This window comes from Rattus norvegicus, chromosome 3 (genome assembly GCF_021556685.1).
Source record: "Rattus norvegicus strain SHRSP/BbbUtx chromosome 3, alternate assembly SHRSP_T2T, whole genome shotgun sequence".
In the NCBI taxonomy this organism is placed as follows: Eukaryota; Metazoa; Chordata; class Mammalia; order Rodentia; family Muridae; genus Rattus; species Rattus norvegicus.
The window spans coordinates 163,955,181-164,027,269 of record NC_141536.1 but is presented as its reverse complement, the minus strand read 5'-3'; the positions used below and the strand labels follow the sequence as shown (position 1 = coordinate 164,027,269).

The window sequence follows — 72,089 nt, the reverse complement described above, 5'->3', positions numbered from 1 at the left end:
TGCTGTCAGGGATTGGTTGTTATCCATGAGATGGCTCTGAAGTTGGACCAGTCATTGGTAGCCCATTCCCTCAGACCCTACTCCTTCTTTGTCCCTGCATCTCCTGTAGGCAAGAAGGTTTTGTAGATGGGTTAGTATGATGATTCCTTCACTGGGAGTCCTGTCAGGTTACAGAAGGTGGTCACTTCAGGCTCCATCTCACACGCTCCTTGGAGTGAGTCTCAGCTACCATCACACTAATACATTCCATGGAGCATCCCCCAACCAGATCTCTGGCACGTCCTAGACAATCATGTCCCCATCCTATAATTCCTTCTGGAGATGCCCCCTACCTCCTCACATCTGTCATCCTCTAGTGTGTTGGGGTCCCTTGGTAGGGTCACAGCAATCAGGTTAGTGGGCAGGCAGAGAAACTGTGCAACACTACATACAATTTGCTCTCTCTCAGTACCATTTATAGGAAAGCAATATAAAAATTTCTCACAACTTCTAAATCTAAACAGCCTTTACTACACAAATGGTTGTTCATCTGTGTACAAGCTAACCTAAATCAATTTGCAGTTTGAGATGTCTGTCTGGAGTCATAGTGTTCTGAGTGTGGCTAGGGGTCAGCTCAAACCTTCATGCTTGCATGTTACCTTCCAAGGTTTAACTGTTTATAATAGATACTGTGAACAAGGCAAATCTCATAATAAACACGGTGAAAAAATCAAATCTAACAAAGGACATCATATAGATGGGATTGGCTTACAGGTTCAGAGTTTCAGCCCACTATCATCAAGAGAGGAACATGGCAGCATCCTGGTAGGCATAGTACATGAGGATCTCAGAGTTTTACATCATTATCTGAAGGCTGCTAGCAGAATACTGGCTTCCAGGCAGCTAGGAAAGGGATCATAATGACCACAACCACAGTGATATACCTTCTCCAATGGTACACACCTAACAACTCCACCCACTTGGCCAAGCATGTACAAAACAACACAATGTAAGTTCTTTATTATCTGAGCTATTTACAGCCTGACTCAGTGGAGTACCTATTGGCAAAGGAGCATTCTGCACAAGAGGTACACTTTATGAAGCTGTGCACACTTTCTCAGACAGAAAGGCCCAGGGATTCATCAAAAGATGTTGTACCCTCTGGGCATCTGTGCCCTCTGTGTAGAGCAAGGTTTCAGCCCCTCACTAAGCATCTTGCTTTAGAGGCTAGTATTTCACCAGATGGAGCAAATTTAGGGATGCCTCCTAATGTCCATCAGCCCAACTTCTGTGTCCTGTCTGCCCTGGTGTCCCTCGTCTTTGCAATTCCACTCTTTCAGTTCTTACTCTGATTCCTTCAACAGGGATCCCGTTTTCAGTTCAGTGGTTTGAAGCTGGCATTCGTCTATGTATTTGCCATATTCTTGCTATATCTCTCAGGAGAGATCTATATCCGGTACCTGTCAGCCTGCACTTCTTTGCTTCATCCATCTTATCAAGTTTGGTGGCTGTATACATATGGGATACATGTTGGTCAGGATCTGAATGGGCGTTCCTTCAGCCTCTGTTCTAAACTATGCCTTCCTATTCCCTCCCTAGGTTATTCTTGTTCCCCTTTTAAAAATGGACTGAAGCAGTCGCATTTTGGTCATACTTCTTGAGTTTCATGTGTTCTGTGCATCTAGGTTAATTAGAGCATTTGAGCTAATATACACTTTTCAATGAATGCATACATTTGTGTTTTTCTGTGATTGGATTACCTCACTCAGGATGATATTTTTCAGTGCCATCCATTTGCTTATGAATTTCATAGAGTCATTGTTTTTGATAGCAGAGTAGTATTCCATTGTGTAGATGTACCACATTTCCTGTATCCATTCCTTTGTTGAAGGACATCTGGGTTCTTTCCAGCTTCTGGCTATTATAAATAAGGCTTCTATGAACATAGTGGACCATATGTCTTTGTTATATGTTGGAGCATCTTTTGGGTATATGCCCAAGAGAGGTATAGGTGGATCTTCAGGTAGTACAATGTCCTCTTTTCTGAGGCACCTCCAGACTCATTTCCTGAATGGTTGTACCAGTCTGTAATCCCACCAACAATGGAGGAATGTTTCTCTTTCTCCACATCCTCACCAGCATCTGCTGTCACCTGAGTTTTATATCTTAGCCATTCTCACTGGTGTGGGGTGGAATCTCAGGGTTCTTTTGATGTGCATTTCCCTTATGACTAAAGATGTTGAACATTTCTTTAGGTGTTTCTCAGTCATTCATCATTCCTTAGTTGTGACTACTGGTTGACCTGGGACTCCCAACATAAGTACACCAAAGACTGTATGGTCTGGACTCTGTGAAAGAATACACACCTAACCCTTGAGAGCCTTGATATCCATGGGAGTGGGAAAAAGCTTGTGGGATATTGTGTTTGTATCTGTTTGGGGACATCCTTTTGGAGACAGGGTAGGAGGAATGAGATGAGGAACTGTTGGAGGGCAGAAAGGAGGGAGATAAGGACTGGACTGTAAAAAATGATTAAAGATAAGTTTACAAAGTAATTTACCTTCCTGGTTGTTAGAAATATCTCTTTTAAATTCCCAGTGAAAGACCCCCTTCGCCTGGCCACAATCTAAGTTTGCAATCATCCTACTGACTGAATAAAGTTAGACCTTAATTACAGAAAGATAGATAAATAAATAGGTAGATAGATGTAGAGATATTATATATATGTATATATATGTATATATATATATATATAGAGAGAGAGAGAGAGAGAATATACCTTGCATTATTAATTCAAAAGATTGAAGTTAGTGTGAGAAGACAGTAATTAACATGGAATATTTTCAGGTTCACTTGTAGGACACAGCATTATAAGGCCAGGACCAATAATTTTTGAAATGGTAATTTCAGGACATTGCCACCAAGCTCTCTTAACACCTCTGCTTAACAGAGACAGATCTCTGTTAAGTACTTTTGCAATATTAACAGAAAATATATCCTTGTTGTCTACTAAAAAATTAAGGGCCTGGGGTCATGGGATGCTCATTCTAAAGGTAATCACAAGGAAACTTTGAGTAAATGACTGGCTTGATATGTAAAATAAAAGGCTGGGATTGTTATCTGCATGGCATGAGCTACACAGAGAATTTTTTTTGAACCACTCAATAAATAAATAAATTGCTGCTCAATAAAGAGTACAACTCTCGTGTAGGTAGGACAATTAGACTCAGAAAAACTTGACTTCCCTCTGTAGCCATTCAATGCAATCAATGCAGTTTGTTCAGTCCTGAATCCATATGCACACATCACCTGAAATGGACTCATCATGCTTTATTCATGTATGTTAACATACTTTTTCACACATAGTTAAAAGTAATCAGAAATTGATGGGAAAAGTTTTGGGACATGATGGTCCTAGGAATAAATGGGACAACTGATGTAGCACACGTTCATTAAGAAGGATAAAAATAATTTTAAATTACAAAATGGCTAGTCGGCTAAGTTAGAGCTAAGAATAATTTATGTTGTTGCCAAAGATTAATGTTCCATCCCTACAAATTGGTTTTGCTGTAATTCCAGTCCCATGCTTCTCCTGTGATTGTATGTCCTCTGTGGGAGCAGACATGTGCAAACACATGAAAACCCACTCAATCATGTTCACAAGCACAGGTTTTCTCTAGAGACATACATACATACATATGATCATGAATTAATTGTAACATAAATGTAAACAGTGTATTAATCTGGCAGAGTTATTTCTTTACCTTTTGTTGTTCCCATTCCCTGCACAACAAAACTTAGATTTACTTAAAAGTGCTCCTCGATTGCTCAGCAATCAAAGGACCTACGCTGACCTTCTATGCTGACCTGGCTACCTCCAAACCCTATCCTGTGGTACTTATTTAAAATTATTGACTTGACTCTTCTGACCATTTTTTCATGGGTCAGTTTCATTTGTCCACACAGCACATCTGCTCCCCACCTCTCCTTCCTCTTCCCAGTGGAATTCCCATCCTGGTCTCTGATTCTGCCCAATCACTGATTCAGGATTCCTTGATCAGTATTACAAGACAGAGAATATGTGATAAGAATTGTGTACACAAACTTACAAACTTGAAAGAGGAGATTCTTGGTATAATCATTACAGTGTGTCTTCCCAATAAAAATAGGATTTAAGGTATCAGCTCAGGCTTTCCTAAGATCATAATCACGATTTATTTGAACACCTAATCCTGCCTCTGCTGACCAGTGGTCAGAGAACTGTCATGCAATTCCTTTCAGGCTGGGCTCTGTCTGCTCACTAAGGAGAAAAAGACCATGTGAATGACTGTTGCTCTACCTCCCTATATTAGGATTGACGGGAGTATGAATTAGGAGGAAGCTGTGTAACAATTTAATTCACTGACCAACGTTCAAGCAGGTATAATCACAGCCCAGAAAAAGAGGAGGAAGAAGGAAGGTAAAGCCTTTCTGCTTTGGTAGTTGTTGGCATGAGTAGGCAAGAAATCCATTTTAGAAAATCAGTAAATTTCTATACCGGCCAGCTTGGGGCATTCTACAGAGCAGGCCAATGATGATCCTGAATGATGAACTGAACTGATATATAGAAACCAAATTTCTGTGTTTTCCCTAGTTCAAAAAGAGATCTAGACTAACTGGTGTGGCTGTGCCTAACAGAAAAATTATTATTCCTCTTTGAAAATAAAGAAAATAAGAGAAAAGTTACAATACTTCGTGTGCTCTAGACCATATTTTACTCCGTGAAAAATATTGGACCATACAGTGTGTTTTAAGATTTAAAAAAAAAACATTTAAGAGTAAAATTAAATCATGTCTTCTTTTCCTTTCTTCCTGGTGTTAAGTCTGAAAGCCTGGGAATAGTGGCTAGGGAGGAGGGAGCTATTGATCAAAACAAAGCAAATCTGGCCTTCGGATTTTCTCATTGGAACTCAATCCCTAACTGTCACAGCATATTGCTAGCATACCTCATCCTCTAGCCCAAGAGTAGGGATGGCATTCTCTCACTTACACTTCCAACCATTTGATAACTGGGCTTTTTCATTTATAATTATTATTCTGACCTCTTTGTCTGGCACTTGCTTCTCCCCTCCTTCCACTCTCCACAAGTTTCAAGGTCATGCTTTTCTTGGCTGTCCCAGAAACCCAAAGATCTATCTGTGTTCTCTCTTTTGTGTATAATAAACTCTCTAATCCAACATGCCTAGGAGCAGTGATGTCTTTTATTTTATACAGTGCATGTATAATTGAATGTGCAAAGATTGGACACTGTGCCATGGAAAAGGGTAACAAGTGCTCTGGGAGACTGGAACATTCTATTAAATACCAACGTCATGGACTGGGGCTCTGTCTGTACTCATGATGGAACTGCAGAGCTTGGAGGACTCAGATGTGTGAGTCATTCGCTCTGTGATTCCCCCAGTAGAGGAGCTACTACTGTCCTGGGGCCCAAATGAGTTGTACAAGCTTATTAGCAACTCTGGCTATGCCTTTCAAACATGAACAATAGTGACAGGTAGTTTGAAGGTTCTTTATTGTGTTCTCCTTAGATGCATCTGTAGTGGTTGGCTATCAATCCCCTGAGAGGACAGGAACCGGATATGTCCTGACCATGACTCTCCTAATTCCCTGGGTGCTGGTGCAGAGATGGCACTAAGCATTTTCCTCTGATGTCAGATATTTCGGCAGAGGGTAGTCTCCTCTGATTTCTTAGGAGTGTCCACAATTCTGAGGGTCCAGCTTAGTCACAACCCCTCTCGTGTTTTGTGTGTGTGGAGCTGTTTGACCAGTTCCATTCAGTTCCAGATGCAGACATGGACTGTGGGTTCACACACCTGGCTGCTCCTATATTCCGATGTCCAGAGGCATTATGCAGTTTCCTCAAGGGCCAGAAATATTGTAGAGGTGGGCAGAATTGGCAATCTGTCTTGCGGTCTCAAGATTGTCTGCACTTCAGGTGTTCAGCTCTATCCTCCAAAGGATTGGGAGCAGGGAGCAGTTGAATGCGATCAGAGCATTTCCAGACACATCGAGAAACCAGAGTGTCCTGTTCCAGAGCACTTCTGCCTTTCTCTGTGCTTAGTAAACCAGGCAAGTCACTTGTAGAAAAGTTTGTCTTACCTCTGCATTGAGGAGTGTAGGCAGTCCTGGTATCTGGCTTTCAGGTCTCAGCAAGAGCAATAACCTGAAGTGTCCTACCCCTGATTGCTCCTAGATCACTGGGTGAAGGGGGCACTGGTGGCACTAGGCATTTTCCTCTTGGTTTGGCGATGTGGGCAGAGAGTAGTCTCCAACAATTTCTCAGGAGTGTCCTCAGTTATGTGGGTCTGGCAATCCCCCCAACAGGATAGATAAACCCTTAGCCACAATAACCAGATGGTACAGAGAGCATGTGCAATTTTGAAAATCAGAAGTGAAACGGGAATCATAAGAACAGAATCTGTGAAAATGCAAAAAGGTCATCACATCCTACTACAAAAACCTAAATTCAAAAAAACTTGAAAATTAGGAGGAAATGGACAATACTGTCCAAACTATTTCACAAAATGGAAACAGACGAGAACAACCAAATTACTTCTATGAAGTCACAATTACTGTTGTACTGAAACCACACAAAGACCCAACAAAGAAAGAGAACTTCAGACCAATTTCCCTTATGAATATTGACTCAAAAGTACTCAATACAATTCTTGCAAACCTAATCCAAGAACACATCAAAACCATCATCCACGATGATCAAGTAGGCTTCATCCCAGGGATGCAGCAATGGTTCAACATATGGAAATCCATGAACATAATCCGCTATAGAAACAAACTCAAAGGAAAAACCAAGTGATCACACTAAACCCAGGGGCTATACAAAGCTGTCCAATCTCTCCCTACTTCTTCAATATAGTTCTCAAAGTCATAGCCAGTGAAGTCAGAAAACAAAAGGACTTCAAATGAATACAAATTGGAAAGGAAGGTGTTAAAATATCACTATTTTCAGATAATATGATAGTACACTTAAGTGACTTCAAAAGTTCCACCAGAGAACTACTAAGCCTGATAAGAAAATTAAGCAATGTGGCTGGGTATAAAATTAACTCAAACAAATCAGCAGCCTTCCTCTACTCAAAGGATAAACATACTGAGAAAGAAATTACGAAAATTACACCCTACATAATAGTCTCAAATAATATAAAACACCTCGTTGTGACTTTAAGCAAGCAAGTGAAAGATTCGCATGACAAGAACTTCAGTCTCTGAAGAAAGAAATGGAAGAAGATCTCAGAAGATGGAAAGACCTCTCATGCCGACCATTGGCAGGATTGAAATAATAAAGATAGACATTTTGAAAAAAGCAATCTACCGATTAAATGCAATCCTGAACAAAATTCCCACTCAAATTTAGATAGAGATAGATGGAACAATTTGCAAATACATTTGGAATAACAAAAAAAAAAAAAACCAGGATAGCTAAAATAATTCTCAATAATAAAAGAAATTCTTGGGAAATCACCATTCCTGACCTCAGGAAGTGTTACAGAGCAATAGTGATAGAACCTGTATGGTATTGGTACAGAGACAGGCAGATAAATTGGCAGAATAGAATTGAAGACCCAGAATGAAGCAACACACCTATGGTCTCTTGATCTCTGCCAAAGGAGCAAAAACCATCCAATGGAGAAAAGTTAGCATTTTCAACCAATGATGGTGGTTCATCTGGAGGTCACCATGTAGAAGAATACAAATCCATCTATTCATATCACCCTGTACAAAGCTTAAATTCAAAAGGATCAAGGACCTTCACATCAAACCAGATACACTCAAACTAATAGAAGAAAAGTGGAGAAGACTTTTGTACACATTGGCACTGGGGAGAATTTCTGTACAGAAAACCAATGGCTTATGCTCAAAGATCAAGAACTGACAAATGGCACCTCAAAAAACTGTGATGATTCTGTAAGTTAAAGGTCACTGTCATTAGCAAAGTAATCAAGCAACCGATTGGGAAAAGGTCTTTTACTATCTGACGTAGCAGACTGAGGGCTAATATCCAAAATATACAAGGAACTCAAGAAGTTAGACTCCAGAGAGCCAAATAACCCTATTAAAAAAGGGGTACAGAGCTCAACATGAATTCACAGCTGAGGAATATCGAATGTCAAAGAAGAACATAAAGAAATGTTCATCAACCTTATTCATGATTGAAATGCAAATCAAAACAACCCTGAGATTCCACCACAAAACAGTCAGAATATCTATGTTAAAATAAGAATTCAGATGACAGATGATACTGGCAAGGATATGGAGAAAGAAAAACACTCCTCCATTGTTGGTAGGATTGCAAACTGGTATAACCTCTTGGGAAATCAGTCTGTAGGTTCCTCAGAAAATTAGACATTGTACTACCTGAGGACCCAACTATACCTCTCCTGGGCATATACCGAAAAGTGCTCTAACGTACAACAAAACCACATGCTGCACTATGTTCATAGCAGCCTTAATTATAAGAGCCATAAGCTGTAAAGAACCCAGATGCACTTGAACAGAGGAATGGAAACAGAAAATAAGGTACATCTACACAGTGGTGTATTACTCAGCTATTAAAAACAATGATTTCATGAGATTCATAGGCAAATGGAATGAACTAGAAAATAGCATCCTGAAAGAGGTAGCTCAATCACAGAAAAAGAAACACATCATATGCACTCAATGATAAGTGGATATTCGTCCCTAAGCTCAAATAACCCAAGATGCAATCCATGAACCACATGAAACTCAAGAAGAAGGATGACCCAAGTTGGGATGCTACACTACTTCTTTAAAAGGGGAACAAAAATATCCATAGGAATGGATAAGGTGGAAAAGTGTAGAGCAGACACTGAAGTAAGATGATGTAGATTTGCAAGGATGGTTTTCACATGGAAATCCAAATTAATATAAAAACAAAATTCAGGCATAAAATTGTAAACTCTTTAAGCTAGGATAGATGCCAGAATAGTGTCCCAACTCTATTGTCAAAACTGATGAACTGGATGTGGTTAGTGTATATCATACCTTATAGATATAACTATTACAACAATGTACAATGTATGTCTGAGATAAAAGGCCTTTTAAGTGGACAAAATGAGAGAAATGTGTATTGGTTCTAATGCTGCTTATGTTAAATAAGTCCCCAAATTGCACAAGATTCCTGCATTTGAGACACTGAGAATGCCTATCCTCAGCTGGTTCGGATTGGTAAACTTGTGCAGCTGTTGCCAGGGAGAAGTGGGTATTAACCAAATTCCAATACACCCAATATTTGTTTATCAGGAATTTTTCAATAAATAAGAAAATAACCACATTGGAGAGCAACCCTACCAATGTAATTAATGAGTAAAAGGCTTTTTACAAAAAAGTTATCCACAAATACATGACACTTACTGGGCTGGATTCCTATCAATAAACAATTGGTAAATCATTGCATGCAGCATTATTCTCAAACAACATCAGAAAAGTCATCCTGTAGATAAATCCATAGTTATAGGCAGTGTGCTAGCGTTTTGCACTTTACAAATTCTCTATACAAGAATAAAATGTTCAGTATATAATTAATCTCATTAGTCTAAAAGGACAGTGAAGGGAATCTATGACATTCTGTTACAGAAGATTAGTTTTCAGGAGAAACAATGTGTTCATAATCTTTTGAAGCTGTAAGATATGATCATCCTCCTACTTTCTTAAAATTATAATAATATCTCTCTTCAATTACGTAAAATTTCTCAACCAGGTATAAAACATTTTGGACGTGTATTAGCGCCTTTTCTGTTGATATGGTAAAAAACAGTGTCTAAAACAACTTAAATAACAATTTAATTTACCCATGGCTTTAGAGGGGTGTAGGTTCCCATGTGATGTGACAACAGAAGTATTAAAAATTCCCTTCAGATATTGTGATTTGTTATATATGCCTGCTTGGATGTCAGTCATTAGTCAAGGCAACCTTTTGTCTTGATTTTTATGTGTCAGCCTACAGAACACAAGTTATAACATAGAAGAAACACTTCATTCTGTCCTGTTTTGTTAACACATTTTAACAATGTTAAAGTTAAAATGTTTAAAAAGAATGTACCAGTGATAAAATAATTCATATGTATCCAAAACAGCATTTTCATGTATACCTTAGAAGTCAATAAATATAAAAATCAGTAACTAACTGTGTTTCTCACAGCATATCTTGATTGTTATGTGTAGGTACATATTTTTTGATGTTCTATGCTTCTTCAGATTCCCACTACATGGGACTTGGTACTTCATCTTCAAGTATGTCATCAAAGGAGATAATCTAGAGATGCTAGATAATGTAAAAGAAGTGAGCTTTATTTTAATAAATACTTTATGGTATGTGTATTCCAGTTTGGTGTGTCTGTGTGTTTGGGTGTGCACATGCATGTGTGTGTTTTTAATGTTATATGGGTTTTCAAGGCATGGATGATATGTAGTGAGTGAGTGACACAATTGTAGAACCTTCTTGGCCCTCTTTATATAGTGTTCAAAGTCAGGTTAACTACCTTGTGTACTGTAGCCCGTTCTTATTGCACAGATGTGCCAATAAATTTACCTAAAACAGTACACTAGTAAAATATTGTCTTCTTTACATTTTGTAAAATAGCCAATGATTTTTCATTAATACCATGTCCATGAGACTAAGCAGTGATGTTAGAACAGACCCCACAGGGAGACAACAGAATCAGGGACTCACTCTGCTCCAGGTATTGGGGAACCTACCTGAATACAAAGCTCCAAGCTGCACATATGCTAGGCATGTTTTCAGGGGGTAGCACAGGTCCAGTCCATGAATGCGTTTTGGGTTGTGGATAATTCTCTGACAACCCTGAAGTATAGAGGTCAATTAACTCTGTTGGTCTATGTATGAAGTTCTTATTACCCCCAGATTCCTCAATTTCTCCTAAAACATATCACAAACTTCTGGTGCTCTCTCCAGTGTTTAGCCATTTTGTACAGCTGCTGCCTGGAGCCTCCAAGAGGACAGATAGGCTAGGCCCCTGTCTGTAAGGATGCAGAGTATCATTAATACTGTCAGGGATTGCTTCTTGTCCATGGGATTCTTCTGAAGTTGGACCAGTCATTGGTTGGCCACTCCCTCAGACCCCACTCCTTCTTTGTCCCTGCACCTCCTGTAGGCAGGAAGGTTTTGTAGATGGGTTAGTATGATCAGTCCTTCGTTGGGAGTCCTGTCAGGTTACAGGAGGTGGTCACTTCAGGCTTCATATCACACACTCCTTGAAGTGTCTAAGCTACCATCACACTCATTCATTCCAAGGAGCATCCCCCATTCCAGGTCTCTAGAGAAGCCCTTCCGCAGCCTCTCATTTCTTCTGGAGATGCTCCTTCCTTCTCACTTCTGTCATAATCTAATGTGTTGGGGTCCCTTGGTAGGGTCACAGCAATCAGGACAGTGGGGAGGTAGAGAAGCTTTGCAACACGGCATGCATTATTGAATTCTCCAGTGGCATTTATACACAAGCAGAATAAAAATTTCTCACACTTCTAACTCACAACAGCTTCTATTACTCAAACAGTAGTTTATCTGGGTACATGTGGACCTAAATCAACTTGCAGTCTGAGATATATGTCTGGGGTCTCACTCTTCTAAGTGTAGATAGAGGTCAAATCATTCCTTCCTGCTTCCATGGATTAACTGGGGGGAACAAAACCAGGAACAAGGGAAAAAGGGAGATTGACTGGAGGACAGACAGGTAAGCTATTGGAAGAAAAGCGGTTGTGCTGCTGAAATTCTGATCTGCAGGTATTGCAAAACATTGGCCTAGGCTGGAACCACTATGCTGTGTCTTTTTAAAACCCTTGAACCCTAAGGATAAGGCTGATGTCACTCAAAATTCACTAGCCAATCAGCACCTCGAGAGGGAGTTAGCAGTCAGGGGAGGAGGTGGCTCTTCCAGGTACAAGGTCAGGACTTCCTTTGGGAACTCAGCCCCTCTGAGTGCTTCCGGATGTTACATTCTGAGTCACTCTTCAGGTTGCTGTGAGAGGAGCTCAGAACACCCAACATGGTAAGTGCAAGATCATGTCCACAAACAGGAGGAGCAAGCTGCTTAGGAAAGGATACATCCCAGTGGCTGGACGGAAAGCGGCAGCCAGAACTAATGCAGCCACTTGTGAGGTCCAATGCAGTACCAGAGGGTGGATACTGAATTACTTTATTATGAAACCTGCATTTCTCCGAAATCGTTATGGCGGCCGCTTGTGTTGAGAAATATACTTGGCAGGATATCAACCCTGAAACCCCGGGATTTAAACTATCTTCTAAAAGTTCTGAACTTGGTAGTTAACAGTTAGTTATAAGGTCCATTTGGCTTGATTTTTGGATGCTGTGAAATATCTCGTGTGTTGTGTAGTACTCTAATTATAAGCTGTGTAGTTAATGAGTAGAATTGAGAATGGATTGATTTACCAACGTTTAGATTATAATAAGTTACACTAAGTAGAATGTAGCTGAGGTAGGACTGCTTATAAACACCTCACAGGTATGGAGTATGCTAAGCAGTCCTGTTTAAGATTAGGATAGTAGTATATATGTTTGTTTTGCAGGATTGTCCAGATATTTGTCTCCAAACCATAAAAAGGGGACAAATCTTGCTTAAACTCAGCGATAAGACCCATGATGGTCTCAAAGAACAGGACCCTAACAAAATGCCCAAGGTGAGATTATAGGGTCACAAAGAACATTGAGGCCTGGTCTGCCCTATAGATATGATTATCAGTTCCACGTCAACTGTGGACTTCGCTAGGAACGTTTTTTGGATACTTAGGGTTCCCTTGTACAGCACTGTTTTATTAGACTTCTCCTGCGTTTGTACCATTGTATGAGAGTTACTGATTGCTTCATAGAAATTTCCAATTGGTTCTACTTATCCCCTGTAAATAATATAAAAGACGCTACTCTTTAGAAGCTTACTTGGTATAAGACACAGCTTGTGCACGATCTACCCACCACAGCTCCTGCAGATTCTACCTTCTACCTTTCCTAGCATTCTCATCCTCTGGACCTCCAAATCAGGACCCCATCACTGGAGGTGGAAACTTAGGGTTGTTTTGATTTGCAGTTCCCTTATGACTAAAGATGTTGAACATTTCTTTAGATGCTTGTCAGCCATTTGGCATTCCTCAACTGTGAATTCTTTGTTTACCTCAGAACCCCATTTTTTAATAGGGTTATTTGTCTCCCTGCAGTCTAACTTCAGGTGTTCTTTGTTTATTTTGGATATAAGCCCTCTATCAGTTGTAGGACTAGTAAAGATCTTTTCCCACTCTGCTGGTTGCCAATTTGTCCTAACAGCAGTGTCCTTTGCCATACAGAAATTTTCCAGTTTTATGAGATCCCATTTGTCGATTCTTGATCTTAGAGCATAAGCCATTGGTGTTTTGTTCAGGAAATTTTATCCTGTGCCCATATGTTCGAGATTGCTCCCCACTTTTTCTTCTATCCGTTTGAGTGTATCTGGTTTGATGTGGTGGTCCTTGATAGACTTGGACTTAAGCTTTGTACAGGGTGATGAGTATGGATCAATCTGTATTCTTCTACAAGCTGACCTCGAGTTGAACCAGCACTGTATGCTGAAAGGGCTATCTTTTTTTTTTTTTCCAATGGATGGTTTTGGCTCCATTGTCAAAAATCAAGTGACCATAGGTGTGTGGATTCATTGTTCTATGCCACATGTCTATGTGCCTGTCTCTTTACCAATACCATACAGTTTTTATCACTTCTGCGCTGTAATACTGTTTGAGTTCAGGGATAGTGATTCCCCCAGAAATCCTTTTACTGTTGAGGAAAGTTTTAGCTATTCTGGGTTTTTTCATAGTCCAGATGAATTTTCAAATTATTCTGTCTAACTCTATGAAGAAATGGATTGTAATTTTGATAGGGATTGCATTGAATCTGTAGATTGCTTTTGGTAAAATGGCCATTTTTTTCTATATTAATCCTGTAAATCCATGAGCGTGGGAGATCTTTCCATCTTCTGAGATTTTCTTCAATTTCTTTCTTCAGAGGCTTGAAGTTCTTATCATACAGATCTTTCCCCTGCTTGGTTAAAGTCACACCAAGGTAGTGTATATTATTTGGGACTATTATGAAAGGTGTCATTTCGCTAATTTCTTTCTCGGCTTGTTTCTCTTTTGTGTAGAGGAAGGCTATTGATTTATTTGAGCTGATTTTGTACCAAGCCACTTTGCTGAAGATGTTTATCAGTTTTAGTATTTCTCTGGTTGAACTTTTGGAATGACTTAAATATACTATCATATCATCTGCAAATAGTGATATTTTGACTTCTTCCTTTCCAATCTCTATCCCTTTCATCTCCTTTTGTTGTCTGATTCCTCTGGCTAGGACTTTGAGAACTATATTGAATAAGTAGGGAGAGAGTGGGAAGCCTTGTCTAGTCCCTGATTTTAGTGGGATTGCTTCAGGTTTCTCTCCATTTAGTGTAATGGTAGCTACTGATTTGCTGTATATATCTTTTACTATGTTTCGGTATGTGCCTTAAATTCCTGTTCCTTCCAGGACTTTTAGAATGAAGGGGTGTCGAATTTTGTCAAATGCTTTCTCAACATCTGATGAAACGATCATGTGGTTTTTATCTTTCAGTTTGTTTATATGGTGCATTACGTTGATGGTATTCCGTATGGTAAAGCATCCCTACATATCTGGGATGAATCCTGCTTGATCATGATGGATTATTGTTCTGATATGCTCTTGGATTTGGTTTGCAAGAATTTCATTGGGAATTTTTGCATCGATATTCATAACAGAAATCAGTCTGAAGTTCTCTTTCCTTTTTGTCTTTGTGTGGTTTAGGTATAAGAGTAATTGTGGCTTCATAGAAGGAATTTGGTATCGCTCTGTCTATTTCTATTTTGTGGAATAGTTTGGATAGTATTGGTATGAGGTCTTCTATGAAGGTCTGATAGAATTCTCCACTGAACCCATCTGTACCTGAGCTCTTTTTGGTTGGGAGACTTTATTGACTTCTTCTATTTCTTTAGGAGGTATGGGGTTGTTTAAATAGTTTTTTGGTTCCCGATTTAACTTCGGTGCCTGATATCTGTCTAGGAAATTGTCCATTTCCTCCAGATTTTCAAGTTTTGTTGAATATGGGCTTTTGTAGTCGGATCTGATGTTTTTTTGAATTTCCTCTGATTCTGTAGTTATGTCTCCCGTTTCTTATCTGACTTTCTTCATTTGGACACACTCTCTGTGTCTTCTTGTTAGTCTGGATATGGGTTTATCTATCTTGTTGATTTTCTCAAAGAATCATCTTTTGGTTCTGTTTATTCTTTGTATAGCCTTTTTCTTTCTACTAGGTTGATATCAGCTCTGATTTGATTATTTCCTGTCTTTTACTCCTGGGGGTATTTGCTTCTTTTTCTTCTAGAGCTTTTAGGTGTGCTGTCAAGCTGCTGACATATGCTCGCTCCTGTTTCTTTCTGCAGGCACTCAGAGCTGTGAGTTTTCCTCTTAGCACAGCTTTCATTGTGTCCCATAAGTTTGGTTATGTTGGACCTTCTTTTTCATTAAATTCTAAGAAGTCTTTCATTTCTTTCTTTATTTCTTCCTTGACCAGGTTATCATTGAGTAGATCATTGTTCAACTTCCATGTATATGTGGGCGTTCTTTCCTGGCTGTTATTGAAGACCAGCTTTAAGTGTAGTGGTTTGATAGGACGCATGGGATTATTCCTCTCTTTCTATATGTGTTGAGGTCTGTTTTGTGCCCGTTTATATGGTCAATTTTGGAGAAAGTAGCATGAGGTGATGAGAAGGAGGTATATCTTTTTGTTATAGGATAGAATGTTGTATAAATATGTGTTTAAGTCCATTTGGTTGATGACTTCTTTTAGTCTGACTATGTCTCTGTTTAATTTCTATTTCCGTGATCTCTCTATTGGTGAGAGTGGGGTGTTGAAATCTCCTAGTATTATTATGTGAGGAGCAAGGTGTGCTTTGAGCTTTAGTAAGGTTTCTTTTATGTATGTAGGTGCCCTTGTATTTGGAGCATAGATATTGATGAATGAGAGTTCATCTTGGTGGATTTTTCCTTTTGTGAATATGAAGTGTCCTTCCTTATCTTTTTTGATGACTTTTGCTTGAAAATTGATTTTATTTGACATGAGAATGGCTACTCCAGATTCCTTCTTCAGACCATTTGCTTGGAAAGTTGTTTTCTAGCCTTTTACTCAGAGGTAGTGCTGTCTTTGTTTCTGAGGCGTGTTTCCTGTAGGCAGTAAATGCTGGATACTAATTACGTATCCAGTTTGTTAGTCTGTGTCTTTTTATTGGGGAATTGAATCCATTGGTGTTGAGAGGTATTAAGGAATAGTGATTGTTGCTTCCTGTTATATTTGTATTTGGATGTGAGATTATGTTTGTGTGCTTTTCTTCACTTTGTTTTGTTGCGAGACGATTAGTTTCTTGCTTTTTCTAGGGTGTAGCTTGCATCCTTGTATTGGGCTTTACCATTTATTATCTTTTGTATGACTGGATTTGTAGAAAGATATTGCGTGAGTTTGATTTTGACATGGAATATCTTGGTTTCTCCATCTATATTAATTGAGAGTTTTGCTGGATACAGTAACATGGGCTGGCATTTTTGTTCTTTTAGAGTCTGTATCATATCTGTCTGGGATATCTGGCTTTCATAGTATCTGGTGAGAAGGCTGGTGTAATTCTGATAGGTCTGCCTCTGGACGTTACTTGACCTTTTTCCCTTAGTACTTTTAATATTCTTTTTTTGTTTTCTGCATTGGGTGTTTTGACTATTATGTGACGGGAGGAGTTTCTTTTCTGGTCCAATCTATTTGCAGTTCTGTAGGCTTCTTGTATGTTCATGGACATCTCTTTCTTTAGGTTAGGGAAGTTTTCTTCTATGATTTTGTTGAAGATACTTACTGGTCCTTTGAGTTGGGAGTCTTCACTCTCTTCTATTCCTTTTATCCTTAGGTTTGATCTTCTTATTGTATCCGGGATTCCTGTATGTTTTGTAGCTTTTTACCTTTTACATTATTTTTGACCGTTGTGTCAATGATTTCTATGGAATCTTCTGCTCCTGAAATGCTCTCTTCTTTCTCTTGAGTTCTGTTTCATGCTTCTATCCACAGCTCCTTGTTTCTTCCTTTGGTTTTCCATATCCTGGCTTGTCTCCCTTTGTGCTTTCTTCACTTTTTTTCTATTTCCATTTTCAGTTCCTTCACCTGTTTGATTGTGCTTTCCTGTAATTCTTTTATGGATTTTTGTCTTTCCTCTCTAAGGGCTTCTACTTGTTTATTTGTGTTTTCCTGCATTTCTTGAAGGGATTTGTTTATGTCTTTCTTAAAGTCCTCCATCATCATGGTCAAATGTGATTTTATATCTAGATTTAGCTTTTCTGCTGTGTTTGGATATTCAGTGTTTGCTTTGTTGGGAGAATTGGGCTCCACTGATGCCATGTAGTATTGATTTCTGTTGCTGGGCTTCTTTCGCTTGTCTCTCGCCATCAAGTTGTCTCTGGTGTTACATTGTTCTGCTATTTCTGAGAGTGACTTGACCGGTCCGATAGACCTGTGTGTCAGGCGTGCTGTAGACCTGTTTTCCTGTTTTCTTTCAGCCGGTTATGGGAACAGAGTGTTCTGCTTTCATTAGTGTAGTCCTTCCAATCCACTGGCTTTCAGCTGTTCCTGTGGGCATGTGTCCTGAGTCCACCAGGCAGGTCACTTGGAGAAGAAAAGTTGGTACTATCTCTGGTTTCAGGTCTGAAGTTGCTCCTCGGGCCTGGGTTTCAGTTCTCAAATAGGTCAGCAGCCAGCAGGCCCTCCACCTCCTCCGGGATCCCTGTGCACAGAGCTCCCAGAAGGGACTATGCACATTCCTCTAGAGTCAGAAATGTGGGCAGAGAGTAGTCTCCTCTGCTTTCCCAGGCATGTCTACCCCTCTGAAGGTCTATCTCTCCCTCCAATGGGATTTAGGTACAGGGAGCTGTTTGACCGGGTCTCTTCAGATCAGGGCACAGTCTGGACTGCAGTTTACTGCAGCTTGACTGTGCCTATCTTCCTGTCCCCAGAGGCCCTATACAGTTTCCTCTTGAGCCAGGGATGTGGGCAATGGTAGGAAGAGTTGGCGGTCGCTCCTGCCTTGCAGTCTCAGGAGTGCCCACACGTCTGGGCGATGAATTCTCTCTCCCATGGGGTTTGATGAGATCTTGAATTTCTGAATGTTCTATATTCAGTTTTGTATGACTGATTTTATCAATTGTTTAGAAATTAGTAGAAAAGAGGTAATAGGGTTCCTTCAGAAGTATTTCATTAGAATCCTTTTATTTTTCTATACCTCCAGACAATGGCATGATTTACAGAAATTCAATTCTTAGTTACAAAAGGAGCTTCTGAGATGCAAAAGTTTCTCATGTGCTTATACTGCTGAGTCTGTCAATAGTACAAATCCCACATCTTGTAACATAATCCATATAGCAGGAAGCAGACATTAAATTATGTGTGTGATGGGAGGACATTTTATTATGGTCCAGTCTATTTTGATTCTGTGGGCTTTTTTCATGTTCACGGGCATCTCTTTCGTTAAGTTAGGGAAGTTTTCCTCAGAAAAACTTTGAAGATATTTACTGTCCCTTTAAGTTTGGCATCTTTATTATCCTCTATGACTACTAACCTTAAGTTTGCTCTTCTCACAACATTGTTGTGTTCTGGATTTCCTGGATGTTTTGGCTTAGAAGATTTGTACTTTTTTTTTTCATTTTCTTTGACTATTGTATCAATGTTTTCTATGGAATCTTCTGCCCCTGAGATTCTCACTTCAATCCCTTATATTTTGTTGGTGATGCTTACGTCTATTACTCCTGATCTCTTTCCTATGTTTACTATCTTCAGGTTTGTCTCTCTTTGTGGTCTCCTTATTGCTCCTATTTACATTTTTAGATCCTAGATGGTTTTTGTTCAATTTCTTCCCTACTTTCTTAGTGCTATTCTTTAAATCTTAGGGGATTTTTTTGTTTCTTTAAGGTAACTACTTATTTACATGTGTTCTGTATTGCTTTAAAGGAGTTATTTATGTCCTGCTTAAAATCCTCTATCATGACCATGAGGTGTGATTTTCAGTCCAAATCTTGATTTGCTGCTATGTTATTATACCCATTATTTGTTGTGGTGAGAGAACTGTGTTGTAATGATGACACTTAGTGTTTGTTTCTGATGCTTCGCAAGACCCCCTCGCAGTCCAGACCCCCCCTCCGCAGGCCAGACACCACCCAGACCTGAAGGGAATAGGTCAACAGTTCTCTGTACCCAAATCCCGTGGGAGGGAGAGGTAAACCTTCAGAGGCGCAGACACGCCTGGGAAGCCAGAAGAGACTACACTCTTCCCACATTTCTGACTCCAGAAGAAAACACCTAATGCCATCTGGGACCCCGGTGTACTGGGGTTCCAGGAAAAGGCGGCGCAGAGCCTCCTGGTAGCCTCCCTCACCACGAGCTCAAAAGCAGCCCCCCATGAGCAACTTGAGCTGCAGGAGCACAGGTAAGACCAACTTTTCTTCTCCAAGTGACCTACCTGGTGGACTCAGGACACAGGTGAACAGAAACAGCTGAAGACCAGTAGACAGGAAAGACTACACGCCCGAAACCAGAACACTCTGTTTCCATAACTGGCTGTATGAAAACAGGAAAACAGGTCTACAGCACTCCTGACACACAGGGCTATAGGACGGTCTAGCCACTGTCAGAAATAGCAGGACAAGGTAATACCAGAGAAAACCTGATGGCGAGAGGCAAGTGCAGGAACCCAACAGAAACCAAGGCTACATGGCATCCTTTGAGCCCAATTCTCCTACCAAAGCAAACACTGAATATCCAGACACACAAGAAAACCATGACCTAGATATAAAATCACATTTGATCATGATGCTGGGGGACTTCAAGCAAGACAGGAAGATCTCTCTTAGAGAAACGCAGGAAAACATAAATAAACATGTAGAAGCCAATAAAGCGGAGTCACAAAAATCCCTGAAAGAATTCCAGGAAAACATAATCAAACAGGTGAAGGAGTTAAAAATGGAAATAGAAGCAATAAAGAAAGGACACAAAAACAGCGCTACAAAGGATAATAAATGGTAAAGCCCAACGTAAATGAGGCAAGCTACACCCTAGAAAAAGCAAGAAAGTAATTGTCTTGGCAGCAAAACAAAGAGAAGAAAAGCACATAAACATAATCTCACAGCCAAATATGAATACAGCAGGAAACAATAATCACTATTCCTTAATATCTCTCAACATCAATGGTCTCAACTCCCCAATAAAAGACATAGATTAAGAAACTGGGTACGTGAGGAGGACCCTGCATTCTGCTGCCTACAGGTAACACACTTCAGAGACAAAGACAGACACTACCTCAGAATGAAAGGCTGGAAAACAACTTTCCAAGCAAATGGTCTGAAGAAGCAAGCTGGAGTAGCCATTCTAATATCGAATAAAATCAATTTTCAATGAAAAGTCATCAAAAAAGATAAAGACGGACACTTCATATTCTTTCATCTGAGGAAAAATCTACCAAGATGAACTCTCAGTCCAAAATATCTATGCTCCAAATACAAGGGTAACTACATACATAAAAGAAGCCTTACTAAAGCTCAAAGCACACATTGCTCCTCACACAATAATAGTAGGAGATTTCAACACTGCACTCTCACCAATGGACAGATCATTGAAACAGAAATTAAACAGAGACATAGACGGATTAAGAGAAATCATGATACAAATGGACTTAACAGATATTTATATTACATTCTATCCTAAAACAGAAGGATATACCTTCTTCTCACCACCCCATGGTACTGTGTCGTGATGATGACAATTAATGTTGGTTTCTGATTCTTCACTTCTTGGGCCTGCCTATTGCCATCCAGTTATTGCTAATGTTAATTGGTCTGGTTTTTTTGACTTTAGCTTGTGCCTCCTGGAATCTCATATACGTCTGATCTTAGGAATGGAATGCTCCTGGGAGACCAGTACTCTCTGGCCTTGTTTTGGGTCTGGAGGGCTATGACACACCCTTAGCTCTGGGCTCTCATAGAGACCAGGTGTTTCCTCTCCCATGCCTCCCCACCACTCCATTGCCAGGAATGTTCCCAGTTTGTCTCTCCTTTAACAACTGTGGAGCAAATGTGTGTTCCCACCTGTGTGATTCGCAATGAGAGCACTCCTAAGAGACCATCTCTCTGTGGGAAGGTTTTTGGTCTAGAGAGCAATAGGACAGCTCCAGCTCTGTGAGCAGATGGAGACCAGAAGGGTCCCATCTCAGGTTGCTCAGACATTCCTGTGCCGTGTTAGCTCCTGGTGTATCTCCCTTGGACAGTCAGTGGAGAGAAAGTGGGGTTTCACCTGTGGGCTTAGGAGTGAGAGTGCTCCTGATATACCGCCTCTGAAGACCGGTTTTGATTATGGAGGACTGGGGGACAGCCCCACCTTTGGGTGCAAATCGAGGCTGGAAGGCAGTATCATGCTTTATTGTGTACACATGTATTGTATCTTTTAGGATGTCCTGACCTATGATGATGTGCATGTGAACTTCACTGAGGAAGAGTGGGCATTGCTGAATCCTTCTCAGAAGAGTCTCTACCAATGTGTAATGCTGGAGACCTGTAGGAATCTCAGTGCTATAGGTAATTCAATGAACTTATCATTCACTTTGTAAAATTTAGGCACAGCTGATTTTCTTTAATATTTGCTGTTTTTTAATTTCACTTAAAAATAAGGAAGAATTTATTGAATAAATCAGTCATGGTTCTAATGTTCACTAAAGATAGTAACTTAGATTTTGCCTAATTCCAATAATTTAACATACTTTCTCTGATACCATTTTTAGGCTACATTTGGGAAGACCATACTACTGAAGAATATTGTAAACATTCTGGAAGACATGGAAGGTAATTTTCACGTGAAAGATGATAAGATAATACCTCCCAAGAAAGTTTCATGTGTGCAGCAAGTTTTAAAGAAAGCAACAGGGTAAAATACACACTGCAGCACATATTTATTAGGTCATCATTATATGTCTAAACACTTTTAATAATCAAATAGTCCATAGTAAATTGTGGTGAACCATATTCTGTAACAGCATGGCTAAATTTAATGATATGGACAGTTTATGAGATTCAAGAATGGTTTTGTGGAGAAACCTTAAACCCTATACCACATCTTTGTGAGGAAAACAAATTGAAAGTGTGAAAATGTAATGTAGAAGTTTTCTTTTGTAATGTGTTGAATGTAATGTGTTATTCTTCTTTTGATATGGATGTCATATGTCCCTAATAATGCAAGCCAGGAGAGCATAGTGATACTGAAAGAAGCAACATACCTCTCTCTTTTCCAGAAAAATTAGAAGATGTAGAGTATATACCACTTTGAGGAGAGTTTCTTAATATGGGGAAAGTTGATAAATATTTAGTTTTTGACTATGATTTGGGACATTTACACAGTCAAAGTGCTGAATCACTTCAGGAGATTAGGGTTATAGAAATTATCCTCTTTGCATTGGCTCATGTTGCAAATGTACTATTCCTCAAAAGATAACAAAATTTATGTTCGCAGTCAGTCTACAAATGCTCTGAGTTTATTGAGTTCTCTTCAAATATTTTAACACTCTTAATAGATAAATTATGGAATAAATATGAGTCATGTAATCAATTCTCTTCCTACTCCATGTGTCTTCAAACATTCATGACAACCCATAATAAAAGGCAACACCTTTGAATGTAAGCAAACTGATATTATGTTAAGATCATTTTGCTCTTTACATTTAAACCAAATTTGAAATAAATTCACAGATATAAAAAGATTCATGAATATAATCAATGTCAGAAAAATTTACATGTGCCAATTGTATTTGCAGGTATGAAAGAAGTTTTACTGGAAAGCAAACCTTTGATTTTATTCAGAATGGTAATGGCTTTGCAGTTCAGAGTCATACCCAAAGGCATAATGGGGAGAAGACCTATGAAGGTAACCTATGTGGCAAAGCTTTTGTACAGAGGAATAATCTCAAAACACATAAAAGGACACATAATGGAGAAGAACCTTCTCAATGTAACCAATGTTGTAAAGACATTGTAAGAAGCAGTGCTCTCCAAAATCATAAAGGAACACACACAGGAGAGAAACGCTGTGAATGTAATCAATGTGGGAAAGCCTTTGCACAAAGGAGTTGTCTCAAAAGACATAAAAGATCATGTAATGCAGAAAAACGTTATAACTGTAACCAATGTTGTAAAGCCTTTGTACAAAACCATAATCTCCAAAAATATAAAAGGACCCATACATTACAGAAACCCTATGAATGTAACCAATGTGGCAAAGCCTTTGCACACAGCAGTACTCTTCAAAATTATAAAAGAACACACACAGGCGAGAAGCCCTATGAATGTCACCAATGTGGCAAAGCCTTTGCACAGAGCAGTACTCTCCAAAGCCATATAAGAACTCATACAGGAGAGAAACCCTATGAATGTAACCAATGTGGCAAAGCTTTTGCAGACAGCAGTACTCTCCAAAGACATATAAGAACTCATACAGGAGAGAAACCCTATGAATGTAAGCAATGTGGCAAAGCCTTTGCACACAGCAGTACTCTCCAAAAACATAAAAGAACACACACAGGAGAGAAACCCTATGAATGTAAGCAATGTGGCAAAGCCTTTACAGACAGCAGTACTCTCCAAAAACATAAAAGAACACACACAGGAGAGAGACCCTATGAATGCAATCAATGTTGTAAAGCCTTTACACGAAACAGTCATCTCCAACATCATATAAGAACACATACAGGTGAGAAGCCTTATGAATGTCACCAATGTGGCAAAGCCTTTGCATATAGCAGTCATCTCCAAAGCCATATAAGAACTCATACAGGAGAGAAACCCTATGAATGTAAGCAATGTAGCAAAGCCTTTGCAGACAGCCGTACTCTACAACAACATAAAAGAACACACACAGAAGAGAAACCCTTTGAGTGTAACAAATGTGGCAAAGCCATTGCACGCAGCAGTACTCTCCAAAGACATATAAGAACACACACAGAAGAGAAGCCCTTTGAGTGTAACAAATGTGGCAAAGCCATTGCACGCAGCAGTACTCTCCAAAGACATATAAGAACACACACAGAAGAGAAACCCTATGAGTGTAACCAATGTGGCAAAGCCTTTGCAAAAAGGAGTAGTCTCAAAAGTTATAAAAGAACATATAATTGAAAAAACCTTATGAATTAACCAATGTTGTAAACCCTTTGTAAAAAGTGGTGATCACCAAATATATAAAAGAATGCATACAGGAGAAAACCCTATGAATGTAATCAATGTGTGAAATCATTTGCAGGAAGTAGTAATCTCTAAGAACATAAACGAAGACATACTGGAGAGAAAACCTGTGAATGTATGCTACAGCCTTTGCACAAAAGAGTCATCTACAAAGACAATAGAAGTTATGCAGGAGAGAAACCCTTTAACTGTAACCAATGTGCCAGAGCTTTTTCACAAAGCAGTGGTCTCTAAAATCTTAAAAGTACACATACAAGAGAAACTTTTTTGAAAGCAACCAGTGTGGTTTTATAACATAAACAATCACAGGAGAAAAACCCAATAAATGTCTTAAATGTTCTGAAGCCTGAGACATCACAAGCATGTGCAACTGCATAACTGAATAGGTACTAGAGAAAAATGCTTGGACTGTAACTAATGTAGTAAAACCTTTCCCAAAACAATCATCTCCTAGCCCATAACATAATACAAACTGCATAGGAACCCTATGAATGTAAGAAATGTAGCAAACCTTTTGCAAATGGTAGTACTTTGCAAGTAAATAAAAGAAGACACACTCAATAGACACCCTATGAATATTAGCAGTGTGATTATGCCTTTGTATTTGAACTAGGAATCATCTTTCAAATACATAAAAAAAGACAAACAGGAGGGACACCCTAAAAATGTAAGCAAAGTGGTAACACCTTCGCATATCAGTCATATTCAAAGGCACAAAATAAACCATAATTTAGAAAAATCCTTTGAGTGTATTTAATACAACCTTGTGAGTGCATTTAGCCTGGTGAAACCTTCATATATTTCTATAGCCTTCACCAATATGAAACAATCCGTACCAGATAGTAACTATGTGAATAGATTTAATATGGGGAGGTCTTTTCATTTCTCACATATCATCATCAGGTCAAAAAAAAAGCTATGAAGGCATTGAATATGGTAAATCCCTTGCACATTTCTAAAGTGTTTATCATCATGAAAATAATCATGCTGTAAAGATATGAGTGTAAACAATGTGGAAAAGCCTTTGTGCAATAGGGTTCTCTCAAATACAACACAACTCAAACACAGGTGATGAAAATGGCAGGGATTTATTGTAATAAAGCTGCTCCTGGATCATGGACAGAAAATGAACTCAAAGCCTAAACTGTGACAAGTAAGACATCCCCTAATCACTGTGATGGAGAATGTCATAGAGCTGCCATCCCACAATCAACATCTCTGACCAGAATTGTCCTTGTGTAAAAGAACTGGAAGAACAAAAGTGGAGAAGAGCCTGAGCAAAAGGAGGTCCAAATTGGGTTCCAGATCAGTGGGAGACACCAAGATCTGACACTATGATTCAGGCTATGGTATGCTTACACACAGGGGCCTATCATGACTGCCTTCTGAAGAATCTAGAAGCAGCTGAAAGAGAGATGGAGACATTTACACCCAACCAATGGGCAGAAACTGGGGACCGCTGTGCTTGAATTAGGAAAAACCTAGAAAAACCTGAAGAGTGATCCTATATGAATACCAGCAGTGTCAATTAACCTGGGCCCCTGGTATGTCTCAGACACTGAGCAACCAGCCAGGCAGCATATACATGATCATAGGAGCCCTCAACATATACAATAGAGGACATTTAGGTCTGGACCCATTCAGAGAAGATACACATATCTTCAGGAGACTTAGGGTGACACAATGTGGGATGGTGCGATGGGGACATCCTCTTGGATATTGTAGGGAGGAGCTTTGGGAAGTGTGATCAGAGGAAGACCAGGAGTCTCAACAAACCTGGACCCTGAGATCTCCCTAGCTCTAAACCACCAAAGAGGCAGTGTCTACTGGCTGGCCTGGGACTCCCAACATAAGTACAGCAAAGGACTGTATGGTCTGGACTCAGTCAAAGAAGACACTCCTAACCCTTGAGAACATTGATATCCATGGGAGTGGGACCATGTGGTGGGATATTGTGTATGTATCTGTTTGGGGACATCCTCTTGGAGACGGGGTAGGAGGAATGAGATGAGGAACTGTTGGAGGGCATAAAGGAGGGAGATAAGGACTGGACTGTAAAAAATGATTAAAGATAAGTTTACAAAGTGACTTACCTTCCTGGTTGTTAGAAATATCTCTTTTAAATTCCCATTGAAAGACCCCCTTCGCCTGGCCACAATCTAAGTTTGCAACCATCCTACCGACTGAATAAAGTTAGACCTTAATTACAAAAATATAGATAAATAGATTGATAGATGTAGAGATATAATATGTATATATATAACACATAATATATATAATATATAATATATATATATGGAGAGAGAGAGAGAGAGAGAGAGAGAGAGAGAGAGAGAGAAAATATACCGTGCATTATTAATTCAAAAGATTGCAGTTACTGTCTGAACACAGTAATTAACAAAGAATATTTTCAAGTTCCCTTGTAGGACACAGCATTTTAAGGCCAGGACCCAGGAGTTTTTGAAATGGTAATTTCAGGACATTCCCACCAAGCTCTCTTAACATCTGTGCTTAACAGAGACAGATCTCAGTTAAGTCGTTTTGCAATGTTAACAGAAAACGTGTCCTTGTTGTCTACTAAAAAATTAAGGGCCTGTGGTCATGGGATGCTCATTCTTAAGATAATCACAAGGAAACTTTGAGTAAATGACTGGATTGATATGTAAAATAAAAGGTTGGGTTTGTGATCTGCATGGCGTGAGCTACACAGAGAATTTTTTTTTGAACCGCTCAATAAATAAATAAATTGGTGCTCAATAAAGAGTAGAACTCTCCTGAAGGTGGGACAATTAGACTCAGAAACATATGACTTCCCTCTGTGGCCATTCAGTGCAATCAGTGCAGTTTGGTCAGTCCTGAAACCATGTGAACACAGCACCTGAAATGGACTCACCATGCTTTATTCATGTATGTGAACATACTTTTTCACACACAGTTAAAAGTAATCAGAAATTGATGGGAAAAGTTTTGGGACATGATGGTCCTAGGAATAAATGGGACAACTGATGTAGCACACATTCCTTAAGAAGGATAAAAATAATTTAAATTAAAAAATGGCTAGTGGGCTAAGTTAGAGCTAAGAGTAATTTATGTTGTTGCCAAAGATTAATGTTCCATCCCTACAAATTGGTTTTGCTGTAATTCCAGTCCCATGCTTCTCCTGTGATTGTATGTCCTCTGTGGGAGCAGACACGTGCAAACACATGAAAACACACTCAATCATGTTCAGAAACACAGGTTTTCTCTAGAGACATACATACATGCATATGATCATGAATTAATTGTAACATAAAGGTAAACAGTGTATTAATCTGGCAGAGTTATTTCTTTACCTTTTGTTTGTTCCCAGTCCCTGCACAACAAAACTTAGATTTGCTTAAAAGTGCTCCTGGACTGCCAAGCAATCAAAGGACCTATGCTGACCTTCGATGCTAACCAGGCTACTTCCAAACCCTATCCTGTGGTACTTATTTATATTTATTGACTTGACAATTCTGACCATTTTTTCATGGGTCAGTTTCATTTGTACACACAGCACATCTGCTCCCTACCTCTCCTTCTGAAAGGAAAATTATACAGATTTGAGGTTTAAAAATATGAAGTTAAAAGAATAAGTTTTAAATTCAGACTCAGGGCTAAACACTGTGAAAAGCAAGTCCAGGCAGCCCCGCCCTGCCGCTAGAACTAACAGACCATAAAAGGAAAGGAATGCAGAACAGACCAGGAGTACCTGATCTGACTCACAGGCCACCTGGCAGGAAGAGATAAGCCCCCAGCCCCCGACATCCAGGACGCCCCAAACCTGCCTATGTGTGTAGCTATACCTTATTACCTCATCATGTGAAATAGCCAATCATATGTGAACATGTCTATGTGCCTCATTTGAATCCACCAGTCCCCGTAACTATGCATCTGCTTCTGTACGCCCGCTTCTGCTTCCCCAATCCCTATAAAAGCCCAATGCTGGAGCTGCTGGGCGTGCAAGTCCTCCGAAGAGACTGTGTGCCCGCAGGTACATGTGTTTTCCAATAAACCCTCTTGCTGATTGCATCCGAGTGGACTCGGCTCGGTCATTGGGCGCTTGAGACTCCTCCTGAGGGAAAGGTCCTCTCCGGGTGTCTTTCACTTGCTCTTCCTAGTGGAATTCCCACCCTTATCGCTGTTTCTGCCCAATCTCTTATTCAGAATTCCTTGATCAGCATTACAAGACAGAGAATATGTGATAAGAATTGTGTACACAACTTACAAACTTGAAAGAGGAGATTCTTGGTATAATCATTACAGTGTGTCTTTCCAATATAAATAGGATTTAAAATATCAGCTCAGGCTTTCTTAAGATCATAATCAAGATTTATTTGAACACTTCATCCTGCCTCTGCTGACCAGTGGTCAGAGGACTGCCATGCAATTCCTTTCAGGCTGGGCTCTCTCTGCTCAGTAAGGAGAAAAAGACCATGTGAATGAGTGTTGCTCTACCTCCCTATATTAGGATTGACGGGAGTATGAATTAGGAGGAAACTGTGAAAGAATTTAATTTACTGAACAACGTTCAAGGAGGTATAATCACAGCCCAGAAAAAGAGGAGGAAGAAGGAAGGTGAAGCCTTTCTGCTTTGGTATTTGTTGGCATGAGCAGGCAAGAAATCCATTTTAGAAAATCAGTAAATTTCCATACCGGCCAGCTTGGGGCATTCTACAGAGCAGGCCAATGACGATCCTGAATGAGGACCTGAACTGATATGTAGAAACCAAATTTCTGTGTTTTCCCTAGTTCAAAAAGAGATCTAGACTAACTGGTGTGTCTGTGCCTAACAGAAAAATTATTATTCCTCTTTGAAAATAAAGAAAATAAGAGAAAAGTTACAATACTTCGTGTGCTCTAGTACATATTTTACTCCGTGAAAAATATTGGACCATACAGTGTTTTAAGATTTAAAAATAGCATTTAAGAGTAAAATTAAATCATTTCTTCTTTTCCTTTCTTCCTGGTGTTAAGTCTGAAAGCCTGGGAATAGTGGCTAGCGGGGAGGGAGCTATTGATCAAAACAAAGCAAACCTGGCCTTCTGATTTTCTCATTGGAACTCAATCCCTAATTGTCACAGCATATTGCTAGCATACCTCATCCTCTAGCCCAAGAGTAGGGATGGCATTCTCTCACTTACACTTCCAACCATTTGATAACTGGGCTTTTTCATTTATAATTATTATTCTGACCTCTTTGTCTGGCACTTGCTTCTCCCCTCCTTCCCCTCTCCACAAGTTTCAAGGTCATGCTTTTCTTGGCTGTCCCAGAAACCCAAAGATCTATCTGTGTTCTCTCTTTTGTGTATAATAAACTCTCTAATCCAACATGCCTAGGAGCAGTGATGTCTTTTATTTTACTCAGTGCATGTATCATTGAATGTGCAAAGAATGCACACTGTGCCATGGAAAAGGGTAATAAGTGCTCTGGGAGACTGGAACATTCTATTAAATGCCAACGTCATGGACTGGGGCTCTGTCTGTACTCATGATGGAACTGCAGAGCTTGGAGGACTCAGATGTGTGAGTCATTCGCTCTGTGATTCCCCAGTAGAGGAGCTACTACTGTCCTGGGACCCAAATGAGTTGTACAAGCTTATTAGCAACTCTGGCTATGCCTTTCACACATGAACAATAGTGACAGGTAGTTTGAAGGTTCTTTATTGTGTTCTCCTTAGATGCATCTGTAGTGGTTGGCTATCAATCCCCTGAGAGGACAGGAACCGGATATGTCCTGACCATGACTCTCCTAATTCCCTGGGTGCTGGTGCAGAGATGGCACTAAGCATTTTCCTCTGATGTCAGATATTTCGGCAGAGGGTAGTCTCCTCTGATTTCTTAGGAGTGTCCACAATTCTGAGGGTCCAGCTTAGTCACAACCCCTCTCGTGTTTTGTGTGTGTGGAGCTGTTTGACCAGTTCCATTCAGTTCCAGATGCAGACATGGACTGTGGGTTCACACACCTGGCTGCTCCTATATTCCGATGTCCAGAGGCATTATGCAGTTTCCTCAAGGGCCAGAAATATTGTAGAGGTGGGCAGAATTGGCAATCTGTCTTGCGGTCTCAAGATTGTCTGCACTTCAGGTGTTCAGCTCTATCCTCCAAAGGATTGGGAGCAGGGAGCAGTTGAATGCGATCAGAGCATTTCCAGACACATCGAGAAACCAGAGTGTCCTGTTCCAGAGCACTTCTGCCTTTCTCTGTGCTTAGTAAACCAGGCAAGTCACTTGTAGAAAAGTTTGTCTTACCTCTGCATTGAGGAGTGTAGGCAGTCCTGGTATCTGGCTTTCAGGTCTCAGCAAGAGCAATAACCTGAAGTGTCCTACCCCTGATTGCTCCTAGATCACTGGGTGAAGGGGGCACTGGTGGCACTAGGCATTTTCCTCTTGGTTTGGCGATGTGGGCAGAGAGTAGTCTCCAACAATTTCTCAGGAGTGTCCTCAGTTATGTGGGTCTGGCAATCCCCCCAACAGGATAGATAAACCCTTAGCCACAATAACCAGATGGTACAGAGAGCATGTGCAATTTTGAAAATCAGAAGTGAAACGGGAATCATAAGAACAGAATCTGTGAAAATGCAAAAAGGTCATCACATCCTACTACAAAAACCTAAATTCAAAAAAACTTGAAAATTAGGAGGAAATGGACAATACTGTCCAAACTATTTCACAAAATGGAAACAGAAGAGAACAACCAAATTACTTCTATGAAGTCACAATTACTGTTGTACTGAAACCACACAAAGACCCAACAAAGAAAGAGAACTTCAGACCAATTTCCCTTATGAATATTGACTCAAAAGTACTCAATACAATTCTTGCAAACCTAATCCAAGAACACATCAAAACCATCATCCACGATGATCAAGTAGGCTTCATCCCAGGGATGCAGCAATGGTTCAACATATGGAAATCCATGAACATAATCCGCTATAGAAACAAACTCAAAGGAAAAACCAAGTGATCACACTAAACCCAGGGGCTATACAAAGCTGTCCAATCTCTCCCTACTTCTTCAATATAGTTCTCAAAGTCATAGCCAGTGAAGTCAGAAAACAAAAGGACTTCAAATGAATACAAATTGGAAAGGAAGGTGTTAAAATATCACTATTTTCAGATAATATGATAGTACACTTAAGTGACTTCAAAAGTTCCACCAGAGAACTACTAAGCCTGATAAGAAAATTAAGCAATGTGGCTGGGTATAAAATTAACTCAAACAAATCAGCAGCCTTCCTCTACTCAAAGGATAAACATACTGAGAAAGAAATTACGAAAATTACACCCTACATAATAGTCTCAAATAATATAAAACACCTCGTTGTGACTTTAAGCAAGCAAGTGAAAGATTCGCATGACAAGAACTTCAGTCTCTGAAGAAAGAAATGGAAGAAGATCTCAGAAGATGGAAAGACCTCTCATGCCGACCATTGGCAGGATTGAAATAATAAAGATAGACATTTTGAAAAAAGCAATCTACCGATTAAATGCAATCCTGAACAAAATTCCCACTCAAATTTAGATAGAGATAGATGGAACAATTTGCAAATACATTTGGAATAACAAAAAAAAAAAAAAAAACCAGGATAGCTAAAATAATTCTCAACAATAAAAGAAATTCTTGGGAAATCACCATTCCTGACCTCAGGAAGTGTTACAGAGCAATAGTGATAGAACCTGTATGGTATTGGTACAGAGACAGGCAGATAAATTGGCAGAATAGAATTGAAGACCCAGAATGAAGCAACACACCTATGGTCTCTTGATCTCTGCCAAAGGAGCAAAAACCATCCAATGGAGAAAAGTTAGCATTTTCAACCAATGATGGTGGTTCATCTGGAGGTCACCATGTAGAAGAATACAAATCCATCTATTCATATCACCCTGTACAAAGCTTAAATTCAAAAGGATCAAGGACCTTCACATCAAACCAGATACACTCAAACTAATAGAAGAAAAGTGGAGAAGACTTTTGTACACATTGGCACTGGGGAGAATTTCTGTACAGAAAACCAATGGCTTATGCTCAAAGATCAAGAACTGACAAATGGCACCTCAAAAAACTGTGATGATTCTGTAAGTTAAAGGTCACTGTCATTAGCAAAGTAATCAAGCAACCGATTGGGAAAAGGTCTTTTACTATCTGACGTAGCAGACTGAGGGCTAATATCCAAAATATACAAGGAACTCAAGAAGTTAGACTCCAGAGAGCCAAATAACCCTATTAAAAAAGGGGTACAGAGCTCAACATGAATTCACAGCTGAGGAATATCGAATGTCAAAGAAGAACATAAAGAAATGTTCATCAACCTTATTCATGATTGAAATGCAAATCAAAACAACCCTGAGATTCCACCACAAAACAGTCAGAATATCTATGTTAAAATAAGAATTCAGATGACAGATGATACTGGCAAGGATATGGAGAAAGAAAAACACTCCTCCATTGTTGGTAGGATTGCAAACTGGTATAACCTCTTGGGAAATCAGTCTGTAGGTTCCTCAGAAAATTAGACATTGTACTACCTGAGGACCCAACTATACCTCTCCTGGGCATATACCGAAAAGTGCTCTAACGTACAACAAAACCACATGCTGCACTATGTTCATAGCAGCCTTAATTATAAGAGCCATAAGCTGTAAAGAACCCAGATGCACTTGAACAGAGGAATGGAAACAGAAAATAAGGTACATCTACACAGTGGTGTATTACTCAGCTATTAAAAACAATGATTTCATGAGATTCATAGGCAAATGGAATGAACTAGAAAATAGCATCCTGAAAGAGGTAGCTCAATCACAGAAAAAGAAACACATCATATGCACTCAATGATAAGTGGATATTCGTCCCTAAGCTCAAATAACCCAAGATGCAATCCATGAACCACATGAAACTCAAGAAGAAGGATGACCCAAGTTGGGATGCTACACTACTTCTTTAAAAGGGGAACAAAAATATCCATAGGAATGGATAAGGTGGAAAAGTGTAGAGCAGACACTGAAGTAAGATGATGTAGATTTGCAAGGATGGTTTTCACATGGAAATCCAAATTAATATAAAAACAAAATTCAGGCATAAAATTGTAAACTCTTTAAGCTAGGATAGATGCCAGAATAGTGTCCCAACTCTATTGTCAAAACTGATGAACTGGATGTGGTTAGTGTATATCATACCTTATAGATATAACTATTACAACAATGTACAATGTATGTCTGAGATAAAAGGCCTTTTAAGTGGACAAAATGAGAGAAATGTGTATTGGTTCTAATGCTGCTTATGTTAAATAAGTCCCCAAATTGCACAAGATTCCTGCATTTGAGACACTGAGAATGCCTATCCTCAGCTGGTTCGGATTGGTAAACTTGTGCAGCTGTTGCCAGGGAGAAGTGGGTATTAACCAAATTCCAATACACCCAATATTTGTTTATCAGGAATTTTTCAATAAATAAGAAAATAACCACATTGGAGAGCAACCCTACCAATGTAATTAATGAGTAAAAGGCTTTTTACAAAAAAGTTATCCACAAATACATGACACTTACTGGGCTGGATTCCTATCAATAAACAATTGGTAAATCATTGCATGCAGCATTATTCTCAAACAACATCAGAAAAGTCATCCTGTAGATAAATCCATAGTTATAGGCAGTGTGCTAGCGTTTTGCACTTTACAAATTCTCTATACAAGAATAAAATGTTCAGTATATAATTAATCTCATTAGTCTAAAAGGACAGTGAAGGGAATCTATGACATTCTGTTACAGAAGATTAGTTTTCAGGAGAAACAATGTGTTCATAATCTTTTGAAGCTGTAAGATATGATCATCCTCCTACTTTCTTAAAATTATAATAATATCTCTCTTCAATTACGTAAAATTTCTCAACCAGGTATAAAACATTTTGGACGTGTATTAGCGCCTTTTCTGTTGATATGGTAAAAAACAGTGTCTAAAACAACTTAAATAACAATTTAATTTACCCATGGCTTTAGAGGGGTGTAGGTTCCCATGTGATGTGACAACAGAAGTATTAAAAATTCCCTTCAGATATTGTGATTTGTTATATATGCCTGCTTGGATGTCAGTCATTAGTCAAGGCAACCTTTTGTCTTGATTTTTATGTGTCAGCCTACAGAACACAAGTTATAACATAGAAGAAACACTTCATTCTGTCCTGTTTTGTTAACACATTTTAACAATGTTAAAGTTAAAATGTTTAAAAAGAATGTACCAGTGATAAAATAATTCATATGTATCCAAAACAGCATTTTCATGTATACCTTAGAAGTCAATAAATATAAAAATCAGTAACTAACTGTGTTTCTCACAGCATATCTTGATTGTTATGTGTAGGTACATATTTTTTGATGTTCTATGCTTCTTCAGATTCCCACTACATGGGACTTGGTACTTCATCTTCAAGTATGTCATCAAAGGAGATAATCTAGAGATGCTAGATAATGTAAAAGAAGTGAGCTTTATTTTAATAAATACTTTATGGTATGTGTATTCCAGTTTGGTGTGTCTGTGTGTTTGGGTGTGCACATGCATGTGTGTGTTTTTAATGTTATATGGGTTTTCAAGGCATGGATGATATGTAGTGAGTGAGTGACACAATTGTAGAACCTTCTTGGCCCTCTTTATATAGTGTTCAAAGTCAGGTTAACTACCTTGTGTACTGTAGCCCGTTCTTATTGCACAGATGTGCCAATAAATTTACCTAAAACAGTACACTAGTAAAATATTGTCTTCTTTACATTTTGTAAAATAGCCAATGATTTTTCATTAATACCATGTCCATGAGACTAAGCAGTGATGTTAGAACAGACCCCACAGGGAGACAACAGAATCAGGGACTCACTCTGCTCCAGGTATTGGGGAACCTACCTGAATACAAAGCTCCAAGCTGCACATATGCTAGGCATGTTTTCAGGGGGTAGCACAGGTCCAGTCCATGAATGCGTTTTGGGTTGTGGATAATTCTCTGACAACCCTGAAGTATAGAGGTCAATTAACTCTGTTGGTCTATGTATGAAGTTCTTATTACCCCCAGATTCCTCAATTTCTCCTAAAACATATCACAAACTTCTGGTGCTCTCTCCAGTGTTTAGCCATTTTGTACAGCTGCTGCCTGGAGCCTCCAAGAGGACAGATAGGCTAGGCCCCTGTCTGTAAGGATGCAGAGTATCATTAATACTGTCAGGGATTGCTTCTTGTCCATGGGATTCTTCTGAAGTTGGACCAGTCATTGGTTGGCCACTCCCTCAGACCCCACTCCTTCTTTGTCCCTGCACCTCCTGTAGGCAGGAAGGTTTTGTAGATGGGTTAGTATGATCAGTCCTTCGTTGGGAGTCCTGTCAGGTTACAGGAGGTGGTCACTTCAGGCTTCATATCACACACTCCTTGAAGTGTCTAAGCTACCATCACACTCATTCATTCCAAGGAGCATCCCCCATTCCAGGTCTCTAGAGAAGCCCTTCCGCAGCCTCTCATTTCTTCTGGAGATGCTCCTTCCTTCTCACTTCTGTCATAATCTAATGTGTTGGGGTCCCTTGGTAGGGTCACAGCAATCAGGACAGTGGGGAGGTAGAGAAGCTTTGCAACACGGCATGCATTATTGAATTCTCCAGTGGCATTTATACACAAGCAGAATAAAAATTTCTCACACTTCTAACTCACAACAGCTTCTATTACTCAAACAGTAGTTTATCTGGGTACATGTGGACCTAAATCAACTTGCAGTCTGAGATATATGTCTGGGGTCTCACTCTTCTAAGTGTAGATAGAGGTCAAATCATTCCTTCCTGCTTCCATGGATTAACTGGGGGGAACAAAACCAGGAACAAGGGAAAAAGGGAGATTGACTGGAGGACAGACAGGTAAGCTATTGGAAGAAAAGCGGTTGTGCTGCTGAAATTCTGATCTGCAGGTATTGCAAAACATTGGCCTAGGCTGGAACCACTATGCTGTGTCTTTTTAAAACCCTTGAACCCTAAGGATAAGGCTGATGTCACTCAAAATTCACTAGCCAATCAGCACCTCGAGAGGGAGTTAGCAGTCAGGGGAGGAGGTGGCTCTTCCAGGTACAAGGTCAGGACTTCCTTTGGGAACTCAGCCCCTCTGAGTGCTTCCGGATGTTACATTCTGAGTCACTCTTCAGGTTGCTGTGAGAGGAGCTCAGAACACCCAACATGGTAAGTGCAAGATCATGTCCACAAACAGGAGGAGCAAGCTGCTTAGGAAAGGATACATCCCAGTGGCTGGACGGAAAGCGGCAGCCAGAACTAATGCAGCCACTTGTGAGGTCCAATGCAGTACCAGAGGGTGGATACTGAATTACTTTATTATGAAACCTGCATTTCTCCGAAATCGTTATGGCGGCCGCTTGTGTTGAGAAATATACTTGGCAGGATATCAACCCTGAAACCCCGGGATTTAAACTATCTTCTAAAAGTTCTGAACTTGGTAGTTAACAGTTAGTTATAAGGTCCATTTGGCTTGATTTTTGGATGCTGTGAAATATCTCGTGTGTTGTGTAGTACTCTAATTATAAGCTGTGTAGTTAATGAGTAGAATTGAGAATGGATTGATTTACCAACGTTTAGATTATAATAAGTTACACTAAGTAGAATGTAGCTGAGGTAGGACTGCTTATAAACACCTCACAGGTATGGAGTATGCTAAGCAGTCCTGTTTAAGATTAGGATAGTAGTATATATGTTTGTTTTGCAGGATTGTCCAGATATTTGTCTCCAAACCATAAAAAGGGGACAAATCTTGCTTAAACTCAGCGATAAGACCCATGATGGTCTCAAAGAACAGGACCCTAACAAAATGCCCAAGGTGAGATTATAGGGTCACAAAGAACATTGAGGCCTGGTCTGCCCTATAGATATGATTATCAGTTCCACGTCAACTGTGGACTTCGCTAGGAACGTTTTTTGGATACTTAGGGTTCCCTTGTACAGCACTGTTTTATTAGACTTCTCCTGCGTTTGTACCATTGTATGAGAGTTACTGATTGCTTCATAGAAATTTCCAATTGGTTCTACTTATCCCCTGTAAATAATATAAAAGACGCTACTCTTTAGAAGCTTACTTGGTATAAGACACAGCTTGTGCACGATCTACCCACCACAGCTCCTGCAGATTCTACCTTCTACCTTTCCTAGCATTCTCATCCTCTGGACCTCCAAATCAGGACCCCATCACTGGAGGTGGAAACTTAGGGTTGTTTTGATTTGCAGTTCCCTTATGACTAAAGATGTTGAACATTTCTTTAGATGCTTGTCAGCCATTTGGCATTCCTCAACTGTGAATTCTTTGTTTACCTCAGAACCCCATTTTTTAATAGGGTTATTTGTCTCCCTGCAGTCTAACTTCAGGTGTTCTTTGTTTATTTTGGATATAAGCCCTCTATCAGTTGTAGGACTAGTAAAGATCTTTTCCCACTCTGCTGGTTGCCAATTTGTCCTAACAGCAGTGTCCTTTGCCATACAGAAATTTTCCAGTTTTATGAGATCCCATTTGTCGATTCTTGATCTTAGAGCATAAGCCATTGGTGTTTTGTTCAGGAAATTTTATCCTGTGCCCATATGTTCGAGATTGCTCCCCACTTTTTCTTCTATCCGTTTGAGTGTATCTGGTTTGATGTGGTGGTCCTTGATAGACTTGGACTTAAGCTTTGTACAGGGTGATGAGTATGGATCAATCTGTATTCTTCTACAAGCTGACCTCGAGTTGAACCAGCACTGTATGCTGAAAGGGCTATCTTTTTTTTTTTTTCCAATGGATGGTTTTGGCTCCATTGTCAAAAATCAAGTGACCATAGGTGTGTGGATTCATTGTTCTATGCCACATGTCTATGTGCCTGTCTCTTTACCAATACCATACAGTTTTTATCACTTCTGCGCTGTAATACTGTTTGAGTTCAGGGATAGTGATTCCCCCAGAAATCCTTTTACTGTTGAGGAAAGTTTTAGCTATTCTGGGTTTTTTCATAGTCCAGATGAATTTTCAAATTATTCTGTCTAACTCTATGAAGAAATGGATTGTAATTTTGATAGGGATTGCATTGAATCTGTAGATTGCTTTTGGTAAAATGGCCATTTTTTTCTATATTAATCCTGTAAATCCATGAGCGTGGGAGATCTTTCCATCTTCTGAGATTTTCTTCAATTTCTTTCTTCAGAGGCTTGAAGTTCTTATCATACAGATCTTTCCCCTGCTTGGTTAAAGTCACACCAAGGTAGTGTATATTATTTGGGACTATTATGAAAGGTGTCATTTCGCTAATTTCTTTCTCGGCTTGTTTCTCTTTTGTGTAGAGGAAGGCTATTGATTTATTTGAGCTGATTTTGTACCAAGCCACTTTGCTGAAGATGTTTATCAGTTTTAGTATTTCTCTGGTTGAACTTTTGGAATGACTTAAATATACTATCATATCATCTGCAAATAGTGATATTTTGACTTCTTCCTTTCCAATCTCTATCCCTTTCATCTCCTTTTGTTGTCTGATTCCTCTGGCTAGGACTTTGAGAACTATATTGAATAAGTAGGGAGAGAGTGGGAAGCCTTGTCTAGTCCCTGATTTTAGTGGGATTGCTTCAGGTTTCTCTCCATTTAGTGTAATGGTAGCTACTGATTTGCTGTATATATCTTTTACTATGTTTCGGTATGTGCCTTAAATTCCTGTTCCTTCCAGGACTTTTAGAATGAAGGGGTGTCGAATTTTGTCAAATGCTTTCTCAACATCTGATGAAACGATCATGTGGTTTTTATCTTTCAGTTTGTTTATATGGTGCATTACGTTGATGGTATTCCGTATGGTAAAGCATCCCTACATATCTGGGATGAATCCTGCTTGATCATGATGGATTATTGTTCTGATATGCTCTTGGATTTGGTTTGCAAGAATTTCATTGGGAATTTTTGCATCGATATTCATAACAGAAATCAGTCTGAAGTTCTCTTTCCTTTTTGTCTTTGTGTGGTTTAGGTATAAGAGTAATTGTGGCTTCATAGAAGGAATTTGGTATCGCTCTGTCTATTTCTATTTTGTGGAATAGTTTGGATAGTATTGGTATGAGGTCTTCTATGAAGGTCTGATAGAATTCTCCACTGAACCCATCTGTACCTGAGCTCTTTTTGGTTGGGAGACTTTATTGACTTCTTCTATTTCTTTAGGAGGTATGGGGTTGTTTAAATAGTTTTTTGGTTCCCGATTTAACTTCGGTGCCTGATATCTGTCTAGGAAATTGTCCATTTCCTCCAGATTTTCAAGTTTTGTTGAATATGGGCTTTTGTAGTCGGATCTGATGTTTTTTTGAATTTCCTCTGATTCTGTAGTTATGTCTCCCGTTTCTTATCTGACTTTCTTCATTTGGACACACTCTCTGTGTCTTCTTGTTAGTCTGGATATGGGTTTATCTATCTTGTTGATTTTCTCAAAGAATCATCTTTTGGTTCTGTTTATTCTTTGTATAGCCTTTTTCTTTCTACTAGGTTGATATCAGCTCTGATTTGATTATTTCCTGTCTTTTACTCCTGGGGGTATTTGCTTCTTTTTCTTCTAGAGCTTTTAGGTGTGCTGTCAAGCTGCTGACATATGCTCGCTCCTGTTTCTTTCTGCAGGCACTCAGAGCTGTGAGTTTTCCTCTTAGCACAGCTTTCATTGTGTCCCATAAGTTTGGTTATGTTGGACCTTCTTTTTCATTAAATTCTAAGAAGTCTTTCATTTCTTTCTTTATTTCTTCCTTGACCAGGTTATCATTGAGTAGATCATTGTTCAACTTCCATGTATATGTGGGCGTTCTTTCCTGGCTGTTATTGAAGACCAGCTTTAAGTGTAGTGGTTTGATAGGACGCATGGGATTATTCCTCTCTTTCTATATGTGTTGAGGTCTGTTTTGTGCCCGTTTATATGGTCAATTTTGGAGAAAGTAGCATGAGGTGATGAGAAGGAGGTATATCTTTTTGTTATAGGATAGAATGTTGTATAAATATGTGTTTAAGTCCATTTGGTTGATGACTTCTTTTAGTCTGACTATGTCTCTGTTTAATTTCTATTTCCGTGATCTCTCTATTGGTGAGAGTGGGGTGTTGAAATCTCCTAGTATTATTATGTGAGGAGCAAGGTGTGCTTTGAGCTTTAGTAAGGTTTCTTTTATGTATGTAGGTGCCCTTGTATTTGGAGCATAGATATTGATGAATGAGAGTTCATCTTGGTGGATTTTTCCTTTTGTGAATATGAAGTGTCCTTCCTTATCTTTTTTGATGACTTTTGCTTGAAAATTGATTTTATTTGACATGAGAATGGCTACTCCAGATTCCTTCTTCAGACCATTTGCTTGGAAAGTTGTTTTCTAGCCTTTTACTCAGAGGTAGTGCTGTCTTTGTTTCTGAGGCGTGTTTCCTGTAGGCAGTAAATGCTGGATACTAATTACGTATCCAGTTTGTTAGTCTGTGTCTTTTTATTGGGGAATTGAATCCATTGGTGTTGAGAGGTATTAAGGAATAGTGATTGTTGCTTCCTGTTATATTTGTATTTGGATGTGAGATTATGTTTGTGTGCTTTTCTTCACTTTGTTTTGTTGCGAGACGATTAGTTTCTTGCTTTTTCTAGGGTGTAGCTTGCATCCTTGTATTGGGCTTTACCATTTATTATCTTTTGTATGACTGGATTTGTAGAAAGATATTGCGTGAGTTTGATTTTGACATGGAATATCTTGGTTTCTCCATCTATATTAATTGAGAGTTTTGCTGGATACAGTAACATGGGCTGGCATTTTTGTTCTTTTAGAGTCTGTATCATATCTGTCTGGGATATCTGGCTTTCATAGTATCTGGTGAGAAGGCTGGTGTAATTCTGATAGGTCTGCCTCTGGACGTTACTTGACCTTTTTCCCTTAGTACTTTTAATATTCTTTTTTTGTTTTCTGCATTGGGTGTTTTGACTATTATGTGACGGGAGGAGTTTCTTTTCTGGTCCAATCTATTTGCAGTTCTGTAGGCTTCTTGTATGTTCATGGACATCTCTTTCTTTAGGTTAGGGAAGTTTTCTTCTATGATTTTGTTGAAGATACTTACTGGTCCTTTGAGTTGGGAGTCTTCACTCTCTTCTATTCCTTTTATCCTTAGGTTTGATCTTCTTATTGTATCCGGGATTCCTGTATGTTTTGTAGCTTTTTACCTTTTACATTATTTTTGACCGTTGTGTCAATGATTTCTATGGAATCTTCTGCTCCTGAAATGCTCTCTTCTTTCTCTTGAGTTCTGTTTCATGCTTCTATCCACAGCTCCTTGTTTCTTCCTTTGGTTTTCCATATCCTGGCTTGTCTCCCTTTGTGCTTTCTTCACTTTTTTTCTATTTCCATTTTCAGTTCCTTCACCTGTTTGATTGTGCTTTCCTGTAATTCTTTTATGGATTTTTGTCTTTCCTCTCTAAGGGCTTCTACTTGTTTATTTGTGTTTTCCTGCATTTCTTGAAGGGATTTGTTTATGTCTTTCTTAAAGTCCTCCATCATCATGGTCAAATGTGATTTTATATCTAGATTTAGCTTTTCTGCTGTGTTTGGATATTCAGTGTTTGCTTTGTTGGGAGAATTGGGCTCCACTGATGCCATGTAGTATTGATTTCTGTTGCTGGGCTTCTTTCGCTTGTCTCTCGCCATCAAGTTGTCTCTGGTGTTACATTGTTCTGCTATTTCTGAGAGTGACTTGACCGGTCCGATAGACCTGTGTGTCAGGCGTGCTGTAGACCTGTTTTCCTGTTTTCTTTCAGCCGGTTATGGGAACAGAGTGTTCTGCTTTCATTAGTGTAGTCCTTCCAATCCACTGGCTTTCAGCTGTTCCTGTGGGCATGTGTCCTGAGTCCACCAGGCAGGTCACTTGGAGAAGAAAAGTTGGTACTATCTCTGGTTTCAGGTCTGAAGTTGCTCCTCGGGCCTGGGTTTCAGTTCTCAAATAGGTCAGCAGCCAGCAGGCCCTCCACCTCCTCCGGGATCCCTGTGCACAGAGCTCCCAGAAGGGACTATGCACATTCCTCTAGAGTCAGAAATGTGGGCAGAGAGTAGTCTCCTCTGCTTTCCCAGGCATGTCTACCCCTCTGAAGGTCTATCTCTCCCTCCAATGGGATTTAGGTACAGGGAGCTGTTTGACCGGGTCTCTTCAGATCAGGGCACAGTCTGGACTGCAGTTTACTGCAGCTTGACTGTGCCTATCTTCCTGTCCCCAGAGGCCCTATACAGTTTCCTCTTGAGCCAGGGATGTGGGCAATGGTAGGAAGAGTTGGCGGTCGCTCCTGCCTTGCAGTCTCAGGAGTGCCCACACGTCTGGGCGATGAATTCTCTCTCCCATGGGGTTTGATGAGATCTTGAATTTCTGAATGTTCTATATTCAGTTTTGTATGACTGATTTTATCAATTGTTTAGAAATTAGTAGAAAAGAGGTAATAGGGTTCCTTCAGAAGTATTTCATTAGAATCCTTTTATTTTTCTATACCTCCAGACAATGGCATGATTTACAGAAATTCAATTCTTAGTTACAAAAGGAGCTTCTGAGATGCAAAAGTTTCTCATGTGCTTATACTGCTGAGTCTGTCAATAGTACAAATCCCACATCTTGTAACATAATCCATATAGCAGGAAGCAGACATTAAATTATGTGTGTGATGGGAGGACATTTTATTATGGTCCAGTCTATTTTGATTCTGTGGGCTTTTTTCATGTTCACGGGCATCTCTTTCGTTAAGTTAGGGAAGTTTTCCTCAGAAAAACTTTGAAGATATTTACTGTCCCTTTAAGTTTGGCATCTTTATTATCCTCTATGACTACTAACCTTAAGTTTGCTCTTCTCACAACATTGTTGTGTTCTGGATTTCCTGGATGTTTTGGCTTAGAAGATTTGTACTTTTTTTTTTCATTTTCTTTGACTATTGTATCAATGTTTTCTATGGAATCTTCTGCCCCTGAGATTCTCACTTCAATCCCTTATATTTTGTTGGTGATGCTTACGTCTATTACTCCTGATCTCTTTCCTATGTTTACTATCTTCAGGTTTGTCTCTCTTTGTGGTCTCCTTATTGCTCCTATTTACATTTTTAGATCCTAGATGGTTTTTGTTCAATTTCTTCCCTACTTTCTTAGTGCTATTCTTTAAATCTTAGGGGATTTTTTTGTTTCTTTAAGGTAACTACTTATTTACATGTGTTCTGTATTGCTTTAAAGGAGTTATTTATGTCCTGCTTAAAATCCTCTATCATGACCATGAGGTGTGATTTTCAGTCCAAATCTTGATTTGCTGCTATGTTATTATACCCATTATTTGTTGTGGTGAGAGAACTGTGTTGTAATGATGACACTTAGTGTTTGTTTCTGATGCTTCGCAAGACCCCCTCGCAGTCCAGACCCCCCCTCCGCAGGCCAGACACCACCCAGACCTGAAGGGAATAGGTCAACAGTTCTCTGTACCCAAATCCCGTGGGAGGGAGAGGTAAACCTTCAGAGGCGCAGACACGCCTGGGAAGCCAGAAGAGACTACACTCTTCCCACATTTCTGACTCCAGAAGAAAACACCTAATGCCATCTGGGACCCCGGTGTACTGGGGTTCCAGGAAAAGGCGGCGCAGAGCCTCCTGGTAGCCTCCCTCACCACGAGCTCAAAAGCAGCCCCCCATGAGCAACTTGAGCTGCAGGAGCACAGGTAAGACCAACTTTTCTTCTCCAAGTGACCTACCTGGTGGACTCAGGACACAGGTGAACAGAAACAGCTGAAGACCAGTAGACAGGAAAGACTACACGCCCGAAACCAGAACACTCTGTTTCCATAACTGGCTGTATGAAAACAGGAAAACAGGTCTACAGCACTCCTGACACACAGGGCTATAGGACGGTCTAGCCACTGTCAGAAATAGCAGGACAAGGTAATACCAGAGAAAACCTGATGGCGAGAGGCAAGTGCAGGAACCCAACAGAAACCAAGGCTACATGGCATCCTTTGAGCCCAATTCTCCTACCAAAGCAAACACTGAATATCCAGACACACAAGAAAACCATGACCTAGATATAAAATCACATTTGATCATGATGCTGGGGGACTTCAAGCAAGACAGGAAGATCTCTCTTAGAGAAACGCAGGAAAACATAAATAAACATGTAGAAGCCAATAAAGCGGAGTCACAAAAATCCCTGAAAGAATTCCAGGAAAACATAATCAAACAGGTGAAGGAGTTAAAAATGGAAATAGAAGCAATAAAGAAAGGACACAAAAACAGCGCTACAAAGGATAATAAATGGTAAAGCCCAACGTAAATGAGGCAAGCTACACCCTAGAAAAAGCAAGAAAGTAATTGTCTTGGCAGCAAAACAAAGAGAAGAAAAGCACATAAACATAATCTCACAGCCAAATATGAATACAGCAGGAAACAATAATCACTATTCCTTAATATCTCTCAACATCAATGGTCTCAACTCCCCAATAAAAGACATAGATTAAGAAACTGGGTACGTGAGGAGGACCCTGCATTCTGCTGCCTACAGGTAACACACTTCAGAGACAAAGACAGACACTACCTCAGAATGAAAGGCTGGAAAACAACTTTCCAAGCAAATGGTCTGAAGAAGCAAGCTGGAGTAGCCATTCTAATATCGAATAAAATCAATTTTCAATGAAAAGTCATCAAAAAAGATAAAGACGGACACTTCATATTCTTTCATCTGAGGAAAAATCTACCAAGATGAACTCTCAGTCCAAAATATCTATGCTCCAAATACAAGGGTAACTACATACATAAAAGAAGCCTTACTAAAGCTCAAAGCACACATTGCTCCTCACACAATAATAGTAGGAGATTTCAACACTGCACTCTCACCAATGGACAGATCATTGAAACAGAAATTAAACAGAGACATAGACGGATTAAGAGAAATCATGATACAAATGGACTTAACAGATATTTATATTACATTCTATCCTAAAACAGAAGGATATACCTTCTTCTCACCACCCCATGGTACTGTGTCGTGATGATGACAATTAATGTTGGTTTCTGATTCTTCACTTCTTGGGCCTGCCTATTGCCATCCAGTTATTGCTAATGTTAATTGGTCTGGTTTTTTTGACTTTAGCTTGTGCCTCCTGGAATCTCATATACGTCTGATCTTAGGAATGGAATGCTCCTGGGAGACCAGTACTCTCTGGCCTTGTTTTGGGTCTGGAGGGCTATGACACACCCTTAGCTCTGGGCTCTGATAGAGACCAGGTGTTTCCTCTCCCATGCCTCCCCACCACTCCATTGCCAGGAATGTTCCCAGTTTGTCTCTCCTTTAACAACTGTGGAGCAAATGTGTGTTCCCACCTGTGTGATTCGCAATGAGAGCACTCCTAAGAGACCATCTCTCTGTGGGAAGGTTTTTGGTCTAGAGAGCAATAGGACAGCTCCAGCTCTGTGAGCAGATGGAGACCAGAAGGGTCCCATCTCAGGTTGCTCAGACATTCCTGTGCCGTGTTAGCTCCTGGTGTATCTCCCTTGGACAGTCAGTGGAGAGAAAGTGGGGTTTCACCTGTGGGCTTAGGAGTGAGAGTGCTCCTGATATACCGCCTCTGAAGACCGGTTTTGATTATGGAGGACTGGGGGACAGCCCCACCTTTGGGTGCAAATCGAGGCTGGAAGGCAGTATCATGCTTTATTGTGTACACATGTATTGTATCTTTTAGGATGTCCTGACCTATGATGATGTGCATGTGAACTTCACTGAGGAAGAGTGGGCATTGCTGAATCCTTCTCAGAAGAGTCTCTACCAATGTGTAATGCTGGAGACCTGTAGGAATCTCAGTGCTATAGGTAATTCAATGAACTTATCATTCACTTTGTAAAATTTAGGCACAGCTGATTTTCTTTAATATTTGCTGTTTTTTAATTTCACTTAAAAATAAGGAAGAATTTATTGAATAAATCAGTCATGGTTCTAATGTTCACTAAAGATAGTAACTTAGATTTTGCCTAATTCCAATAATTTAACATACTTTCTCTGATACCATTTTTAGGCTACATTTGGGAAGACCATACTACTGAAGAATATTGTAAACATTCTGGAAGACATGGAAGGTAATTTTCACGTGAAAGATGATAAGATAATACCTCCCAAGAAAGTTTCATGTGTGCAGCAAGTTTTAAAGAAAGCAACAGGGTAAAATACACACTGCAGCACATATTTATTAGGTCATCATTATATGTCTAAACACTTTTAATAATCAAATAGTCCATAGTAAATTGTGGTGAACCATATTCTGTAACAGCATGGCTAAATTTAATGATATGGACAGTTTATGAGATTCAAGAATGGTTTTGTGGAGAAACCTTAAACCCTATACCACATCTTTGTGAGGAAAACAAATTGAAAGTGTGAAAATGTAATGTAGAAGTTTTCTTTTGTAATGTGTTGAATGTAATGTGTTATTCTTCTTTTGATATGGATGTCATATGTCCCTAATAATGCAAGCCAGGAGAGCATAGTGATACTGAAAGAAGCAACATACCTCTCTCTTTTCCAGAAAAATTAGAAGATGTAGAGTATATACCACTTTGAGGAGAGTTTCTTAATATGGGGAAAGTTGATAAATATTTAGTTTTTGACTATGATTTGGGACATTTACACAGTCAAAGTGCTGAATCACTTCAGGAGATTAGGGTTATAGAAATTATCCTCTTTGCATTGGCTCATGTTGCAAATGTACTATTCCTCAAAAGATAACAAAATTTATGTTCGCAGTCAGTCTACAAATGCTCTGAGTTTATTGAGTTCTCTTCAAATATTTTAACACTCTTAATAGATAAATTATGGAATAAATATGAGTCATGTAATCAATTCTCTTCCTACTCCATGTGTCTTCAAACATTCATGACAACCCATAATAAAAGGCAACACCTTTGAATGTAAGCAAACTGATATTATGTTAAGATCATTTTGCTCTTTACATTTAAACCAAATTTGAAATAAATTCACAGATATAAAAAGATTCATGAATATAATCAATGTCAGAAAAATTTACATGTGCCAATTGTATTTGCAGGTATGAAAGAAGTTTTACTGGAAAGCAAACCTTTGATTTTATTCAGAATGGTAATGGCTTTGCAGTTCAGAGTCATACCCAAAGGCATAATGGGGAGAAGACCTATGAAGGTAACCTATGTGGCAAAGCTTTTGTACAGAGGAATAATCTCAAAACACATAAAAGGACACATAATGGAGAAGAACCTTCTCAATGTAACCAATGTTGTAAAGACATTGTAAGAAGCAGTGCTCTCCAAAATCATAAAGGAACACACACAGGAGAGAAACGCTGTGAATGTAATCAATGTGGGAAAGCCTTTGCACAAAGGAGTTGTCTCAAAAGACATAAAAGATCATGTAATGCAGAAAAACGTTATAACTGTAACCAATGTTGTAAAGCCTTTGTACAAAACCATAATCTCCAAAAATATAAAAGGACCCATACATTACAGAAACCCTATGAATGTAACCAATGTGGCAAAGCCTTTGCACACAGCAGTACTCTTCAAAATTATAAAAGAACACACACAGGCGAGAAGCCCTATGAATGTCACCAATGTGGCAAAGCCTTTGCACAGAGCAGTACTCTCCAAAGCCATATAAGAACTCATACAGGAGAGAAACCCTATGAATGTAACCAATGTGGCAAAGCTTTTGCAGACAGCAGTACTCTCCAAAGACATATAAGAACTCATACAGGAGAGAAACCCTATGAATGTAAGCAATGTGGCAAAGCCTTTGCACACAGCAGTACTCTCCAAAAACATAAAAGAACACACACAGGAGAGAAACCCTATGAATGTAAGCAATGTGGCAAAGCCTTTACAGACAGCAGTACTCTCCAAAAACATAAAAGAACACACACAGGAGAGAGACCCTATGAATGCAATCAATGTTGTAAAGCCTTTACACGAAACAGTCATCTCCAACATCATATAAGAACACATACAGGTGAGAAGCCTTATGAATGTCACCAATGTGGCAAAGCCTTTGCATATAGCAGTCATCTCCAAAGCCATATAAGAACTCATACAGGAGAGAAACCCTATGAATGTAAGCAATGTAGCAAAGCCTTTGCAGACAGCCGTACTCTACAACAACATAAAAGAACACACACAGAAGAGAAACCCTATGAATGTAATCAATGTTGTAAAGCCTTTACACGAAACAGTCATCTCCAACGTCATATGAGAACACATACAGGCGAGAAACCCTATGAATGTAACCAATGTGGCAAAGCCTATGCAGACAGCAGTACTCTCCAAAAACATAAAAGAACACACACAGGAGAGAAACCCTATGAATGTAAGCAATGTGGCAAAGCCTTTGCAGACAGCAGTACTCTCCAAAGACATATAAGAACACACACAGAAGAGAAGCCCTTTGAGTGTAACAAATGTGGCAAAGCCATTGCACGCAGCAGTACTCTCCAAAGACATATAAGAACACACACAGAAGAGAAACCCTATGAGTGTAACCAATGTGGCAAAGCCTTTGCAAAAAGGAGTAGTCTCAAAAGTTATAAAAGAACATATAATTGAAAAAACCTTATGAATTAACCAATGTTGTAAACCCTTTGTAAAAAGTGGTGATCACCAAATATATAAAAGAATGCATACAGGAGAAAACCCTATGAATGTAATCAATGTGTGAAATCATTTGCAGGAAGTAGTAATCTCTAAGAACATAAACGAAGACATACTGGAGAGAAAACCTGTGAATGTATGCTACAGCCTTTGCACAAAAGAGTCATCTACAAAGACAATAGAAGTTATGCAGGAGAGAAACCCTTTAACTGTAACCAATGTGCCAGAGCTTTTTCACAAAGCAGTGGTCTCTAAAATCTTAAAAGTACACATACAAGAGAAACTTTTTTGAAAGCAACCAGTGTGGTTTTATAACATAAACAATCACAGGAGAAAAACCCAATAAATGTCTTAAATGTTCTGAAGCCTGAGACATCACAAGCATGTGCAACTGCATAACTGAATAGGTACTAGAGAAAAATGCTTGGACTGTAACTAATGTAGTAAAACCTTTCCCAAAACAATCATCTCCTAGCCCATAACATAATACAAACTGCATAGGAACCCTATGAATGTAAGAAATGTAGCAAACCTTTTGCAAATGGTAGTACTTTGCAAGTAAATAAAAGAAGACACACTCAATAGACACCCTATGAATATTAGCAGTGTGATTATGCCTTTGTATTTGAACTAGGAATCATCTTTCAAATACATAAAAAAAGACAAACAGGAGGGACACCCTAAAAATGTAAGCAAAGTGGTAACACCTTCGCATATCAGTCATATTCAAAGGCACAAAATAAACCATAATTTAGAAAAATCCTTTGAGTGTATTTAATACAACCTTGTGAGTGCATTTAGCCTGGTGAAACCTTCATATATTTCTATAGCCTTCACCAATATGAAACAATCCGTACCAGATAGTAACTATGTGAATAGATTTAATATGGGGAGGTCTTTTCATTTCTCACATATCATCATCAGGTCAAAAAAAAAGCTATGAAGGCATTGAATATGGTAAATCCCTTGCACATTTCTAAAGTGTTTATCATCATGAAAATAATCATGCTGTAAAGATATGAGTGTAAACAATGTGGAAAAGCCTTTGTGCAATAGGGTTCTCTCAAATACAACACAACTCAAACACAGGTGATGAAAATGGCAGGGATTTATTGTAATAAAGCTGCTCCTGGATCATGGACAGAAAATGAACTCAAAGCCTAAACTGTGACAAGTAAGACATCCCCTAATCACTGTGATGGAGAATGTCATAGAGCTGCCATCCCACAATCAACATCTCTGACCAGAATTGTCCTTGTGTAAAAGAACTGGAAGAACAAAAGTGGAGAAGAGCCTGAGCAAAAGGAGGTCCAAATTGGGTTCCAGATCAGTGGGAGACACCAAGATCTGACACTATGATTCAGGCTATGGTATGCTTACACACAGGGGCCTATCATGACTGCCTTCTGAAGAATCTAGAAGCAGCTGAAAGAGAGATGGAGACATTTACACCCAACCAATGGGCAGAAACTGGGGACCGCTGTGCTTGAATTAGGAAAAACCTAGAAAAACCTGAAGAGTGATCCTATATGAATACCAGCAGTGTCAATTAACCTGGGCCCCTGGTATGTCTCAGACACTGAGCAACCAGCCAGGCAGCATATACATGATCATAGGAGCCCTCAACATATACAATAGAGGACATTTAGGTCTGGACCCATTCAGAGAAGATACACATATCTTCAGGAGACTTAGGGTGACACAATGTGGGATGGTGCGATGGGGACATCCTCTTGGATATTGTAGGGAGGAGCTTTGGGAAGTGTGATCAGAGGAAGACCAGGAGTCTCAACAAACCTGGACCCTGAGATCTCCCTAGCTCTAAACCACCAAAGAGGCAGTGTCTACTGGCTGGCCTGGGACTCCCAACATAAGTACAGCAAAGGACTGTATGGTCTGGACTCAGTCAAAGAAGACACTCCTAACCCTTGAGAACATTGATATCCATGGGAGTGGGACCATGTGGTGGGATATTGTGTATGTATCTGTTTGGGGACATCCTCTTGGAGACGGGGTAGGAGGAATGAGATGAGGAACTGTTGGAGGGCATAAAGGAGGGAGATAAGGACTGGACTGTAAAAAATGATTAAAGATAAGTTTACAAAGTGACTTACCTTCCTGGTTGTTAGAAATATCTCTTTTAAATTCCCATTGAAAGACCCCCTTCGCCTGGCCACAATCTAAGTTTGCAACCATCCTACCGACTGAATAAAGTTAGACCTTAATTACAAAAATATAGATAAATAGATTGATAGATGTAGAGATATAATATGTATATATATAACACATAATATATATAATATATAATATATATATATGGAGAGAGAGAGAGAGAGAGAGAGAGAGAGAGAGAGAAAATATACCGTGCATTATTAATTCAAAAGATTGCAGTTACTGTCTGAACACAGTAATTAACAAAGAATATTTTCAAGTTCCCTTGTAGGACACAGCATTTTAAGGCCAGGACCCAGGAGTTTTTGAAATGGTAATTTCAGGACATTCCCACCAAGCTCTCTTAACATCTGTGCTTAACAGAGACAGATCTCAGTTAAGTCGTTTTGCAATGTTAACAGAAAACGTGTCCTTGTTGTCTACTAAAAAATTAAGGGCCTGTGGTCATGGGATGCTCATTCTTAAGATAATCACAAGGAAACTTTGAGTAAATGACTGGATTGATATGTAAAATAAAAGGTTGGGTTTGTGATCTGCATGGCGTGAGCTACACAGAGAATTTTTTTTTGAACCGCTCAATAAATAAATAAATTGGTGCTCAATAAAGAGTAGAACTCTCCTGAAGGTGGGACAATTAGACTCAGAAACATATGACTTCCCTCTGTGGCCATTCAGTGCAATCAGTGCAGTTTGGTCAGTCCTGAAACCATGTGAACACAGCACCTGAAATGGACTCACCATGCTTTATTCATGTATGTGAACATACTTTTTCACACACAGTTAAAAGTAATCAGAAATTGATGGGAAAAGTTTTGGGACATGATGGTCCTAGGAATAAATGGGACAACTGATGTAGCACACATTCCTTAAGAAGGATAAAAATAATTTAAATTAAAAAATGGCTAGTGGGCTAAGTTAGAGCTAAGAGTAATTTATGTTGTTGCCAAAGATTAATGTTCCATCCCTACAAATTGGTTTTGCTGTAATTCCAGTCCCATGCTTCTCCTGTGATTGTATGTCCTCTGTGGGAGCAGACACGTGCAAACACATGAAAACACACTCAATCATGTTCAGAAACACAGGTTTTCTCTAGAGACATACATACATGCATATGATCATGAATTAATTGTAACATAAAGGTAAACAGTGTATTAATCTGGCAGAGTTATTTCTTTACCTTTTGTTTGTTCCCAGTCCCTGCACAACAAAACTTAGATTTGCTTAAAAGTGCTCCTGGACTGCCAAGCAATCAAAGGACCTATGCTGACCTTCGATGCTAACCAGGCTACTTCCAAACCCTATCCTGTGGTACTTATTTATATTTATTGACTTGACAATTCTGACCATTTTTTCATGGGTCAGTTTCATTTGTACACACAGCACATCTGCTCCCTACCTCTCCTTCTGAAAGGAAAATTATACAGATTTGAGGTTTAAAAATATGAAGTTAAAAGAATAAGTTTTAAATTCAGACTCAGGGCTAAACACTGTGAAAAGCAAGTCCAGGCAGCCCCGCCCTGCCGCTAGAACTAACAGACCATAAAAGGAAAGGAATGCAGAACAGACCAGGAGTACCTGATCTGACTCACAGGCCACCTGGCAGGAAGAGATAAGCCCCCAGCCCCCGACATCCAGGACGCCCCAAACCTGCCTATGTGTGTAGCTATACCTTATTACCTCATCATGTGAAATAGCCAATCATATGTGAACATGTCTATGTGCCTCATTTGAATCCACCAGTCCCCGTAACTATGCATCTGCTTCTGTACGCCCGCTTCTGCTTCCCCAATCCCTATAAAAGCCCAATGCTGGAGCTGCTGGGCGTGCAAGTCCTCCGAAGAGACTGTGTGCCCGCAGGTACATGTGTTTTCCAATAAACCCTCTTGCTGATTGCATCCGAGTGGACTCGGCTCGGTCATTGGGCGCTTGAGACTCCTCCTGAGGGAAAGGTCCTCTCCGGGTGTCTTTCACTTGCTCTTCCTAGTGGAATTCCCACCCTTATCGCTGTTTCTGCCCAATCTCTTATTCAGAATTCCTTGATCAGCATTACAAGACAGAGAATATGTGATAAGAATTGTGTACACAACTTACAAACTTGAAAGAGGAGATTCTTGGTATAATCATTACAGTGTGTCTTTCCAATATAAATAGGATTTAAAATATCAGCTCAGGCTTTCTTAAGATCATAATCAAGATTTATTTGAACACTTCATCCTGCCTCTGCTGACCAGTGGTCAGAGGACTGCCATGCAATTCCTTTCAGGCTGGGCTCTCTCTGCTCAGTAAGGAGAAAAAGACCATGTGAATGAGTGTTGCTCTACCTCCCTATATTAGGATTGACGGGAGTATGAATTAGGAGGAAACTGTGAAAGAATTTAATTTACTGAACAACGTTCAAGGAGGTATAATCACAGCCCAGAAAAAGAGGAGGAAGAAGGAAGGTGAAGCCTTTCTGCTTTGGTATTTGTTGGCATGAGCAGGCAAGAAATCCATTTTAGAAAATCAGTAAATTTCCATACCGGCCAGCTTGGGGCATTCTACAGAGCAGGCCAATGATGAACCTGAATGAGGACCTGAACTGATATGTAGAAACCAAATTTCTGTGTTGTCCCTAGTTCAAAAAGAGATCTAGACTAACTGGTGTGTCTGTGCCTAACAGAAAAATTATTATTCCTCTTTGAAAATAAAGAAAATAAGAGAAAAGTTACAATACTTCGTGTGCTCTAGTACATATTTTACTCCGTGAAAAATATTGGACCATACAGTGTTTTAAGATTTAAAAATAGCATTTAAGAGTAAAATTAAATCATTTCTTCTTTTCCTTTCTTCCTGGTGTTAAGTCTGAAAGCCTGGGAATAGTGGCTAGGGAGGAGGGAGCTATTGATCAAAACAAAGCAAGCCTGGCCTTCTGATTTTCTCATCAGAACTCAATCCCTAACTGTCACAGCATATTGCTAACATACCTCATCCTCTAGCCCAAGAGTAGGGATGCCATTCTCTCCCTTACATTTCCAACCATTTGATAACTGGGCTTTTTCATTTATAATTATTATTCTGACCTCTTTGTCTGGCACTTGCTTCTCCCCTCCTTCCACTCTCCACAAGTTTCAAGGTCATGTCTATTCTTCGCTGTCCCAAAAACCCAAAGATCTATCTGTGTTCTCTCTTTTGTGTATAATAAACTCTCTAATCCAACATGCCTTGGAGCAGTGATGTCTTATTTTATACAGTGAATGTATAATTGAATGTGCAAAGAATGCACACTGTGCCAGTGAAAAGGGTAACAAGTGCTCTGGGAGACTGGAACATTCTATTAAATGCCAACGTCATGGACTGGGGCTCTGTCTGTACTCATGATGGAACTGCAGAGCTTGGAGGACTCAGATGTGTGAGTCATTCGCTCTGTGATTCCCCCAGTAGAGGAGCTACTACTGTCCTGGGACCCAAATGAGTTGTACAAGCTTATTAGTAACTCTGGCTATGCCTTTCACACATGAACAATAGTGACAGGTAGTTTGAAGTTTCTTTATTGTGTTCTCCTTAGATGCATCTGTAGCGGTTGGCTATCAATCCCCTGAGAGGACAGGAACCGGATATGTCCTGACCCTGATTCTCCTAATTCCCTGGGTGCTGGTGCAGAGATGGCACTAAGCATTTTCCTCTGATGTCAGATATTTCGGCAGAGGGTAGTCTCCTCTGATTTCTTAGGAGTGTCCACAATTCTGAGGGTCCAGCTTAGTCACAACCCCTCTCGTGTTTTGTGTGTGTGGAGCTGTTTGACCAGTTCCATTCAGTTCCAGATGCAGACATGGACTCTGGGTTCACACATCTGGCTGCGCCTATATTCCGATGTCCAGAGGCATTATGCAGTTATCTCATGGGCCAGAAATATTGTAGAGGTGGGCAGTATTGTATGCATTCAATGATGAGTTCATATTCAGCTCAAAGCTCAAATAACCCAAGATGCAATCCATGAACCACATGAAACTCTAGAAGAAGGATAACCCAAGTTGGGATGCTACACTACTTCTTTAAAAGGGGAAAAAATAGCCATAGGAGTGGATAAGGTGGAAAAGTGTAGAGCAGACAGTGAAGGAAGATGATGTAGATTTGCAAGTATCGTTTTCACATGGTAATGCAAATTAATATAAAAACAAAATTCAGGAATAAAATTGTAAACTCTTTAGGCAAGGATAGATGCCAGAATAGTGTCCCAATTCTATTGACAAAACTGAGGAACTGGATGTTGTTAGTGTATATCATACCTTATAGATATAACTATTACAACAATGTTCAATGTATTTCTGAGATAAAAGGCCTATTTAATGGACAAAATGAGCGAAATGTGCATTGGTTCTAATGCTGCTTGTGTTAAATCAGTCCCTAGACTGCACAAGATTCCTGCATTTGAGACACTGAGAATGCCTATCCTCAGCTGGTTATGATTGGTAAAGTTGTGCAGCTGTTGCCAGGGAGAAGTGGGTATTAACCAAATTACATTACACCCAATATTTGTTTATCAGGAATTTTTCAATAAATAAGAAAATAACCACATTAATTACTCATGTAATTAATGAGTAAAAGGCTTTTTACAACACAGTTATCCACAAATACATGACAATTACTGGACTGGATTCCTATCAATAAGCAATTGGTAAATCATTGCATGCAGCATTATTCTCAAAAAAACATCAGAAAAGTCATCTGGTAGATAAATCCATACTTATAGTCAGTGTGGTAGCATTTTGCACTTTACGAATTCTTTATAGAAGAATAAAATGTTCAGTGTATAATTAATCTCATTATTCTAAAAGGACACTGAAGGGAATCTATGACATTCTGTTACAGAAGATTAGTTTTCAGGAGAAACAATGTGATCATAATCTTTTGAAGCTGTAAGATATGATCATCATCCTACATTCTTAAAATTATACTAATATTTCGCTTCAATTACATAAAATTTCTCAACCAGGTATAAAACATTTTGGATGTGTATTAGCGCCTTTTCTGTTGATATGATAAAAAACAGTGTCTAAAACAACTTAAAGAACAATTTAATTTACCCATGGCTTTAGAGGGGTGTAGGTTCCCATGTGATGTGACAACAGAAGTATTAAAAATTCCCTTCAGATATTGTGATTTGTTATATATGCTTGCTTGGATGTCAGTCATTGGTCAAGGCAACCTTTTGCCTCTTGATTTTTATGTGTCAGCCTACAGAATACAAGTGATAACATAGAAGAAACACTTCATTCTGTCCTGTTTTGTCAACACATTTTAACAATGTTAAAGTTAAAATGTTTAAAAAGAATGTAACAATGATTAAGTAATTCATATGTATCCAAACAGCATTTTCATGTATACCTTAGAAGTCAATAAATATAAAAATCAGTAACTAACTGTGTTTCTCACAGCATATCTTGATTGTTTTGTATAGGTACATTTTTTTTTGATGTTCTATGCTTCTTCAGATTCCCATTACACAGGACTTGGTACTTCATCTTCAATTTTGCCATCAAAAGAGATTATCTAGAGATGATAGACAATGTAAAAGAAGTGAGCTTTATTTTAATAAATACTTTATGGTATGCATATTCCAGTTTGGTGTGTCTGTGTGTTTGGGTGTGCACATGCATGTGTGTGTTTTTAATGTTATATGGGTTTTCAAGGCATGGATCATATGTGGTGACTGTGTGACACAATTGTAGATCCTTCTTGGTCCTCTTTATATAGTGTTCAAAGTCAGGTTAACTACCTTGTATACTGTAGCCTGTTCTCATTGCACAGATGTGCCAATAAATTTAGCTAAAACATTACACTAGTAAAATATTGTTTTGTTTACATTTTGTAAAATAGCAAATGATTTTTCATTAATACCATTTCCCTGAGAATAAGCAGTGATGGTGGGAGAACAGACAGCACAGGCATCCAACAGTGTCAGGGACTCTCTCTGCTCCAGGTATTGGGGAACCTACCTGAATACAAAGCTCCAAGCTGCACATATGCTAGGCACGTTTTCAGGGGGTAGCACAGGTCCAGTTCATGAATTCTTTTTGGTTTGTGGATAGTTCTCTGACAATAGTTAAGTATAGAGGTCAATTAACTCTGTTGTCTATGTATAAAGTTCTTATTACCCTCAGATTCCTCAATTTCTCCTAAAAATATATTACAAACTTCTGGAGCTCTATCCAGTGTTTAGCCATTTTGTACAGCTGTAGCCTGGAGCCTCTAAAAGGACAGATATGCTAGGCCCCTGTCTGTCAGGATGCAGAGTATCATTAATGCTGTCAGGGATTGGTTCTTATCCATGGGATTCATCTGAAATTGGACCAGTCATTAGTTGGCCACTCCCTCAGACCCCACTCCTTCTTTGTCCCTGTACCTCCTGTAGGCAGGAAGGTTTTGTAGATGGGTTAGTATGATCATTCCTTCATTGGGAGTCCTGTCATGTTACAGGAGGTGGTCACTTCAGGCTCCATATCACATACTCCTTGAAGAATCTCAGCTACCATCACACTCACTCATTCCATGGATCATCCCCCATTCCAGGTCTCTGGCACATCCTAGAGAAGCCCTTCCACAGCCTCTCATTCCTTCTGGAGATGGCCCTGCCTTCTCACTTCTGTCATCATCTAATGTGTTGGGGTCCCTTGGTAGGGTCACAGCAATCAGGACAATGGGGAGGCAGAGAAACTTTACAACACTGCATACATTTTTTAATTCTGCAGTGGCATTTATAGGCAAGCAGAATAAAGATTTCTCAGAGCTTCTAACTCACAACAGCTTCTATTACTCAAACAGGAGTTTATCTGGGTACATGTTGACCTAAATCACTTGCAGTCTGATATATCTGTCTGGGGTCTCACTCTTCTAAGTGTAGATAGAGGTCAAATCCTTCCTTCCTGCTTGCAGTGTTGCATGGATTAACTGCTGGGAACAAAACCATGAACAAGGGAACAAGGGAGGTTGACTGGAGGACAGACAGGTAAGCTATTGGAAGAAAAGCGGTGGTGCTGCTGAAATTCTGATCTGCAGGTATTGCAAAACATTGGCCTAGGCTGGAAGCACTATGTTGTGTCTCTTTAAAACCCTCGAACCCTAAGGATAAGGCTGATGTCACTCAAAATTCACTAGCCAATCAGCACCTCGAGAGGGAGTTAGCAGTCAGGGGAGGAGGTGGCTCTTCCAGGTACAAGGTCAGCAACTTCCTTTGGGAACTCAGCCCCTCTGAGTGCTTCCGGGTGGTACATGCTGAGTCACTCTTCAGGGTGCCATGAGAGGAGCTCCGAACGCCCGACATGGTAAGTGCAAGATCATGTCCACAAACAGGAGGAGCAAGCTGCTTAGCAAAGGATACATGTGTAATGCTTCCTCCCAGTGGCTGGACAGAAAGCGGCAGCCAGAATTAATGCAGCCACTTGTGAGGTCTCTTGCAGTGTTTCCTTGTACCAGAGGGTGGAGACTGAATTACTTTATTATGGAACCTGCATTTTTCCGAAATCGTTATGGCGGCCGCTTGTATTGAGAAATATACTTGGCAGGATATCAACCCTGAAACCCCGGGTTTTAAACTATCTTCTAAAAGTTCTGACCTTCGTAGTTAACAGTTAATTATAAGGTCCATTTGAGTTGATTTTTGTAGGCTGTGAAATATCTCGTGTGTTGTTTAGTCCTCTAATTCTAAGCTGTGTATTACATGAGTACAATTGAGTATGTAATGATTTACCAACGCTTACTATAATAAGTGACAATACGTAGAATGTAGCTGAGGTAGGACTGCTTATAAACACCTCACAGGTATGGTGTAGGCTAAGCAGTCCTCTTTTAAGATTAGGATAGTAGGGGTTGGGGATTTAGCTCAGTGGTAGAGCGCTTGCCTAGGAAGGGCAAGGCCCTGGGTTCACTCCCCAGCTCTGAAAAAAAGAACCAAAAAAAAAAAAAAAAAGATTAGGATAGTAGTATATATGTTTGTTTAGCAGGATTATCCAGATATTTGTCTCCAAACCATAAAAAAGGGGACAAATCTTGTTTACACTCAGCGATAAGGCAAATGATGGTATCAAAGAACAGGACCCTAACAAAATGCTCCAGGTGAGATTATAGGGTCACAAAGAACATTGAGGCCAGGTCTGCCATATGGATATGATTATCAGTTCCAAGTCAAGGATGGACTTGGCTGGGAAGGTTTTTTCGATACTTAGGGTTCCCTTTGTACAGCACTGTTTTATTAGACTTCTCCTGAGTTTATACCATTGTATGAGAGTTACTGATTGCTTCATAGAAATTTCCACTTGGTTCTACTTATCCCCTGTAAATAGTGTAAAGACGCTATTCTTCAGAAGCTTACTTGGTATAAGACACAGCTTGTGCATGATCTACCCACCACAGCTGCTGTAGATTCTACCTTCTACCATTTCTAGTTTTGTCATCCTCTGGACCTCCAAATCAGGACCCCATCATTGGAAAAGGAACTACTATTTCAGGACTCTCATACACTTAAGAAATGATTCTGGGGATCTTTGCTGTGTAAATCTGCTAGCTGCCTAGGTAGGACTTGCAGTCCTTATTTAAACTGTATTTCAACAACCTGAGGCCTTTTCTGGATAGAAAATTATCCCTCCCAGCATATGTGGAATCCAAAACACTGGTGTTTGGCTGGCTCCTCTTTTAACATTACACAAAACGGAGCTCATGGTATCATTAAAAAGACTTTTGCTTGTTGATATTTTAATTATATGGGAAGGGATTTCTTTCTCGGATATATTAACTCTAAGAGCGCTGTATCTTCTGCTCTTTATAGAAATGATTCTCAGACTGTGTAGTCTCAGACTAGCCTCAGACTCAGGTAGCCTTGATCTTGGTCAGTTCCTCCCCAGGGCAATGACCTTGCATTCTTTTGCTGGAAATGCCTAAATTCTTGAGTAAAAGGAATGAAGTAAAATGGTGTTTTATACTTTCTCATTTGAGTCATATAATGAACTGTTAATTTCTTCTACCTTCACGTGAGAACCAGGGGAATTGTGTACTCTGTTCACTGTCACATGAAAAAGGGTGGGAAATAGCTAGATCAAAGACCAAAGTTGAAGGGAGACTGCTGTAGCAGTCGCCATTCTGGAGAAGTATCTGATTCAGGAAGGGTGAAAAATTTGTAATTTCACATCACATATTAAATAATACATGTAATAAAAAAGTAGATTGGTGGATATTTAATTTTGGAAGATCAGCTTGAGACAGTGGAAAATAAATTCCTATTTTAGGAACTGTATTATAGAGATATGTACAATGTTTGTTTACAAACTTAAATCATCCCCAAATTGTGTAACAGATGCCACCGTCTGTAGCTTGGTGTGTCATGATATAGATCTCATCAGTTAACATTTCACATAGGGACAAGGATAAAACCAATCTCATTAATGCCATTCCTTCTATGAAGAAGGACCTGCTGTTTTTCAAAGTCACTTGTAGTTTTCTTTGCATAAAGTCAATTTTGATTATGACTTCATAAATTTCATTATTTATGCACTGGCTATATTCCAGTACTTGGTTTTATTCTCTAATGTTTCCCAGGAATTAAGAATTTCATTCTTTCTTCTAAAGAGAATTTATATCTTCCTTTTTCGAGCAACATCTCTGTAGCTCAGGCTTTCAGGATGTCTTAGAGTTAAGATTGATTTGAACACCTAATCCTGCCTCTACTAACCAGTGGTCAGAACACTGTCCTTAACTCTTTTCACGCTCTCGTTTATCTTGTCATTAAGGAGAAAAAGAAGACATGAATGAGTGTTGTCTAACCTTCCTGTGTTAGGGATGCGAGAACTATAAATTATGAGGAACCTGTGTAGTTCAGAATTTACTTCTCTGACAACTTTGGGGCTGGTAGCCCAAAAAAAGGAGGAGGAATAAAGAAGGCAAGGCATTTCTGCTTTGGAACTTGTTCTCATTAACCATGAGTAGGCAAGTAATTTTAGACAATCAGTAAATTTCCGGACTGGTCATCTTGGGGTGTTTTCCAGTTCAGAGCAAAGGTGAACTTAAAAGAGAAACTGAATTTATATGTATGAACCAAATTTCTGTATTTCCACTAGTTCGAAAAAAAGAAGATCTAGACAAAGTGTGGCTGTGCCTCACCAGGAAAGTTATTATTCCTCTTTGAAAATACACAATGTTAGAGAAAAGATATAATACTTGGTGCGCTCCAGTACACACATCAGTCCTTGAAAAATATCGGACCATCCAGTGTGTTTTGAATTTGACAAATAGTATTTGAGAATATAATTAATTCCTTTCATTCTTCTCCTTTTTCGTAGTGTTAATTCTGAATCCCTGTGACAAATGGCTTGGCAGCCCTATTTATCAAGTCAATGCAAACCTGACCTTCGGATTCTCTAATCAGATCTCACTTCCTAACTGTCACAGCATATTGCTGGCATACCTCCTCCTCTATCCCAAGGGTCAGGATGCCATTCTCCCAGCTTCAATTCCTTATGTAATCCAAGCATTTGGTAACTGATCTTTCTGTTTTATCATTATCATTCTGACCCCTTCCTTAGTGTGGCTCTTGTTTCTTCCCTGCTTCCTGTCTCAACAAGTTTCAAGGTCATGACTATTCTTGGCTGTCACAGATAATCCTGAAGCATCCGCATTTTGATCATCCTTCTGAGTTTCATGTGTTCTATGCATCTGTGGTAGCTTGAGAATTTGGGCTAGTAAACACTTGTCAATGAGTACATACCATGTGTGTTTTTCTGTGATTGGGTTACCTCACTCAGGGTGGTATTTTCCAGTGCCATCCATTTGCCTACGAATCTCATAGAGGCATTGTTTTTGATAGCTGAGTAATATTCCATTGTGTAGATGGAGCACATTTTCTGTATCCATTCCTCTGTTGAAGGGCATCTGGGTTCTTTCCAGCTTCTGGCTATTATAAATAAGGCTGCTATGAACATAGTGTAGCATGTTTCTTTGTTATATGTTGAGGCATTTTTTAGTATATGCCCCAGAGAGTTAAAGCGGGGTCCTCAGGTACAGCAGTGTTCAATTTACCAAGGAACCTCCAGACTGATTTCCAGAGTGTAACCACTCTGCAGACTGTATACCAGTCTGCAATCCCACCAACAATGGAGGAGTGTTCCTCTTTCTCCACATCCTCGCCAACATCTACTGTCTCCGGAGTTTTTGCTCTTAGCCATTCTGACAGGTGCAAGGTGGAATCTCAGGGTTGTTTTGATTTGCATTTCCCTTATGACTAAACATGTTGAACATTTCTTTAGGTGCTTTTCAGCCATTCAGCATTCCTCAACTGTGAATTCTTTGTTTAGCTCTGAACCCCATTTTTAATAGGGTTATTTGTCTCCCTGCAGTTTAACTTCATGAGTTCTTTGCACATTTTGGATATAAGCCCTCTTTCTGTTGTAGGATTGGTAAAGATATTTTCCCACTCTGATGATTGCTGTTTTGTCCTAACAGCAGTTTCCTTTGCCTTACAGATTTTGCAATTTTATGCGATCCCATTTGTCAATTCTTGATCTTAGAGCATAAGCCATTGGTGTTTGTTCAGGAAATTTTCTCCAGTGCCCATATGTTAGAGAATCTTCCCCACCTTTTCTTCTATTAGTTTGAGTGTATCTGATTTGCTGTGGAGGTCCTTGATCCTTTGGACTTAAGTTTTCTACAGGGTGAGAAGAATGGATCGATCTGAATTCTTCTACAGGCTGACCTCCACTTGAACCAGCACCGTGTGCTGAAAAGGCTATCTTTTTTTCCATTGGATTGTTTTACCTCCTTTATCAAAAATCAAGTGATTATATGTGTGTGGGTTCATTTCTGGGTCTTCAATTCTATTTTACTGGTTTATCTGCCTGTCTCTTTACTAATACCATACAGTTTTTATCGCTACTGCTCTGTAATACTGCTTGAGTTCAGGGATAGGGATTCCCCCAGAAGTCCTTTTATTGTTGAGGATAGTTTTAGGTGTCCTGGGTTTTTTCTTATTCCAGATGAATTTACAAATTGTTCTGTCTAACTCTCTGAAGAATTGGATTGGAATTTTGATGGGAATTGCATTGAATCTGTAGATCGCTTTTGGCAAAATGGCCATTTTTACTATATTAATCCTGCCAATCCATGAGCATGGGAGATCTTTCCATCTTCTGAGATCTTCTTCAATTTCTTCAGAGGCTTGAAGTTCTTATCATACAGATCTTTCACCTGCTTGTTTAAAGTCACACCAAGGCATTTTATATTATTTGGGAATATTATGAAAGGTGTCCTTTCCCTAATTTCTTTCTCGCCTTGTTTCTCTTTTGTGTAGAGGAAGGCTTCTGATTTATTTGAGTAAATTTTGTACCCAGCCATTTTGCTCTAGGTGTTTATCAGTTTTAGTAGTTCTCTGGTGGAACTTGTGGGAACACTTAAATCTACTATCATATCATCTACAAATAGTGATATTTTGACTTCTTCTTTTCCAATCTGTATCACATTGATCTCCTTTCCTTGTCTGATTGCTCTGGCTAGGACTTCGAGAACTATAATGAATAATTAGGAACAGAGTGGGCAGCCTTGGTTTTCTCATATAATCTCTTGGTTTCTCCATCCATGTTAATTGAGAGTTTTGCTGGGTACAGTAACCTGGATTGTCACTTGTGTTCTGTTAGGGTATGTATGACATCTTTCCAGGATCTTCTGCGTTTCATAGTCTCTGGTAGAAGTCTGGTGTAATTCTGATAGGTCTGCCTTTATACGTTACTTGACCTGTTTCCCTTACTGCTTTTAATATTCTTTCTTTGTTTTATGTTTTCGGTGTTTTGACTATTATGTAACGGGAGGAGTTTCTTTTCTGTTCCAAACTGTTTGGAGTTCTATACACTTCTTTTATGTTTATGGGCATCTCTTTCTTTAGGTTAGTGAAGTTTTCTTCTATGATTTTGTTCAAGATGTTTACTGGTGCTGTGAGCTGGGAGTCTTCACTCTCTTCTATACATATTATGCTTAGGTTTGATCTTCTCATTGTGTCCTGGATTTCCAGTATATTTTGGGCCAGTAGCTTTTTCCCTTTTACATTATCTTTCACTGTTGTATCAATGATTTATATGGAATCTTCTGCTCCTGAAATGCTCTCTTCTTTCTCTAGTTTTCTGTTTTATGCTTGTATCTACAGCTCCTTGTCTCTTCCTTTGTTTTTTTTTTGTTTGTTTGTTTGTTTTTTCTTTTTTTTTTTTTAATAGCCAGGGTTGTCTCCCTTTGCGCTTTCTTCATTTTTTTCTATTTCCATTTTCAGTTCCTTAACCTGTTTGATTGTGTTTTCCTGTAATTCTTTCATGGATTTTTGTTTTTCCTCTCTAAGGGCTTCTTCTTGTTTTTTTTTGTTTTCCTGCATTTCTCTAAGGCAGTTCTTTATGTCTTTCTTGAAGTCCTCCATCATCGTGATCAAATGTGATTTTAAATCTAGATCTTGCTTTTCTGGTGTGTTTGGATACCCAGTGATTTCTTCAGTGGGAGGATTTGGCTCCCATGATGCCATGTATTCTTGATTTCTGTTGCTTGGGTTCCTGCAGTGGCCTGTCAACATCCGCTTGTCTCTGGTGTTACGTTGTTCTGCTATTTCTGAGAGTGACTTGACACGTCCTATAGGCCTGTGTGTCAAGAGTGCTGTTGTCCTGTTTTCTTTCAGCCAGTTATGAGAACAGTGTTTTCTGCTTTCAGGAGTGTAGTTATTCCTCTTCACTGGCTTTCAGCTGTTCCTGTGGGTGTGTGTCATGAGTCCACCAGGCAGGTTACTTGGAGTAGAAAAGTTGTTCTTACCTCTACTCTGGGGTCTGAAGTGTTCCTCAGGTTTGGGTTTAAGCTCTCAGTGAGGGCATCAGCCAGTAAGGCTTCCCCCTCCTCCAAGATCTCTGTGCACAGAGCACCCAGATGGGACTAAGCAAATTCCTCTAGAGTCAGAAATGTGGGCAGAGAGTAATCTCCTCTGGTTTCTCAGGTGTGTCTGCCACTCTGAAGCTATAGCTCTCCCTCCCACGGGATTTGGGCGCAGGGAGCTGTTTGACTGGGTCACTTCAGATCAGGGCACAGTCTGAACTGCAGTTTATAGCAGCTTGATTGTGCCTATCTTCCTGTTCCCACAGGCCCTATACAGTTTCCTCGTAGGCCAGGGATGTGGGCAATTGTAGGGAGAGTTGGCAGTCTCTACTGCCCTGCAGTCTCAGGAGTGTCCACAAGTCTGGGCGATGAACTCTCTTTCCTATGTCGTTTTGTGAGTTCTTGAATTTCTGAATGTTCTACATTCAGTTTTGTGTGACTAATTTTGTCAATTGTTTAGAAATTAGTAGAAAAGAGGTAATAGGGTTCCTTCAGAAGTATTTCATTAGAATCCTTTTACCTTTCTATTACCTCCAGTCAATGGCATGATTCACAGTAATTCAATTCTTAGTTACAAAAGGAGCTTCTGAGATGCAAGTTTCTCATGCGCTCATACTGCTGGTTCTGTAAATAGTACAAATCACACATCTTGTAACATAATCCATATAGCAGGAAGCAGACATTAAACGATGTGTGTGATGGGAGGAAATTTTATTATGATCCAGTCTATTTTCAGTCTGTGGGATTCTTTTATGTTCATGGGTATCTCTTTAGTTAAGTTAGGGAAGTTTACTTCTGAGAAAATTTGAAGATCTTTGCTGTCTCTTTAAGTTTGGCATCTTTATTATCCTCTATAACTACTAACCTTAAGTTTGCTCTTCTCACAACATTGCTGTGTTCTGGATTTCCTAGATGTTTTGACTTAGAAGTTTTGTGGGGGTTTTATGCATTCTCTTTGACTGTTGTGTCAATGTTTCTATGGTATCTTCTGCCCCTGAGATTCTCTCTCAATCCCTTATATTTTGTTGGTGATGCTTATGTATTACTCCTGATCTCTTTCCTATGTTTCCTATCTTCAGGTTTGTCTCTCCTTGTGGTTTCCTTGTTGTTCCTATTTACAATTTTAGATCCTAGATGACTTTGTTCAATTTCTTCCCCTCTTTCTTAGTTTTTTTTTTTTATGTAAATCTTTAGGGAATTTTATTGTTTCCTCCCTAAGGCAACTACTTATTTACATGTGTTCTGTATTGCTTTAAAGGAGGTAATTATGTCCTTCTTAAAATCCTCTATCATGACCATGAGATGTGATTTTCAATCCAAATCTTGCTTTGCTGGTATGTTGATATACCCATTACTTGTTGTGGTGAGAGAACTGCGTTGTGATGATGACAGTTATTGTTGGTTTTTGATGCTTCGGTTCTTATGCTTGCCTACTGCCATCCAGTTATTGCTAATGATAGTTGATCTTGCTGTTTCTGATTATAGCTTGTTCCTCCTGTAGACTCATATGCCTCTGATCTTAGGAATGAGAATGCTCCTGGGAGACCAGTACTCTCTGGCCTTGTTTTTGGTCTGGAGGGCTATGACATACCCTTAGCACTGGGTAGAGATAGAGACCAGGTCAGTCCTCTGCCAGGCCTCCCCACCACACCATTGCCAAGATTATTCCAAGCTCATCTCTCTTTTAACAACTGTGGAGCAAATGTGTGTTCCAACCTGTGTGATTTGCAATGAGAGCACTCCTACGAGACCATCTCAATGTGGCAAAGTTTTTGATCTAGAGAGCAATAGGACCATCTCAGCTCTGGGAGCAGATGCAGACCATAAGGGTCACATCCCAGATTACTCAGACATTCCTGTGCCTTGCGGGCTCCTGGTGTTTCTCTCTTTGGACAGTCAGTGGAGAGAAAGTGCAGTTTCACCTGTGGGCATAGGAGTGAGAGTGCTCCTGATAGACCACCCCTGAAGACCGGTTTTGGGTGTGCAGGTCCTTGGGAAAGCTCCAGCTTTTGGCGCAAATGGAGACTGGAAGGCGGTATCATGATGTATCATGTACACATGTATTGTATCTTTTAGGATGTCCTGACCTATGATGATGTGCATGTGAACTTCACTCAGGAAGAGTGGGCATTGCTGAATCCTTCTCAGAAGAGTCTCTACCAAGGTGTAATGCTGGAGACCTGTAGGAATCTCAGTGCTATAGGTAATTCAATGAATTTATCATTCACTTTGTAAAATAGGCACAGCTGGTTTTGTTTAATATTTAATTTGTTTTTCTTTTTTTTTTTTTGTTTTTTTTTCGGAGCTGGGAACCGAACCCAGGGACACTTGGGCTTGCTAGGCAAGCGCTCTACCACTGAGCTAAATCCCCAACCCTGATTCAATTTTTTTTTATTTCACTTAAAAATGAGGGAGAATGAAATGAGTAAATCAGTTATGGTTCTAAAGTTCACTAAAGATAATATCTTAAATGTTGCCCAATTCCAATTATTTAACATAATTTCTCTGATACCATTTTAGGATACATTTGGGAAGACAATACTACTGAAGAATATTGTAAAAGATCTGGAAGACATGGAAGGTAATTTTCACGTGAAAGATGATAAGATAATGCCTCCCACGAAAATTTCATGTGTGCAGCAAGTTTTAAAGAAAAGCAACAGGGTAAAATATACACTGCATCAAATATTGATTAGGTCATCATTATATGTCTACACCCTTTTAATAAGCAAATAGTCCATAGTAAATTGTGGTGAACCTTATTCTGTAACAGCATGACTAAATTTAATGATATGGACAGTTTATGAGATTCAAGAATGGTTTTGTGGAGAAACATTAAACCCTGTACCACAACTCTGTGAGGAAAACAAAGGGAAATTGTGTAAATGTAATATAGAAGTTTTCTTTTGTAATGTGTTGACTGTTATGTGTTATTCTTCTTTTGGTATAGATGTCATATGTCCCTATGAATGCAAGCCAGGAGAGCATAGTGATACTGAAAGAAGCAACATACCTCTGTCTTTTCCAGAAAAATTAGAAGATGTACAGTAGATACCACTTTGAGGAGAGTTTTTTAATGTGGGAAAAGTTGATAAATATTTAGTTTTTGACTATGATTGGTGACATTTACACATTCAAAGTGCCGAATCACTTTATGAGATTAGGGTTATAGAAATTATCCTCTTTGCATTGGCTCATGTTGCTATTGTAGTACTCCTCAAGATAGCAAAATTTATCTTCGCAGTCAGTCTCCAAACGCTCCGAGTTCATTGAGTTTTCTTCAAATGTGTTAATACTCTTAATAGAAAAATTATGGAATAAATATGAGTCATGTAATCAATTCTCTGCATATTCCATGTGCCTTCAAACATTCAAGACAACCCATAATAAAAGGCAACACCTTTGAATATAAAAAAACTGATATTATGTTAAGATCATTTTGCTCTTTATACTTAAACCAAATTTGAAATGAATTCATAGATATAAAAAGATTCATGAATATAATCAATGTGAGAAAAAATTTACATGTGCCAATTGTATTTGCAGGTATGAAAGAAGTTTTACTGGAAAGCAAACCTTTGATTTTATTCTGTATGGTAATGGCTTTGCAGTTCAGAGTCATACCCAAAGGCATAATGCAGAGGAGCCCTATGAAGGTAACCTTTGTGGTAAAGCTTTTGTACAGAGGAATAATCTCAAAACAAATAAGAGGACACATAATGGAGAAGAAACTTCTGAATGTAACCAATGTTGTAAAGACTTTGTAAGAAGCAGTGCTCTGCAAAATCATGAAGGAACACACACAGGAGAGAAACTCTGTGAATGTAGTCCATGTGGTAAAGCGTTTGCAGAAAGGGGTAGTCTCAAAAGACATAAAAGGACATGTAATGGAGAAAAACGTTATAAATGTAACCAATGTTGTAAAGCCTTTGTCCAAAACCGCTTTCTCCAAAAACATAAAAGGACCCATAAAGGACAGACACCCTATGAATGTCACCAATGTGGCAAAGCCTTTGCACAGACCAGTCATCTCCAAATACATAAAAGGACCCATACAGGACAGAAACCCTATGAATGTCACCAATGTGGCAAAGCCTTTGCACAGAGCAGTCATCTCCAAATACATATAAGAACTCATACAGGAGAGAAACCCTATGAATGTAACCAATGTGGCAAAGCCTTTGCAGACAGCGGTAATCTCCAAACACATAAAAGAACACATATAGGAGAGAAACCCTATGAATGTAACCAATGTGGGAAAGCCTTTGCACAAAGGAGTCATCTCCAAAGACATATAAGAACTCATACAGGAGAGAAACCCTACGAATGTCACCAGTGTGGCAAAGCCTTTGCAGAAAGCGGTACTCTGCAAAAACATGTAAGAACTCATACAGCAGAGAAACCCTACGAATGTCACCAATGTGGCAAAGTCTTTGCAGGAAGGAGTCAGCTCCAAAGCCATATAAGAACTCATACAGGAGAGAAACCCTACGAATGTAACCAATGTGGCAAATCCTTTGCACAAAGGAGTCATCTCCAAAGCCATATAAGAACTCATACAGGAGAGAAACCCTACGAATGTAACCAATGTGGCAAAGCCTTTTCCCATAGAAGTACTTTCCAAAGACATATAAGAATTCATACAGGAGAGAAACCCTATGAATGTAATCAATGTTGTAAAGCCTTTGCAGGAAGCAGTCATCTCCAAAGCCATATAAGAACACATACAGGAGAGAAACCCTATGAATGTCACCAATGTGGCAAAGCCTTTGCACAGAGCAGTCATCTCCAAAGACATATAAGAACACATACAGGAGAGAAACCCTTTAACTTTTACCAATGTTCCAAAGCTTTCTCACAAAGCAGTAGTCTCTAAAATCTTAAAAGTACACGTACAGGAGCAAAACTTTTTTGAATGTATCCATTGTGGTCTTATAACATTTATACAAAGCAATGACCTCCAAATACATAAACAATCACATACAGCAGAGAAACCCAATGAATGTGTTACATGTTCTTAAACCCTTAGACATCACAAGCATCTTCAACTGCATGACTGAATAGGTCCTAGGGAAAAATGCTTGGACTGTAACTGATGTGGTAAAACCTTTCCCAAAACAGTCATCTCCTAGCCCATAAAATAATACACACTGCATAGGAACCCTATGAATGTAAGAAATGTGGCAAACCTTTTGCAAATTGCAGTACGTTCCAAGAAAATAAAAGAAGACATACTCAATAGAAACCCTATAGAATATAATCAGTGTGATTATGCCTGAGTATGTGAACGAGCAATCATCTTTCAAATACATAAAAGAAGATAAACAGGAGGGACACCCTATGAATGTAAGCAAAGTGTTAAAGCCTTCGCATATCAGTCATATTCAAAGGCACAAAATAAACCATAATTTAGAAAAATCCTTTGAGTGTATTTAATAAAACCTTATGAGTACATTTAACCTGGTCAAACCTTCATGTATTTCTATAGACTTCATCAACATGAAACAATCCGTACCAGATAATAACTATGTGAATAGATTTAATATGGGGAGGTCTTTTCAATTCTCCCATATCATCATCGGGGCAAAAAATAAAGCTATGAAGGCATTGAATATGGTAAAGTCTTTGCACATTTCTAAAGTCTTTATCATCATGAAAATAATCATGCTGTAAAGATATGAGTATAAAAAATGTGGAAAAGCCTTTGTGCAATAGGGTTCTCTCAAATACAGCACAACGCAAACCCAGGTGATGAAAATGGTAGGAATTTATTGTAATAATTCTGCTCCTGGATCATGGACAGAAAATGAACTCAAAGCCTAAACTGTGACAAGTTAGACATCCCCTAATCACTGTGATGCAGAATGTCATAGAGCTGCCATCCCACAATCAAAATCTCTGACCAGAATGGTCCCTGTGTAAAAGAACTGGAAGAACAAAAATGGAGAAGAGCCTGAGCGAAAGGAGGTCCAAATTGAGTTCCAGCTCAGTGGGAGGCACCAAGATCTGACACTATGATTCAGGCTATGGTATGCTTACACACAGTGGCCTATAGTGACAAGCTTCTGATAGATCCTAGAAGCAGCTGAAAGAGTCAGATGGAGACATTTACACCCAACCAATGGGCAGAAACTGGGGACCCCTGTGGTTGAATTAGGAAAAGCCTGGAAGAACCTGAAGAGTGATCCTATATGAATAGCAGCAGTGTCAATTAACCTGGGCCCCTGGGATGTCTCAAACACTGAGCAACCAGCCAGGCAGCATATACATGAGCATAGGAGCCCCCAAGAAATACAATAGAGGACATTTAGGTCTGGACCCATTCAGAGAAGATACACATATCTTCAGGAGACTTAGGGCGACACAATGTGGGATGGTGGGATGGGGACATCCTCTTGGGTGGGGTAGGGAGGAGGTGTGGGATGTGGAACAGTTAGGGTAGACCAGAAGGGGGATAACACTGGAATGAAAAAGAATTGAACAAGCAATTAAAAAATAACAAGGAAACACATCTGGGCCAATTTCAGATACACTTTCCCTCTGTCCAGAATTTAGGGGTAGATGCTTATATAGATTAAAGTGTCAACTGTTTTCTGATGTGGGTGTTACAGTCTAGCCAATGATATTCATTTGTTCTTTGGTGTAAGAGTACCCATGTTGTGTTTTTTTGTTGTTTTTTTTTTTTTTTCCTGGAGCTGGGGACCGACCCCAGGGCCTTGCGCTTGCTAGGAAAGCCCTTGTTGTGTTTTTAGGAGCATGAGATAAATAGCTGGGGCATTATTAGAGACCTTCATTATGTTTTCAGAAACAAAAAGATGAGTAAAGGAAGGTGGCCACGAATGGGAAGTCCACAACTCCTGTCTGCCTGGGAATGTGAACTTAGTTTCACCAGATGATTAAAGGAGGGTGACTGAAAAAGGGGGGAATTCTTGGGGCTGGAGCTTGTTTATTTGTTCCTTCTTCCCAATTGGTGTGGATTGGTTGTAATGTCCTCTAGTGCCAAATTGGTTCCCAAATTATATGAGAATCCTGCATTTGAGACCTGAG

The 72,089-nt window shown here is 39.4% G+C and overlaps 3 protein-coding genes across 3 annotated transcripts; all 3 read left to right on the top strand.

Moving 5' to 3' along the window:
* Window positions 1–12,699: 12,699 nt before the first annotated feature.
* LOC148006596 (uncharacterized) lies at window positions 12,700–36,770 on the top strand. The gene is made up of 8 exons (XM_087655065.1): window positions 12,700–12,708; window positions 21,580–21,706; window positions 21,910–21,970; window positions 22,936–23,045; window positions 23,196–24,266; window positions 24,432–24,470; window positions 36,306–36,466; window positions 36,537–36,770. Exons 1-8 carry the CDS (start codon window positions 12,700–12,702, stop codon window positions 36,768–36,770), a joined length of 1,812 nt encoding a protein of 603 aa, XP_087511191.1.
* Window positions 36,771–37,210: 440 nt separating this feature from the next.
* On the top strand, window positions 37,211–48,968 carry Zfp950l10 (zinc finger protein 950 like 10). The gene is made up of 6 exons (XM_087655064.1): window positions 37,211–37,219; window positions 46,091–46,217; window positions 46,421–46,481; window positions 47,447–47,556; window positions 47,707–47,760; window positions 47,827–48,968. The coding sequence occupies exons 1-6, from the start codon at window positions 37,211–37,213 to the stop codon at window positions 48,966–48,968; spliced, it is 1,503 nt and encodes a 500-aa protein (XP_087511190.1).
* Window positions 48,969–58,347: 9,379 nt separating this feature from the next.
* Zfp970l (zinc finger protein 970 like) lies at window positions 58,348–70,460 on the top strand. The gene is made up of 4 exons (XM_087655365.1): window positions 58,348–58,486; window positions 67,119–67,245; window positions 67,563–67,623; window positions 68,589–70,460. The coding sequence occupies exons 1-4, from the start codon at window positions 58,484–58,486 to the stop codon at window positions 69,916–69,918; spliced, it is 1,521 nt and encodes a 506-aa protein (XP_087511491.1). The 5' UTR covers window positions 58,348–58,483; the 3' UTR covers window positions 69,919–70,460.
* Window positions 70,461–72,089: the final 1,629 nt, after the last annotated feature.

Excerpts from the sequence above, each read along its gene's own strand:
- Zfp950l10 (XM_087655064.1), top strand. Across the intron at positions 46,218-46,420 it reads TAGGAATCTCAGTGCTATAG|GCTACATTTGGGAAGACCAT; the intron begins GTAATTCAATGA and ends TACCATTTTTAG. Across the intron at positions 47,557-47,706 it reads TGGGGAGAAGACCTATGAAG|GAGAGAAACGCTGTGAATGT; the intron begins GTAACCTATGTG and ends GAACACACACAG.
- LOC148006596 (XM_087655065.1), top strand. Across the intron at positions 21,707-21,909 it reads TAGGAATCTCAGTGCTATAG|GCTACATTTGGGAAGACCAT; the intron begins GTAATTCAATGA and ends TACCATTTTTAG. Across the intron at positions 24,471-36,305 it reads TGGAGAGAAAACCTGTGAAT|GTATTGCAAAACATTGGCCT; the intron begins GTATGCTACAGC and ends TCTGATCTGCAG.
- Zfp970l (XM_087655365.1), top strand. Across the intron at positions 67,246-67,562 it reads TAGGAATCTCAGTGCTATAG|GATACATTTGGGAAGACAAT; the intron begins GTAATTCAATGA and ends ATACCATTTTAG. Across the intron at positions 67,624-68,588 it reads AGATCTGGAAGACATGGAAG|GTATGAAAGAAGTTTTACTG; the intron begins GTAATTTTCACG and ends TTGTATTTGCAG.